We start from the raw sequence: 72,089 nt of genomic DNA on the forward strand, positions 1-72,089 counted from the left end.
TGGAAGGTTTGACTTGCAGATGTTTATGTTCTTCAACAGTTGTGGTTTAACGGCTAATCTGTTGAGTACTCGTCTTCTTTGGCAGGGGCAGATTTCTCACTTTGGCAGTGATAGCCCCACCTATGTTGTGCTTTATATTAGCAATGTCAGAATTAGTCTTTCCAGCTGCAGAAGCGCTGCACCATACGTTGCTACATATCTCAAAATTTCATGTATGCTGTCAGCAAGAGAACCACTCTCTGGAAGGCCAGAGGACACCTCATGACATGGGACGGTGTCATCCTTACAGTACCTCTCAAAAATAACTCTTTATCACTATGAAGTGACGAACAAATCCACCAATGAAAGTCTTTGCTAGCTTCCAAGCAACCTTCCATTGCTGATTAACCAATTGCACACATTTACAGGTCCTTCAGAAAGCAGGCGCTCTGGAGAGGATGCTTGTTTCTTCTTTTGCTGTCTGTCCCTCGTCGCAGCTTCACAAGACAGGATGAAAGTGCCTAATTTATAAAAGTTTAAGAGCTGTGGGCCATTGTTTTGCTCAAAAGCCCTTGCCAGCACTATCAAAGATCCGGGTGGCAAATACCAATGGTGGTAGTCTTGAATGTTCCTTATAGCTCTTTCCTCCGCCACCAGTCACTCCTTGCCCCTTTATCTCACTCTTGCAGGTTCAACAGGTCGTGCGCGCAAGCGCTTTAACCTGTTGTTAGTATTGTGGGCTTTTAACCATGCTCCATGTTGCACCCATCACTTTCACTCATTCATGGGCTTGCCTTTCCAAAATCACATGATGTCATTGGTAAATGCATTACTTTTGTCCCGCCTTGAGTCTGTTTTTGTCACGCCTTGCAGACTGCCCATTACATCGATTATTGCACAATTGCCAATATATTTCAGTGTGGGTGAACTATTTCTTTTGTCTTACCCCTTCGTGCAGCATGGCGGCCATGGCGCTCACAGCAGGAACAGGCACAATAGCTTGAACTTGATCTGCGGTATTGGTGCGCCGTTCACATTGTTCACAGTTACCTAATCAGAGTTCATTCCTGCTTTCTCCCTTTGTCACTGCCTTTCCATTTTTCTCTTTCTCCTTTTTTCAACTTTTGTGTTCTTACTCTGTTAAGGAAAAATAAGTGGCAGTCCCAAAAAATGAGAGCCTGTTCCCCACCTGAAATCACAAGCTCAAACTGAGCACTGCACTAGACCCCTTGCTTCTTTTGCAGTCTGAGGCAACTCAAAGTCATATTATCTTTTCGGGAACAGTTATTTTTAACAAGAAGTATCAGAAGTTTATTTCTAAATGATCCAGTTCACTTAGATATGTGCCTTTATCCTAGTTGGCCATGTACACGTACCATATGGCATGACCTTAACATTATAGCACACTGATTTTTGATGTGATGTTTCCTGTGCTGCCTTCATGTTAAGTTTCATCCCACAATTAATGCACTGCCTGGTATATAGTGGTTTCATTGTGATCATGGTTGCAGGTTCTGGGCCCCAGCACTCACATTTGCAGACCACGACTTCTTTTACAGCATCAGAATTTGGCCCAAAAGAAGGAGGGAGACAAATATAGCAAAACAGTGACCAAAGGAGAAATTAATTATGAAAACGAACCTGCAAAGGTGAGATAAAGGACAATCACAAGACGTGTAAGGTGATGGAAGAAAGAGGCCTGAGATGGAATCAGAATATATCGGGCAACACACAAAGCGTTCGAATGGCTAGTGACCAGTACCTCAAAAAAACAATTGGCCCATGCACTAATTATTATTTTTTATAAATTAAATTAGTTCTGCACAGTTTGAAGTTTGTAACGCTGATGGCGCCTGATGCAACAATCTTTTTTGGTGCCCCCGTACCCTATGACCTCCTCCTCAGATTCCCTCACTACCATACTGCAAGAGAGCCCCTTATCTCTCTATAGCCCCTCTCTCACATACATTTCATTTGTTTTAAAACCCTGGTAAAGGCTGGCTTTCCTAATCTACTCAGATATCCACAAAAAATAGAGATCTGTTCTTTGCAGCAGGCATAATAACTCTTGGTACTAATTTATGGCGAGTCATAACTGCTATAAGACAAAACTCTGATCTCTCTCTCTAGCAGAAACATTACTCACAAGAGTTATCTTGAAATTTTTATTGCTGCCTGAAAGCTGGATGCACAAGGAACTGCGCAGCAGGTAATTTAAAATCAAAAGGTATTACTCAACACAGCGCCCACCCCTCCGGGTCAGCCCCCCCTTTCAGAGTCCACCGCTTCCGCACCAGTCGACCTCCTTAGGGCTTGCCCTGTGTCGCATTGAGACCTTCGTTTAGTGGAGTAGCTCACCAGTACCCCAAGGATCCTTGTCTTTGCTGAAAGCTCGAGAAGAGCGCACACTCTGGGGCCTTCATGGATGCCAAAGGAATAAGGGTTTTGCAGATGTATCGGTAGGGTAGGAGAGACTTGTACTGTCCTGGCCCCCTCTTTTCAGGTGTGTCCAGTGTTTTAAATGGGCGGTACTGTCCGGTACTAAGTACCGGCACTCTTTTATTTTGAGAGGGAGAGTACCTGCACTTCTCAAGATAAACGTAATACTTTTAATTGGAGAGTACCAGCACTTCTCAGGAGCAAGCAGGTACTCTGACACAAAGCACCTGCATTTCTATTTTTCCATTTCAAGGGCTAAGGATGTCTCTAAAGAGGATGCTTGTATTAGTAGCTGACAATCAAGCACCCATCAGTACTTTTCCACTCAGAAGCAAACATCATCACTCAGAACAATAGGCGAGAGTGCGAGAGGCGTAAGTGTTGCTGAGGTTCCCTTGAATGGAAGGGCAAGAGCAAAAAAACGTGGCGTGCGTGTTAGGAGAAACTAGATTGAATATGCTAATAAAATGCTTGCATTCCTGCCATTCTTTGGGCTCAGAGCAGCTTTATGTTTTCGGAAAAGGATTGTGGTATGGAGTTTGTTTGTTGATACCCTGCTACCACCGTTGTGCCCCGGGCGGCCCATCACAAGAGATTTGCAAGGTCACCAACCAGTCAAATTAGCCTCGTTCTTCCTAAAGCAAGTCAATTTTTTCAACATAGACAATACTGCTGTATTCTTTCTTGGGCACGAACTTAGGGGCACATTTATATTCTGTTTGCGCTGAATAAGCGTCACTTTTTTGGACACTAATTCAGTGCAAACTGAACTCCAAATGTATATTTTGGCACTAGACATCTCTAGCGCCAAAACATTGGAGTTAAAGTCATTTTTTGCTTGCAGAAGACTACGTTGCGTCAATGAGATGCAAGGTAGGCGTTCCTGGGCAAAAAAATGACGATATGACCTGAGCGCCATATTTATCCCCCATGCTAGAATCAAGCACGAGGGGATGGGGGCCTTAAATAATTGCGCTAAGCTAACTTAGCGCCATTGTTTAACACCTGGGTCAGGGCAAGCATTAGGGTACCTTTGGGCCTTTTTCCATGGTCAGGGACCATGGAGAGGGCCCACAGGTGCCCTTCCCTAGCCCCAGGGACACCCCATCCACACTAGAGGGACAGCGGAGGCTGGGGGCCCCCCATCCCAGGTAAGTATAGGTGAGTAGGGGTAAGTATTTTATATTATGTTTTGTAGTTCCATAGGGGGGTCTAACTTGGCCCCCCCTACATTGCGCTGGGTCCAATGGCCATGCCCAGCAGACATATGTCCCCTGGGCATGGCATTGGGGTGGTGGGCATGACTCGTGTCTTAACTACGACAGGAGTCATGTCCATGGGGTTTTAACGTCAGAAAATTATGGTAGTCTGGTTAGAGGCATTATTTATGCCTCTGTCCATTCTAACATCATCCTTTGATGCTAAACCCCCTGTTCTGCCTACGCCTCCCTCACCCGGCTAGTGTCCTTTTTTATGACGCTAGCTTGGCCTTACCGCCGGCTACAGTCATCCCATAAATATGACACCCGGCCAGCATCTTGGGATGGCGCTAGCGGGTGGTATACTCTTTGATGCTAAACTGCGTTGGCGCAGTTTAGCATTATAAAGTATAAATCAGGGCCTTAGTGTCTCAGGTAAATGAGTTGAAAAGTAACTCACATGCATAGATCTGGGTTGTGGAAGCCGCAACTAACGTTCTCAAACGTACGGAGTCTCTTCAGAGCAACGCCAATAAATAGACACTAAATGAAATGAGACGGGCCACACACTACCACAAATTTAATAATCTTGGGCAGCCCCGTGACGGTGATTGGTAATTCATCAGAACGTCTAAAACTATTTAGGATTGAGCCCTTAACTTACCCTGACACCATCAAAAGCCCGTATTTGCTTTTGGGGGCTGATGAAAAAGATCGGAGAGGGCACTGCGGAATGTAAACTGGTGCTCTCAGAACCTTAGTTATTTTCTCTTCTTGTCTTCTTGACCCCTGAGATGAGAGGTAGCAAGGACAGGGCGAGGTGCATCAAAGAGTGGATCAAAGGTAGTACTGGACACACACAGCTATCCCTACTTATGTCCATTTGTTGTCCACTTTGATTTCTACACTTAATGCATAATTTCTTTATTGGCTTCCGAAATTGTAAGTGAACTTCAACAGAATTTCTTCTGAAGCAAGGTGAAAGTGGTACTTGTTAAGTGTTCTGATCTATCGCTTGCTTGGCTGTACAGTGAGAGAGCAGGATGGCGCAGAAACCTCTATTAACTAGATCCTGCAAAGTCAGTATCCATCCTTGGAAGACTTGCTTGCAGACAGCTGAAGATCAACCACTAATTTAAAAGCCCAGACAACTTCAGCATTCTGGGAAAAGAGGAGATCATTTTTGAGTCCTACTTAAAAGTAGCTTGAGCTCTCTTGCCTTCCACAAAACAGCAAATATAAAATACATGCATATATATACACACATAGAGGGGATTGGGGGTCAGCCCTTTCATCTATTTGTTTATTCAATTGTCATTCACATCAACCACATAGTGCCCTTTGGTCAAACCACTTTAGCCGCTGACTGTCGTGCACTGTGAACGATGGCATTTTTCACAATTGTAGGTGCACATTCACCTAAAAAAGTGGTGCACTTTCATGCCAGAGTGAATGGATCAATACTTTATTATGCCACTGTGTTTTTCTAATTTCATTCTTTATCCTTTTTATTTTGTAGTTACGTTTCTGTTAATTAAATAATGTCTTCAGATTACAGTACTTCTAAGTCAATAGCACATTTTTTGCATTAATAAGAATAATTTTTTTGTGAGTGTGATTTAAAACTAAAACATTTCTATACATTGTTCTAAGTATACTTGCGACTTGAAAAGTCCCTGTACAGTTTTTTTTCAATTACATCCACTGATTTTAAAAAAAAAAGTTTTTATTGCAAGTGCAGGGGCACCAATATATGAGCAGCACTAAGGGGGTCATTACAACATTGGCGGTAAAAGCCGCATACCGCCGTGCAGAAGACCACCAACACACCGCCACGACCACAGAATTCCGCCACAGTCATTATGAACCAAAGGCCGGAATCTGCCAAAATCTAGACACCCACACAAGTCTGCCACACCAAGGGTCAGTGATAAACTGGCAATAACAAAACCTCCACCGTCACGCCAACAGGAATACACCCACACTATCACGACCCACGAATCCACGCGGCGGACTTTCAACCGCGGTATTCCATTGGCGATACACACCGCCACGCTCAAAATACACACATATACAAAACACCACCACATTGGACAATTCGAAATACACACACCTGATACACATACACACACCACTCCCACACACTCAATACAACATAAAACGCACACCCACATCACCCACAAACCCTTACGACAACAATTGCGACTGAAGGCCACAGAGAGACACCACCATCTACAAATCAGCATCCACAGGCACTCAACACCATCACTCACACAAAATACACACACCTCACACAACACACCACTAAATATCACCCCACACATCACAACACACACCACCCCACACATCACCCACACCACCCCATGGCATGGCAAAGACACCCCAGGTTCTCTGAGGAGGAGCTCAGGGTCACGGTGGAGGAAATCATCCGGGTAGAGCCACAGCTATTTGGATCACAGGTGCAGCACACCTCCATAGCTAGGAAGATGGAGCTATGGCGAAGAATCGTGGACAGGTCAACGCAGTGGGACAGCACTCAAGAAATAGGGATGACATCAGGAAGATGTGGAACGACCTACGGGGAAGGTGCGTTCCGTGGTCTCAAGACACCACATCGCGGTACAGAGGACTGGCGGCGGACCCCCACCTCCTCCCCCACAACTAACAACATGGGAGGAGCAGGTCTTGGCTATTCTGCATCCTGAGGGCCTTGCAGGAGTAGCTGGAGGATTGGACTCTGGTAAGTCAAATCTTTACTATTACATCCCCCACCCTACCTGCATGCCATCACCTACCCCCACCTTCGCCCTCACCCCATCACTCCAACTCCTCACATATGTCCCAATATCACAAACCCCTATCCCAAAATCAAGCCCTGCGTGTAACACCAAAGCATGGATACCCATCACCAAAGCATGGTCACTGCACATACCCATACACCCCACTAAACCATCATCACACAAGGTCCTACACAGGAATGCAAGCACTGGGGTACACGGTCACCCACCCATTGCACACCATGGCACACACAGATGCAATAATCATGCCTTTACACCCCTGCAGGAAACCTACCCAATGTCACAGGACAGGAGGGTCCAGACATGTCCACTCCATCCACAGAAGAGGCCCACAGTGATGACAGCAGCTCTGTCCAACTGGATCTAGACGACCAGCCCTGCCCATCTGGGACCTCGTGACAGTCGGTTCCCCTCACACAGCCACATGCCACTACAGAGGTTCCCCCCTCTGGAAACACCAGCACAGCACCCATCCAGCGGGCCCATACCTCTGTCCCCAGGACACGTCAAGCAGCAGTGTGTCCACCACTATAGGGAACCCAGGCTAAACCACCACCCCAACAACACCAGGGACCTGGGAGCAGTGGTAGTGGGCACACGGATGGGACAGAGGCCCAGGAACACAGGGGAACTGGGAGGGTGCTGTGTGACAGGGGGAGGACAGGCCCAGGAGACGATGGCAACGGTACTGGCTAAGTTTCAGGAGACCCAGCGGCTGCAGGAGGAACAGCATTTTGGCTTCAGGGAGGAACTCAAATCCATCAATTCAACCCTGGGCACCATTGTAGGGGTGCTGAAGGAACTCCTCAACACCAGGAGGGACACTGTGGCACTACAAGGGGCCCCTGACACTAGCCTGTACGATGAACTGCCCACCACCTCCGCCGGTGCTAGTGGACAGGAGGCACCGCCACAGGACCACCACACCAGCACCCCACCCCCTGCTGAGGGAGAACCACCCCGCAAGCGGTCCCTGAGATCCAGGACAAAGACAGAGAATGATGCCAAGACCCCCGCCAAGAAATGAGACCACCCTGACTGTCATCCTTCTTTCCCACCTAGTCACCCTGTCCATACTTAAACTGCCCCAGCTCCACTTCCTATGCCCCTTTGGACAATGCACCTGTGAGACTAATAGTCTGGACTCTGCCATGGACATTCCTCCACCACCACCCCTCACCATTTTACAACCCCATCCAATATTGAGCACTTAAATAAACACCCTTACAGCACAAAACAATCTGGAGTCTGTCTGTGATTTTGAAATTTTGTGTTAGCAATTACAGTGCAAAAATGCTTTTCAAATCTAATGTCAACATACCTATGTCACACAGCTCTAGTACATGAGGAAACAAAGCAGATGTCACACAGTGGGACCCACATCTGTGAAATCGTAAGGGAAAGTGTCAACTCAGTGACCATACACTGGGTGAAAATGACAGACAGTAGAGAGGTAGTAGATTTAAATTAGATGTAGCAGGTAGGTTTGTCTTCTTACCTGTGTCTCACTGGAAGTATTGCAGGATCACTGTGTTTCTGTTGTCGATGTCCTCTTCTTCTGCTTCCTCGTCTTCACTGTCCACAGGCTCCACAGCTGCCACATCACCTCCATCTGGACCATCCTCTTGCAGAAAAGGCACCTGTCGTCGCAAAGCCAAGTTGTGAAGCATACAGCAGGCCACGTTGATCTAGCACACCTTCTTTGGTGAGTAGAATAGGGAACCACCTGTCATATGGAGGCACCTGAACCTGGCCTTCAGGAGGCCGAAGGTCCGCTCTATAATCCTCCTAGTTCTCCCATGGGCCTCATTGTAGCGTTCCTCTGCCCTTGTCCTGGGATTCCTCAGTGGGGTCAGTAGCCATGACAGGTTGGGGTAACCAGAGTCACCTGCAAATGGCGAGGGACAACTGTTAGACACACACTAACTCATAGGGACTTCCACAGACCCAGACAACTATTCCCACTAATTTGGGTCCAGGTGCTCACCTAGTAGCCACACCCGGTGCCTCTGTAGTTGCCCCATCACATAAGGGATGCTGCTATTCCGCAGGATGTAAGCGTCATGTACTGAGCCAGGGAATTTGGCATTCACATGGGAGATGTACTGGTCTGCCAAACACACCATCTGCATATTCGTCGAATGGTAACTCTTCCGGTTTCTGTACACCTGTTCACTCCTGCGGGGGGTACCAAGGCCACATGTGTCCCATCAATTGCACCTATGATGTTGGGGATATGTCCCAGGGCATAAAAGTCACCTTTCACTGTAGGCACTTCCTCCACCTGAGGGAAAACGGTGTAGCTCTGCATGTGTTTCAGCAGGATAGACAAGACTCTGGACAACACGTTTGAGAACATAGGCTGGGACATCCCTGATGCTATGGCCACTGTTGTTTGAAAAGACCCACTTGCTAGGAAATGGAGTACTGACAGCACCTGCACTAGAGGGGGGATTCCTGTGGGATGGCGGATAACTGACATCAGGTCTGGCTCCAACTTGGAACACAGTTCCTGGATTGTGGCACGATCAAGCCTGTAGGCAATGATCACATGTCTTCCTCCATTGTCGATAGGTCCACCAGCGTTCTGTAAACTGGAGGATGCCGCCATCTCCTCACATGCCCCAGTGGACAGTGCCTATGGAGGAGAACAGCGAGCACAGAGTCAACCAAATCAGAGGTACGGAAACACAGCTTACTCTGAACATATTCATAAATTGAAATTTGCCTGTATGAGTGGTAAGGCAAGGCCTAGGTATGTGTGACGCAGTCAAAAATAAAGCCATGTGGGCCCCTGAAATGGCGGCTGCCTGACCTGTAAGGTGGGACAAGGGGATATGAGGTAACTGCGCTGGCGTTGTACACCGTCGCGGTAGGCGATCAAAGACCACAGCACAATCCTGCATTGGTTAACATTGGACCCTATGGGTCCCAGGAGCCAATGACGATGTACGCTGGCGGTGATGGTGAGCACCACCGCGGACGTGACCGCTGTTTTCTCTCTGTTCAATCACTCCATACCTGATCTTCGACAGGAGAGGACCTACACTGCAAATGCTGCTGTGACCTCAGTTTGGAAGAGACAATGGCTCGTTTGTCTGGGGAAAGGGCTCCTGCTATCAGCACAGAGGAGTTGGAGAAACTAGTGGATGGGGTCCTTCCCCAGTACAAGCTACTCTACGGTCCTCCAGACAAACAGGTTAGTACACTGTGAGCATGCTGTATGGGCAATGCCTGTGTGGAGTGGTGTGGATGAAAGATAGGGGGGGTGAGAATGAGGCGTGCATGAAACGACGGTGAGTGCATGTGCGACAAGGCAAGGGTAGGGATACGGGCCAATGACTGTGACGGTGCAGTTGGTAAGTACTACTCTTTTTCACCTGTGCAATTCCTATAGATCAGTGCCCACCAGAAGAAGGACATCTGGCGTGTCATCGATAAGGTAGTCCGGACCCTGGGGGTCTACCACAGACGGAGCACCCACTGCTGGAAAAGATGAGAGGACATTAGCCACTGAAGCAAGAAGACGGCGGAGGCACAGCTGGCGATGTCCTTCCAATGTGGGAGGGGTGCCCGTCGCACCATGACCCCCCTGATGTTCAGGATCCTGGCGGTGGCGTACCCGGAGTTGGATGGGCGATAACAAGGGGGTGAGTACACTCTCATTCTGCTGATTCAGCGCGCATTGGAGGTGTCTGGGTGGGGGAGGTGGGCTGTGGGTTCCCTTAGGCCAGGGCGAGTTTGGTAGTTAAGTTCCCTTCTTCAGCCAGGCCCTGTGGCACCCCACCCCACCTGTGTACAGTGCCAACTACACCTAGTCAGGCTCCTGTGACATCCATGTGTGCAGAAATCAGCTATAGCCTTTCAAGCCATGTCCCTGGGATTGAATAGTGGCCCCCAAGTGCGCGGCTTTGTGCAGGGGGCTTCTGTGTCTGTCGTGTCCGCCAACGGTAGCGGTATTGCATGCACTCAACATGTCTTTCTTCTGTCTTCCCCCCCTTTTTGTGGTCTCCCTGTTCTTGTGTGCATTAGCACCATCAGGCGGAGGAGCAGTGGCACCAGAGCAGGAGGGAGGTGCATCCCACATGGCCCTGGAGTGCGCGACTACGGACTCCGAATTCACCAGTGGGACAGATGGCGAGGGGAGCTCCGCGGCAGGGACAGGAGCTGACACCAGCGAAACAGACTCCTCCTCTGATGGGGCCACCCCCCTACCAGCATCGTCCTCCCAGCAGCCCCTCAGCTTTTGCCCCGTGCCCGCTCACCCAGGAGGGTGGGCATCACCTTCGCACCAGGCACCTCAGGCCCTGCCCCAGTCACCCCTGCTGCCCTCAGTGAGGAGGCCATTGACCTCCTCAGGTCCCTCACTGTTGGGCAGTCTACCATTTTGAATGCCATCCATGGTGTAGAGAGGCAGTTGCAACAAACCAATGCATTCCTGCAGGGCATTCACTCTGGTCAGGCAGCCCTTCAGCGAGCTTTTCAGACTCTGGCCTCAGCACTGATGGCAGCCTTTGTCCCTGTCTCTAGCATCCTCCCTCCAACTTCCTCCACCCAGACCCACACCCCTGTACCTCAGCCTATCCCAAGCACACCATCAGACCAGCATGCACACACCTTAACACACAAGGGAAGCTCTGGCAAACATAAGCACCACGCATCCCATAGGCACTCATGCAAGCATCACACACATGCAGACACACCAACATCCACTGTCTCCACTGTGTCCCCCTCCTCCTCGTCTCCCTCCTCCCTCCCTGTCTCATCTCCAATCACACCTGCATGCACTACATCCTCAGCCACTACGTACATCACCTGCACACACACCACCACACCCCGCTCACGTGCAGTCACCACCCCCACCACCATTCACACATCCCCTGAGTCCTCTCCCAGTGTGTCTGTGAGGCCACCTCCCAAGGTTCACAAATGCAGCCACACACCCACCCAACAGCCATCCACCTCACGACAGCCTTCAGCCAATGCACCTTCATCCAAAGTCACCAAACGAACACCTCCTACAACCACTACCTCTTCCCCCACTCCCAAACCCCCTCCAGCTCCCCGTCCCAGTGTGTCCCAAAAACTTTTCCTGTCCAACCTTGACCTCTTTCCCTCACCTTCCCCACCCCTTCAGTCTCCTAGGGCCAACTCTCCAGGTCCCAACCTAGCACCTCAGCCACAACATCGGCGGGACCAGTGGTGCCAGTAGTCACCGGATTATGGAGTGCACCAGGCAGCAGGGCAGCCAGTGTGGCAAGGAGCCAGAGCACGGACAGTCCCCCACCTGTCAAGCATTAAAAGTTGGCCAGTGCCCGGCAGGAGAGGGGAAAGAAATCAGCCACCAAAGCTGCTCCCAGGGGTCCAGTTGGGAGTGTGGAGACAGCTGCAACACCATCCAAGGTGGGGAAGGGACACAGTAAAACCGACAAGTCTGGGAAGATCATCACAGCGGAGAAGACCGCCAGCAGCAGCCACACTGCCCAGGAGAAGACCGCCAGCAGCCCCGATGCCACGGACAGGACTGCCAGCAGCAGCCCCGCTGCCCAGGAGCAGACCGCCAGCATCCCCGCTGCCACAGACAGGACCGCCAGCAGCAGCCCCACTGCCCAGGAGAAGACCGCCAGCAGCCCCGCTGCCACAGACAGGACTGCCAGCAGCAGCCCTGCTGCCCAGGAGCAGACCGCCAGCAGCCCCGCTGCCACAGACAGGATCGCCAGCAGCAGCCCCGCTGCCCAGGAGGCGACCGCCAGCAGCCCCGCAGGTCAGGACAAAACCGCCACCTGCCAAGGACACCGCACCCACAAGCACCACTGCCAAGGACACTGTCGCCACCAGAACCGCTGAACAGGACAAGACAGCCACAAGAACCGCTGAACAGGACACCGCCGCCACCAGCACCGCTGAACAGGACAAGACCGCCACAAGCACCGCTGAACAAGTCACCGCCGCCACCAGCACCGCAGGACAATGAGCGCCAAAAGCTCTGACGCTACTGAGACCGCCACGAGCAGGATGAAGCACTGTGGGCACAAAGCCCCCTCCAGAACAAGTGGAGTAAGGCATCCACTACCTCTGTCCTTGGCAGGATGAAGCACTCTGGGCACCAAGCCCCCTCCAGAACCAGTGGAGGAAGGCATCCACTACCTCAGTCCTTGGCAGGATGAAGCACTCTGGGCACAAAGCCCCCTCCAGAACCAGTGGAGATTTACATCCACTACCTCAGTCCTTGGCAGGATGAAGCACTCTGGGCACAAAGCCCCCTCCAGAACCAGTGGAGAATGTTATCGACTTGAGAGACTGTGGCTTTGCACTCCCTAGGATTGAACAGTGGGCAACCCACCCACTGTAGACTTGAGAGACTATGGCTTTGCACTCCCCAGGATTGAACAGTGGGCAAACCACCCACTGTAGAGACTTGAGAGACTGTGGCTTTGCACTCCCCAGGATTGAACAGTGGGCAACCCACCCACTGTAGAGACTTGAAAGACTGTGGCTTTGCACTCCCCAGGATTGAACAGTGGGCAAACCACCCACTGTAGAGACTTGAGAGACTGTGGCTTTGCACTCCCCAGGATTGCACTGTGGGCATGGACCCCCCTTTTGGATCTGGCGTTGTGCACTCACCCAGCTGAGGTGCCCCACCTTTCCCTTCCACCTAAGGTGCCTGTTTTATTTCCAACTGATACCCCTGCAGTGTTCTCTCCATCTTGTTCGGGTATCTTGTGTGGGCCTCGCCCATGCCTTTTGGGCCCAGTGATCCACGGACTATGTTGGTGGAATCCCTTGGACTTGTATTCTTGGTGTATATAATTGTATATAGTATAAATATATATATTTGTATATATTTTTGATTCGTGTCTTTGAATATATCACAATTATTCGACTCATTTCCTTTTTTCCTTGCATTCTTCAAGGGGGGGACGGGGGGGTGTAACTGTGATGTATTAACATGTACTTGTGTGTGTTGTAGTGGGTGAGGGTGGGGGTGGGGGTTTTGCGTGTTGCATGTGTGTGTCACTGTTTTTTCCCTCCCCTGTGTCGTAGGTGCAGTACTCACCGTTGTCTTCGCCGCCGGCGTTCGTGCTCCTGGTAGAGGAGCAGGAAGATAAAGGCTGGCAGAATTTGGACCTCCGGTTCCATGGCGTCCTGGTTCCTCGTGGGGTGTGTAGAGGTGAGCGTTTTCCCTTCGAAGTCCTGTTTCCTCCCTGTTTTTGTTCACTGTGAATCCACCCCGGAAAAGGTGGCGGATTGGTGGGTTGTAATGGTGTGGGCGGTACATTGTTCTCTGCCTGTCTGTTGGCGGTTACCACCGCGGTGTTTGTTTGTACCACCGTGGCGGTCGGAGTGTTAAAGTGGCTGTCTATGTTGGCGGTTTCTGCCACGGTCGTAATTCAATTTTATTTACTGCCGCTTTAACACCGACCGCCTGGGTTGTAATGACCACCTAAGTGTTTATTTATTTTTGTAGTGCACGCTTGCAGTACAAAATGTTAAAGGTTTCACCATCACACCAGTTTGCTAAAGTTAGACATATTTCCTTTGTTCAATGCTTGGTTATTGTTTTTTTTGCAGTGGTTTCTTTGTATTCTGCAATACATTTGTATTTATTCCAGAAGTGTTTATTCTAGGGCAATGTAAAAGTGTGGTAGTACAAGAAAAGATTAGTGTCTCCTACTGATGCCCTTGATGGAGCTGCACTGTGGCTCAGGCTTGCAAATACATGTTTACTGGTACCTGGTAGAACCTGGGACCAGCCACAATACTACGCCCAAAGTTTACATGCATGTTTGCACTGTTGCAAACCCTCCGCTTAAAGCATGCTAACACCACCTGCCCATTATGAGGGCCTATACACACCAAATTCCAATCTGAGCTGGAATACGATGTTAGTCTACTATTACATCAAAGAACTTTAATAAAACTGTAATCCGAAGTACTCCAATCATTGCCTTTACTATCACCCATCACATGTCCGCACACACAACCTATATACAAACTACACGCATCCAAAGAACACAGATAGTCACACACTCTTAGCAAATATCTCAATGACACCTTTCGCAAATAAAAAATTTACCAACCTAAACAACGCACACAGCAGCCATACCAGATCATCACCACCTCCCATCCCAAACATGCGGACAGTATACCAGTCTCACTCCTATCTCATCCCACCACACTCACTAGCAGCACCATGCAATCATTCAACTTTCCCCTACCCAGAACTAATGCATTATCCCACATGGAGGTCTTCTAAACACCTCATTTATTACGATATACACCCCTCCTGCACACAGCTCCCACACATCACTTTCTAACAATGCCACCTGTATCCACTCATACATTAAGTCATTCAGTTTACCAAACACACTCTTGGCTGGACCCAACTCTCTCCACAAACACAACATTATCCATTAGGTGTCCAGGCTCAATGCCACATACACTTCAACCAACGCACTTCACCACCCAACTATACAATCTAATTGAAACATACATTCCTTCTTGTTCTTAGCCACAACTCATCTGCAAAACAAACAAATCAATACATGCATACACACACTCCACCTAATAAACAATACTCCTAGCACGTGCAATAAAATCAATCAACCTAAATATCTGTTTCAATTTACCTCAACAAACATCCACTGTGCACACACCAGTGTCTCTCACAACACAATCCCTACAAGTAGCATAATACAATTGCTTGCATCCTCCTCACAATCACCTACCTCGAAGCACCACACCACACAACCTATGCCTAACCAACCACAATCACCACACACAACAATAAATGAACTGAAAATAAATAGAAAAAAATGTATTTGTCCCAAATAGAAGGCTATTCTTTTTAAGTATACATTCCCTTTACGGCCTTGATTGTACTATATTCATCTCCAAATATCAGGCTGTCTTTTTTATCATTGGTTCTCATTTACAAATACTAGTTCTGTGCACAATATCATATGCCTGGGTACCACCATCATATACCAGGAACAACTTACATGCTCATTTTCATTTTCATATGCATAGATTCATTCTCACATGTTCTTACGCCTCCATGAGCTGTAAGGGTCATCTTAAGCCAGATAAGTCCATCAAATAACAAGGATGAATAATGTATTACTAGTAATGCCATCAAATGACAAACAGTGTCATCCTATATCAGGTAAAGGACTCTAGGGCCAGTAATGTCACAATTTGCTAAGCAACATCATTATATTATGTTAAATGCCATCATATGCCCATAATGTAATTATGTGTCTAGTAATGTTATAATATAGGGTTCCAGTTTTTAAAACTGATTTTTACATGTAAATATACATTGTATATTTTCATTGTGTATCTATTTTTCATTGAGGAGCAATTTTAAAATATGTCTTTTTGAGTGATTATTAAAGCTCTCAGTCATGGCTGCTAAGCCAATGACAGAGAAGTTAAACAGAGACAAGTTTCGTAACTAAGCTTTGTTTACTTCTTATAGCACTGGCCATCCCAGACATCTAAGTGCAAGTGTATTGTTATCAGTTCAATAAATGTGAAAATATATTTGTGGCGTATTTCATTTTGTGGGAAGCACAATCCAAGAGGGATAAATACAGATAAAATGAGTCGCAAAAATACAAGTAATAAAACCTGGAACAATAATTATACTATGCCATATAGCAAGGTGACTGGAACCATAATTATAATATGCCATATAGCAAGGTGATATGTAATTTGCTCAGTAATACCATCCGATGATCTATGGCTATACAACACAGACATAAACACATCCTATAATACATTATAGGAGCACCTACATCCAGACATGCATCCCACCGCCAGCTTTGAATAGATCAAATTGAAAGGAAAGACTGGCATAAAAGATCCTAGTTGGTTTCTCAATACTCACTAGCCATGGAGAATAGAACTGCCTCTGCCTTGTACTTGATAAACACAGCCAGTAAAGTCCTCACCCGAAGCCCATTGTTAACTCAAGCAGGAACCCTGCACCATCACACATAGGAGCCCAATGTGGCTGGAGATACGTTTGGAAGACAGCAAAGTGAATGATACACTGCAGGGAGAAGTCCCTTTCAGAGAAGCACTATGATATTCAGTAGTAGCTGCAAACCATCACATTTTGGGTCTCAGCTTCGAACAGCTTTATCGGTCCATTGGCCAGACCTATTGTTTCTATATACATGGAGTGGGCTTTGGGTAAGGCCCTTGCTTATACTTGGTTGTCTGTCTTAGTTTTCTCCTCTTGATTTGATGGATTTACTCTCTGTTCCTGTGTTTGTTCTTCCCAGGACCATTTCGGTTTCATATTGTTTGACTTGAATCCCTCCACTACTGACATTCCATGCATTCAGGGAGCTACTTTTTTATTTATTTTTTGCTTTAGGCACTCCAGGATGTTATGTTGCAAGGGTTTTTTCCCCCTTCCTGGGTTTGGTCCCCCCTGCTCCACATGGAGCAGTGGAACGCCCCTAACGTATGGGGCGAGCAAATAAATGGACCTGTGGTTTTGTGCCACAGGCAGTCCCGCAGCGCACATTGTGTCCAGAGTCATCCTTACTGCTGCTGCTGCGTTACTTGGCCCTTACCCAGAATATAACAAATTTGCGATGAAGGTGAGCGGTCCCGCCTCATAGCTTGCAGCTCTTCCTTACCGTGCTGTTCACGATGTATGGCCCTCGCCTCTCCGGCAGCGTCCCAGAGGCCCCTGTGTGGCGACTACATTGCACTCCCTGAGCGTTGGCGTCCTGTGACAGGCGGCCAGTGGCGTCCATGTGCTCCCCGTCTCCGCTCCGTTCTGGTGCTGAAGAGTGAGAGCGCTACTGACGGAGAGAACGGCCTCGCTTCCATCCCCCGAGTACAGCGCGCTGTGGCCAGGGGAGCAGGGAAGTGGTGCACTGCAGCCGGGAGGCTGAGACTTGGCGGCTGCTCCAAAGAAGGACCCCTTGAGGCCCCAGCCACGTGCCTGATTCTGGCCAACGTGGAGTTTACAGGGCCAAGAAGTCTGACAACTCGTGCCAGGGAGAGACACGTGGTGTTGCTAACTCGGGGAGGCACAGTTTCCAAGGCAAGATCAGCAGGGAAACCACACATCCACATGGAATCCAGACAGGGTGAAGGTGCCCCATAAAAAAAAATAACAAACCGAAGAAAGAAAGAAGAGAAAGAAAAGGGAAGAAGGAGAGACACAATAAAAGTGACATCACATCAACAAACATATTGGTCATTAAAGGGTGAAGGGACACACCACTCATACCTTCAGTTGTGCAGGTTGCCTGGCCTGATTCCGTGAAGTATCATTGGGAACAGCCTGTGACAAACCATGTCATCCATACTGGCATTGGAAACCTTCATAATTGATGGCCCACCTTTTGCCCAGGCGGCCAGGTGGAAAGACTTGGTTGAGAGACTGGAAACATATTTTACAGCTGTGGTCCTGGACAATGGTCAAAGCCATCCCATGCTCTTACATCTGGGGGGGCAGCCGTCCACAAAATTAGCAAGTCACTCATGGAGGAAGGGCCTCCATTCACATATCAATTGTTAAAAAGGACCCTCACTGCCCATTTTGACCCGCTAGCCAACCCCGATTATGAGAGGTTTCTTCTTCGACAGGCCAGTCAGCTCCCAGAGGAGTCAGTAGACACCTTCTATGCGAGACTCTAGGAGTTAGCAAGCACATGCACACTGCCTGACGTGGAGGACGAGATCAGGGCACAATTCATCTTGGGCTGTGTGTGAAACTGCAGGAGAACATTCTACAAGTACCCAGGATGTCAATGGCAAACATGCTCACTCTAAGAAGATTCAAAGAGCTGTCTAAGGTACGCACAGCTCAAATGGAGGCAGCCCTTCAGCGGCCAGTGAAAGTTGAACCGGTGAAGGCAGTCACCACGGCTAACCCAGGCAAAAATAAATCACGCCCAAAGCCAAACACAGAAGCCCGAGCCTTCTACACGTGTGGCGGGGCATACCCTCATCAGAGTCAGTGCCCTCCCCTAGGAAAGAGGTGTACAACCTGCAACAAACCCAATCATTTCGCTAAAGTCTGCCGGTCGGCGGCGCAGAAGAAACCTGCCAGGAACAAGACTTTTCGGGCTGCACAGAAAGAAGTGGGCTCCCTGCCATGACCCCATGGAGATTTTCACTGCATATCAGACAGTGAAAAGCGCGACGGGTGCAACTGCACCCGTCGCACCGCCGCAACACCTCCGGCTCCATTTGGAGCCGGCTCCCGCGTTGCGCCCGAGATCCCCGCTGGGCCGGCGGGCGGAAATCAGGTTTTGAGGGCCATTGTGTACAGAGTCATCCTTACTGCTGCTGCTGCGTTACTGGGCCTTTGCCCAGAATATAACACAGGATAGTGCATGTGTTTTTACATTCTCCCATAGTGCTGTTTCGACTTTTATTTCTCCTTTCCCTCCCTGTTATTCTTCCCTGCCCTGCCCTTCTCGTCCACTGCTTGCCCTGTTTGTCATTTTCTTTCTTTCTTTTATTTTTTTGTTTAGATCCCACGACTTTTCTTTTACTGTCGACTTGCTCTAACTGCTCGTTCCTGTTGTGTATGTATTTTTAATTTTAAATAGTTTTTTTTTTTAGGATCGGCGCTTGCAATTTTTTGCCAGGAATACTCCTTTCCTACAATGCTTTTTTGCACACATATATTTTTCTATGTACTACTCCAAAATTTGCATCCGCCATCTTGGAACAGGAAATTATAAAACAAAGGTGGTGCGCTGCATCATGATGCACGCTCTAGCCCTCTTCCTCTCACATGTGGTGCCACAATGTATATGTCACGATGCATGTATTCTTATACTCTTCACGACATGTGGAATGATGCATACGTGCACATGAGTTGTGATGGATAGCAGCGATCTTAGAATGGGTTTACTTTGATAGGAATCCTATTCCAAAACCTCCCGACATGCATGCAAATGTGTCATGACACGTGCATTTGCATGCTAGTCCAAACACATATTGCCAAAGGGTATAGGTCAACTGTTAAAAGCTAAGTCTTTGTCAATCCTTGTTTATTTTCATAATTACTTTATTTTTATGTGTCACAATGACAGACATCAGCATGCTCAACATGACCTAGAGGCAAAAAAATATTCATAGAAGAGAGGAATCGAAGTAAATTTGAAGAAAAATGCAGCTTATAGGGTAATATGTTTAATTTGTTGTATATGTACAAATATAGCACATGGGGTGTTATCACCTTTTGCAGAAGAGGTGGAGTTGATAAGACATTTGTGTAGTTTTTTGACAACAATCACAATATGTTACAAAATCCCACAAAGAAGGTCTCACATGGTGTCTTTGTGGGCCAGGGGAGAGGTCAGTGCTCCATGAATAGAGAAACTGAGTGTCATATTTATAGCCAAATCACGCAGTGCAGCAAATCACCTTGCTGCGCTATGTGACAGGGAAATGTACCATATTTAAAAGAATACAGCGCATTCTTGCCTCTGTTCCTGTGCCTGAGCCATTTTGGCTGCCTAGCGCCAATGCAGACACCCTTGCACCATGGTGCAAGGGTGCCTGCTTTGTAAGGATGATTGGCTTTTTGCAGGAAGAAGCACCTACCTGCACAAAAACAACCACCTGAGGCATTTTCTACTGTCTATGTGTGCTGCTAAATGCAGCACACCTTAAAAGAGGAACAAATGAGGCAAAAGAAAGATATTTCTCCTCTTTACACCTCACCTGGGAAGGCATAGCATTTTCCCAGGTCTACCACTTCTGGTAAGTCTGGGAATGCACCAAAATCCATTGATGTTGCATGGCAAAACTCACACAACACCCATGGAACAACAGGTGAACAACATCAATTCTTTGTTAATTGTAAAGTCAACATTTCCAGGGCTCCCTAACTAACCTTCTGGTTAGAATAGCATGTTTGGGCTTCATGCAAAACAATTTTAGTCAAAAGATAATTTGGAAAAACATCTAGACTATGGATCTATCAAAATAGCGGTTGGTACCTAGACACAAAATACAATCTACAACAAGGACAATAGCATTAGTTATAAGTTATAATTCTCCTCTTATGGACCAGCAAGCTGCAATACCCTTCGTCAGTTGGACAACAGTCTAGTCAGCTTCAACAACGGGCAGTGATAGGGAATAGTTCAGACACAGGGGATTCTAAGCTATTTGAACCGTTTAAGGAACAGTATCTAAGGGATCTACATTCATCATTAGAAACTTAAGAAATAAAGTCAAAGTTAGAAATAAAATAATTAGGAACTTATTCAGCTCCTCAAACACGACCACTATGGGGAAAATCAAAATAGAATGAGTTCCCTCTCCTCTGTGCAGTCGAACTAAGTTAGAATTTCCTAAAGAAACTTCTCACCTTGTCATTGGTCAGAAAATCATACGTTTACAGTTAGTCCAATAGAAATAAAAACACAAATCTAAGATATAACTAAATTGTCTTTCAAACGTCGATGATTGGCTCCTCTTTTCATGTTTCCTCTTCCCGTCGCCAGACTCGTCAGGTAACCAATTTGTTGTGATTCTCCCTCCAGTCAGTGCATCCATTGTTGGTTCCTGGGAACATCGCTGTTTCACGCATCAAACTTTACAAAATTACATTTTCTAATACAAGACATTCTACCAGGCAGTTCTCATGAGAAAGTTTGACATCTGCAAAATGATTGGTCAGCACAGTGTGAACAATAAAAGCATTAATGCTCAGGTCATAAATTTCCCACTATTTTATTGGACAATGAAGCTTAATGTGAGGTGCTGCAGACTAGGCCCAAACTACGCTAACTTAAGGCCTATAGTAAAATAAAGGAAACACATAGCATAAAATCATTACTTTGACATACTCCTACAAATTTCTCCACACCTGCACCTCAACTAATAATAATATGCATTTATTAAAAGCATTACGTATTTATGTAGGTCACTCAAGTGGGCACTTTTTCCAAGTCATACATTATTTTCTATGTTAGCTTGTTTCCATGCAAATTCTTAACCCATTAAAATGCAAACCATTAGTACTTAATTTAGCTTTCACAGCACCAAGTGGTAGACTTTTTTAAATTATTAATTTTATTATTATTACATTTGTAAGAACCCAACTATGATGATATTATCATTATCATTATTTTTTGTTATATGTACAATTTCAGAGTTGATTTCGGTGGCCCACAGAAATTAAAAGCATTCTTTGAAATTGCTAAACAAAACACACCATGTAGCATTTGTTTTGTCAATTGATGCACAAGTGAAGTTCTTCTCGTCTTCTCGTTCCCTTCTCCCATCAGGTGAATTCTCTGTGCTGCGTGCCCTGCATAGCTTCCAGATTAGCAGTAATCTTGTTTATAAGGACCTGGGAAAGAAGAAAGATTAAATTCCATTGCAGCGCTTATCTCGCACGTCCTCGGCTCTAGAAAACAAGCACTGGCAATTCCAATACTTTTAGTTTTTTTTAGCTTTGGTTATTGTGAAGCGAAAAGATTAGAAGAAGTTTCAATTATAAATATACAGACTAGACACTAGCAGTGCGAGTACAGTGGCACTGCAAGCTTCCCTCACACAGAAGGATTGGGTACAGTTACAGCACTTAAGCTTCCATGGAATACTCAGAACAGTGATTGGACATGAAACGGCAGTGCAGACATCCCTTAGACATCTGTTACACTGCAGGTGGAAACAGTGGAAACTTCACTTACAAAACACACCACAGAACAGTCGCAATGTCACCTCAGTGTCGCTCCACTGTGCCTCATGGAGAAAGTGTACCTGCTTCTATACGATGGTGCTGTAGTGTGGAAAGCTGGGCTCACATCAACACAATGCTGCTGTGCTGTGACATCAGAAAGCTGCACTATTATCATTCCATCGCTCTGCTGTGCGTAATCAGATAGCTGGACTTGTATCCTGCTGACTCTCAGGTACTGGATGACATCAGAGCTGGGGCTTGTAGTATATCCATGTTGGTATTCTGAACTTCTTCAAATGTTAGGCTTTAGCTAATAACTACTGCTTGTTATCAAACACATATGGTTATACCAGCCAGCTTGGCATAGGTGTGGGACTGGGGGGAGCCACTCTAAGATGCCTGGCTCTGGCTCAGCTCAAGTACTTTTGAAACCACAAGCCCAAAACGAGCAAAGCTTTCACCAGAGGTGATGTGGCCTAGTACTGACACCCATTTACGTGGGAAAGCAAGTTTGATTCTTGGCCTTCGCTCAGCTTTCTGAGAATGTTTGCAAATCTGCCTCTGCTGAAAGTAAAATGCATCGTAAATCTGTGGCCGTTGTGATGCACTCATTTGTTCTTGTGTTATGTAAAAGAGCCTGAAATAAAATGTGAATGATGGCGGTCAACCATGCTCTAATACCATTGTCATCGTCCAAGAATTAAGGACGTTGCATTAACATTTGTTGCCAGAAAGAGAAGACCATCTAGTAATTGAACTCAACCGCGTGAAAATGGGAAATCTGGGATCAATTCCGGTTGCCCTGCTTGACCAAATTGTGAGATCATGGGCAAACGCTTTACTTCACGGAGACTCCCTTATCACATATGAGAGCACTTTCAAATATGTGCGTTAAGGATGTGTGCTGGATAAACACTTTTGTTTTGGCAAATAGACTAGAATTTTGCTTCATGTGTAATACAAATCCAGCCCACATACATGGTACACATGGACCCTAACTTGTTTCATTGTTCACTAATAACATTCTCATCATGGAGGAAAAATGAATGTTTCTCAGATCATATTTAGAAACTCTCCCTTTTAATAAACACTTCACAATGCAGTGATATAGTCCGATGTGCTAAGGAGGAAAGGAGAAACACGTCCACATAGTAAAGATACACACTTTTTTTAATTATGAAGATATCTTAGCACAGTCTAACATGATCTTTGTTGCATGATATACATGCCAAACATTTTTAAAGCTTGTTTTTTGCAGGGGCTCTTAGGAATACTGTATACCGGTGGCTCCTCTTTGCGTGGGCTATTAGAAATACAGCGGACCCTTGGCTCCTCTCTGGCTCGGCTCTCTCTGTTAATTTCTTGTCTCATGCATCTCTACCCTGACACCAAATTTGAACACAAAATTAGTCCAAGTAGTATGAGCTGAGTCATAAGGTTAAATATGAAGTAAACCTTTTATAGAATTAATGGGTGTTGGCCTTGGTTCCCCCCTATTTTTGGCTGATAAAGGAACTCCACGCAAAGGTAGAAAACATGGTCTATTCAAAAGCACAAAATGTAGTCTAGGGGAGTGTGGTTGGTTCTCCCAGTTCCACGGCTAAGAACATACCCACCAGCTACACTTATCTTTGTTCTCAAGAAAGAGGATAGATTAGGGGCCCTGGAGAAGTTCCCCACATGGATAGCTAGCAGGTGGCTGAACCAGCCATGTAATGGAAGGCAATTTGAAGAGTGTCTCAAGGTAGCTAAACAGGATACAAAGGCATAGTTGATGGGCCACATCGAATGCAAGAATGGAAGGAGTCTGGGAGCTTATGGGTGTGCCATCAAACAGCTCCATTGCTAAATCACCCATCCTCTTCTCTTTTCCCTTCATAACTCTTTGAGGAAAGCCCACATCCTCAGACAAATATTGATCTGTCCTACTTTCATTTCTTTACCAGAGAAAACTTAAAAATCACCTTTCCTCCAGAGAATGACAAAGCTCCCAAAACAGAAGACATCAAAAGTATCTCCAGATTGCATTTCAGAATCAGCACGTTTTGTTTTGTATTCTTCCTGAAGTGAGCTCGGAGGGTGTTTACAAAGCGGATGGCTCCTTTAGTAGGCCTGCTGCACAATCAGGGCATTTCACTACACCCTTATGTAGATGATTGGCTGATCCACTCATCATCAAAAGAAGAAAATCAAACTGACACTGATGCAGAATATATCAGAAGAGCAGACTTTTGTTTGGACCAGGGGACACATTTCTAGAATTGCAGAGCCATGAGCCAACCCTCCTGGAAATGGATCATCCCAAGCCCAGATCCTGGCTTCAACTGTAGGGAGACATGGCAGTGCAGGGTCCCCCAGGGGCACCCCGTGTCCCCCTTACCGCCAGCCTGTCCATGGCGGTAAACACCGCCATGGACAGGCTGGCAGTTGGGGATTATGACCGCTTGGCGGAAGCCTGGTGGCATAGTGGAGGCGCCGGCGGTATGGCCATGGCTAATGCACCACGGTCATAATACACTAGCGGAACACCGCCAGCCTGTTGGCAGTGTTACAGCCAGTGTTCCGCCGGCTGCCAGGGTCGTAATGACACCCTAAGTGTTGCCATTTTCACACATTATTGTTTGTGCTCTGTATAGTTTATTACTAAAACTGTATATCTGTGCAAATGTAACAGTAATTTCAATTGAAATGCGTTGTCTGTAATGGCAGTGTCCTACCACACCATGTATACTCTTCTCTACGTCAGTCCATTCTACTCTGCACCACTGCACACCACCACACTCTATTCTGCATAACTCCACTCCACTTTATACCACTCAATGCCACTGCACTCTGTGCCACTGCACTTTACTCCACTCTGTACCACTCCACTCTATGCCACTGCACTATACGCCACTTTACTCTTCGCCTCTCTACTCTACTTTGCGCTATTCTACTCTATGTCAATGCACTCTGAGCCACTCTACTCTATACCACTACGCTCTTCGCCACTGCACTCTGGACCACTCCAGTCTAGGCCACTTCACTCTACTCTGCACCAATCCATCTATGCCATCTATGCCATCTATGCCATTCCACTCTATTCCACTCTGCAGCACTGCACTTCATGCCACTGCACTCTATGGCAATGCACTTTACACTGTATCACTCAGCTCTATGCCCCTGCACTCTACACCAATCCACTGTATGCCACTGTAATCTACTCAGCAGCACTGCACTCTACACCACTTTACACCATTACACTCTTCACCACTCTACTCTACGCCACTGCACTCAACCCTGCACCACTGTACCCTAGGCACGTCACTCTACTCTAAAATAATCTACTCAATGCCACTGCATTCTACATCACTTTACTGTATGCCACTTCCCTCTACTCTCAACTACTGCTCTCTACCCCACTCTACTCCACGCCACTGCACTCTACGTCAATGCATTCTACAGCACTCTACACCATTGCCGTCTATGATACTCTACTCTGAAACAAAGCACACATTCCGCCACTGAACTCTACTCTGCACTACTGCACTCTATGCTAATGCAATCTATGCCACTCTACTCTGCATCACTGCACTTTATGCCACTGCACTCTGCATCACTTCACTCTACACCATTGCATTGTAGGCCACTCCAGTCTGCACCACTCTCCTCTACTCTGCACCACTGCATTCTACACTACTGCACTCTATGCCATTCAACTCTGCACCACTCTACTCTGCACTCTATGCTACTGAACTCTACGAAACGTCACTCTAATCTAGTCCACTTCATTTTAAGATGCTGCATTGTTCACTGCTAAATTCTATGAAATTGCACTCTATGCCCCTGTACTCTAAGGGCCGAATGTAGGAAGCCGTTTGCATGGTGCAAGCTGCGAAAATTGCAGTTTGCGCCATGCAAACGGCCTAACGCGATGCACATTCACAAATTGCGAGTCAGTATCGACTCGCAGTTTGTGAATGCGACTCGCAAATAGGAAGGGTTGTTCCCTTCCTATTTGCGACTCGCATCGCAATTCAGAATTGTTTGTGACTGCGAATGCGGTCGCAAAGCAACTTGCAGTTACCACCAGTGTCACACTGCTGGTAACTCATTCGCAAAAGGGAAAGGGGCCCCATGGGACTCCTTCCCCTTTGTGAATGTTGCCCAGAATGTTTTTTCAGAGCGACCACTGCCTACACTGAAAAAAACAAAATCAAATGGTTTCGGTATTTTTTTCATTTTGCAACTAGTTTTCCTTCAAGTAAAACGGGCTGTAAAATGAAAAACAAAACTGCTTTATTTAAAAAGCAGTTACAGACATGGAGGTCTGCTGACTTCAGCAGGCCACCATCCCTGTGAGTGCAGGGACTCGCTATGGGGTCACAAAATGCGACCCACCTCATTAATATTGATGAGGTGGGTCTTTGCGACCCCATAGCGACTCGCTGACGGTGTCTGAGACACCGTTCTGCATCCGAGATTGCGACTCGGAAATTGCGAGTCAGACAAACTCGCAATTTCCGAGTCGCAATCTCGGAGTTTGCTACATGTGGCCCTTAATCACTATACTCTGCAGCACTCTATGCTAATCCACTTTGCAACAGTCTACTCTACTCTACTGTACTCTGACACTGCACTCTGCTCTGCACCATTCTACTCTATGCCACTGCACTCTAAACCACTGCACTGACGACCCCTAATTGACGTCCATGCTTGGCCCTCCGTATCAAGAAAGGCCAAGACCACTTTCATCTATTTATCTGCTAGTAGCGCCTCACGCCTCATTCCTCTTCAGTGTACAATGCGGCCCCTCCTTCTATTGCCCCCTTTTGAACCTCCTTCCATCTTCTGCGAGGTGGCCCTTGGGGGATCTCCAGTGCCTAGCTATGTCTCTGCAAGCAAGTACTAAAGCCATTCCATGCCACTGTCCTCTACACCACTAACTTTTAGCCATGTTGAACAGCAGACAGGCTGGGGAACAACATGGCTAAAACACATTGTCAAATCAATGATTCTTGCGCAGGTGCGACCTATTGGCTTTACCAATGCTTGGTCTTCTTTCCTGTTCAGGTCACCAGTCTTTCCTTAGCGGTCCCAAACAGGAATAACACATCTCCAGGCAAGTATCCCGTAAATAGACTTTGAACCGCTCTTAGGCGGGTGGGTCGTTGGTCAAATTTTTTGCTAGTGGAGCCAGCTGAGGCTCCATCAACAGAATTCCAGCACATACTTCTAAGCAGAGCAGGAACGTAGCAAGATTGAGGGAATGGGCACCTGCCAAACTGTAAAGGACCTGCTTGAACTTCATATGTAGGGATAAAGTAGATTACTTTTTTCAGCATGTGCAGTTGAACACTTACGTTGTAAACTGTTACATGAACATGTAGTTTTGACATAAGATCATTAACAAGCTGCATGTCGAGTCCATTGAATTCACCAATCGTGGGAGTAAAAATACATTCTCCATAAGCTTTTTAAAATTCTCTTGACCTTGGTTTGCTCTTCTAAGTCAAGCTAACTTTTATCGTCTTGCCTCGAACATGTTAAAGGCTATTAATTAGACCATCGTATGTTCATGTTTATTGGTGTTTCTTTTACTTCCCTCATGTTGTGAAGAAAGCAACTTCAGAAACCTGTAATCCACAGGATAGCCCTGTATTTTTGATGGGACCTTGATAAACTTATAAGACAGAGCTATGGTGCTCTGGGGATGTTTATTTAGTATTTCATAATTGTCAGGCAAATGTGCATACTTCAGGGCATATTTATAAGTATGTGTCGCTGCGCAGCAAGTCACCTTGCTGTCGCTCACTGCGTCACAGGGAAAGAGCAGGCATCTGCTACATTTAAAGAATACGGCTCTTTCATGTCCCCGTGCCTAACTCAGGCATCATGGTGCCAGGGAGCCTGTGTTGTAAGCAGTGCACAAAAGCAACCCCTGAGGCATTTTCCTCTTTCTATGAGAGCTGTGACATAGGAAGAGGGAGTAACAAGGAGAAATAAAGCTATTTCTCCTCTTTACGCCTCTCCTGGAAAGGTGTAGCATTTTGGCGCATTCCCAGCTCTACCACTTCTGGTAGATCCTAGAATGCATCAATATCCATGGATTTTGTGTGGGAAACACGCACATCACACTCATGCAACACCTCCCTGGGGCAGAGTAATGCAATGCAGCCATTTGCACTGCATTGCGTTACTCTAGATTTATGAAGTCACTCAGGCCTTGCGTGGCTTCATAAATCAAATTTTGGGCTTGCGTTGTGCATACACCACGTTGTGAGGTGACAGGGTGACAACCCTAGTCATAAATATGTCCCTTCATCTCCACATATCCAATAAAAGTAGATTTTGAACAATTAGATCTTTTCAAAAAATGATAACAGGGCATGAGGGTTTAAAACGTTCTCAATTGGTGGCATTCATAACCTTGCATGAGATTTCCTACTGGCTTGAACACGTTGTACATTTTGACATATACACTGTGAACTACGATATTTATGCTTTGGCGTCTTCGTTTTTTGTCGTTCTCACAGCCTACATTTGTCTGACTGTTTGGCTCTTTAGCCCTGGTACATTTACACTGCACCACAACTTTAAGCTGCCCTGCCATAGAATTACTTTTGAATACTGAAACAAAAATGTGTGCACACCTGACCTTTTACAAGGGTGATGTGACTTTTTAGCGTGAAATATGTTTGCTCTTGGTTCTTTTTAGTTCTGGCGTAAGTCACAACCTTTCATTTTCACAAGTTTTTTGAAGATGCATAATATACATACTTAAAAGCGAGTTTCAGTCAGCCTTCTTCATCCATTGGTCTGTTGTTGTGTCATTCACGTACTTCTTCCCCCCACTACTGCGTATAGCATGGGGACGTTGGTGAGCTCAGTAGAACCACTGCCTAAATTCACTATGAGTGACGTAATTTTGCTCTTTCACCATTACCTTCTCCACATACAAAGTAGTTCTCTCAAAGCAAAAGGCTACAACTGCAACACGCGCTTCTTGAAGCTAAAAAAATATTTTTTCCTTTCGGTATTTGTTTGTAGGTCGAACACCCAAGCGATTTGAGCTGTTGTAAGTATTGTGGGCTTTTAATCATGCCCACCTCACGCACATCATTTTAATTCGCTCATGGGCTTGTCTTTCAAAAGTCACTTGATGTGATTGGTACATGCTTTAAACTTGTCCAGCCTTGGGGCGGTTTGGTTACCACCTTCGACACCCACCATGTTACAGAGATAATTGCAAGATTGTCTACATACTTCAGCAACGGCGTACCACTTTTTTCTTTGGTCTGCGCTTCATGGCTGCCATGGCTTTCAGCGCTCAGAGCCCAAACTCAATCGGCTGTATCGTTTTGACATTATAAGCAATCTGATCTGCTTAGTATATGTTCTTTGCAGCAGGCACATTAACCCTGTGCGCTACCGAATGATGACTCCAAGCTTCCACTAAACAAAAGTATGTTCTCTTGGCTGCCATGGTGCTCACAGCACTCAGAGTGCAAACTTGATTGGCGATATCGTTTTTACATTATATGCACTCTGATCTGCTTAGTATACATTCTTTGCAGCAGGCATATTAACCCTGTGGACTACCTTATGATGACTCCAAGCTTCCATTAGAGACAAAAGTTTGTTCTTTCTCCAGAAAGAACATAAATTACCTGAGTTATTTTAATATTTTTGCATTACATGCAGTTTGTGATTTGCCTAGGACATGTTCTTTGCAGCAGGCTCATTAACTCTGTGCACTACCTTATGATGACTCCAAGGTTCGACTAGTCAAAAGTACGTTGTCTTGGCTGCCATGGCACTCACAGTGCTCAGAGAATGAACTCGATCAGCGGTATCGTTTTTACATTATATGCACTCTAATCTGCTAAGTACATGTTCTTTGCAGCAGGCACATTAACCCTGTGCATCACCTCATGAGGACTCCAAGCTTCCACTAGACAAAAGTACGTTCTCTTGGCTGCCATGGCGCTCACAGCGATCAGTGTGCAAACTTGATCAGCTGTATCGTTTTTACATCATATGCACTCTAAGCTGCTTAGTACATATTCTTTGCAGCAGGCATATTGACCTTGTGTGCTACCTTTTGATGACTGCAAGCTTCCACAAGACAAAAGTATGTCCTCTAGGTTGCATGGTGCTCAGAGTGTGAACTTGATCAGTGGTGTCGTTTTTACATTATATGCACTCTGATCGGCTTAGTACATGTTCTTTGCAGCAGGCATATCAACCCAGAGCGCTACCTTATGATGACTCCAAGCTTCCAATAGACAAAAGTGTGTTCTCTCTCCAGAAAGAACATAAATCGCCACAGTTATTTTGACATTTTTACATTACTTGCACTTTGTGATTTGCCTAGTGCAGGCACATTAGCCCTGTATGCTACCGTATGATGACTCCAAGGTTCCACTAGACAAAAGTACGTTCTCTTGGCTGCCATGGCGCTCACAGTGCACAGAGCGCAAACTCGATCGTCGGTATCGTTTTTACATTATATGCATTCTAATCTGCTTAATACACATTCTTTCAAGCAGGCAGATTAACCCTGTGCGCTACCTTATGATGGCTCCAAGCTTCCACTAGACAACAGTACGTTCTCTTGGCTGCTATGGCGCTCAGAGCGCAAACTGAATCAGCGGTTTTGTTTTTACTTCATAGGCACTCTGATCTGCTTCTATGACATGCACTTTGTGATTTGCCTAGCACACGCTCTTTGCAGGAGACACATTAACCCTGTCCACTACCTTATGATGACTCCAATCTTCCACTAGACAAAAGTATGTTCTCTCTTCAGAAAGTACATTAATAGCTGGAGTTATTTTGAAATGTTTACATTATATGCACGCTGATCTGCTTAGTGCACATTCTTTGCAGCACACATATTCATTCTGTGACTTGTAGTTTTATTTTTACACTGTAATACAAGCTGGAAACCAGTCCTTAGGGTAGCATTCGTAGGCTTGTCCAGCTCTAGTTCGATGAGTGATTAGGTTATTTAGTTTATGTTTCAGCTGTGCATTCTGGGACTTGTAGTTTTATTTTATAACGTGATAAATGCTGCGAATACAAAGCAGAAACCTGAGTAGATGATCTACAAACGTTTGAGTCTGTGAAACTTGAGCTGTGTGTGCGTGTATTTATAAAACTATCTTTGAGGAGAGCTTACAGTTGATTATACTTTACTATGGTCAATATTTTATACCTAATATTTGAGTTCAAGACTGACTGAAGATCATTAATATCATGTGAGGTGCCTCTCCTGAAGCATGTGAGAAATCATAGGTGTTTTGGTCAAATCCCCAGACTGCAGTAAAGGGACAGTGATCCAGTAAGCACGCAATCTTGGAGTACAATTATTTATTCATTGCCCCACAGGCCATGCCACCTGTACCAATTGCCAAGTAAATATGTTTTGCACCTGGTAGTAGCTTGTGTTTTAAGGGCGTCATTTAAAAAATATTCCAGTAGGCCTACTAGCCCTTTAGTTATGTGCAGGGCCCCTGGAATTATGTGGAAGAGAGGACCAAAATATGTGTCAGGGTTGACCAATTAATGTGGCAAAAAAGTCCAGTTATGCATTTAAAATGCCAATAGCTCCAACTCAAGAAAATGCAAGACCTCTCAATACAGGATGGGGGTTGAGGTGATCATTGCCACACCTTTATATTTAATTGCATATACTACTGATGCTGTTGGTGCTCGGGTCTTGCAGACCAACCCCCTAGGCCTCAGATAACCAGAATATCTTGTTTAAAACATTGAAAGAGAGGACCCAGCACCCAGATGTATTTGACAGTATCCAAAAGATGTATCTTCCCATATTTCAATTTGAATCATAAGTCACATAATTCCACAGTCAAGTCTTGTTAAAATTATTGTTCTTACTAATTAATGTTGAAGATTAATAATCCATAGCCGACACATTTTTTCCTAACAGACCTCTTCAGGGTTGTTTGTTCAGAGACGCAAACCAGCTGCACCCTGCAAAGGTGTGGGGGAAGTATTCTCGTAAATTCCTCCTACGAAAAGGAGTTGAAATTATTCTATGAGTCGCATTCCAAAATAAAGTGATACAAAACCAGCAAACGCTACTTTTACTTACGATTGAGAAATGCAAGACCTATTGGATTGCAAATGCTTGTTCATGTCTCCATGGCCTGGCATTACCACCAACAACAACATTTTGCAAGAGCAATGGCAAAACAAAACAAGTATTGGCAAAGCAAAAAGGCTGGCAGCTTACGTTAGACCTACTGGCTTGACCAAAGCTTTTTCTGCCTTTGCCTACACCAAACAGTCCATAGTTCACAATATCCATTCAGCCAAAGATTTCACTAGTCATTATTTTATCCATTATATAAATGTTAAGATATTGAACACAGTGGAACCATTTTTTATGTTTGTTGTTAGCCAAGACAATTGTGATTTTAATAAAATTACATGAATAATATACTTATGTATAAGGGCTTTCAGTCAATCCTCTTCATTTATCTGTCTGTTGCTGTCTTATTCACATTTTCCTTCCACCCCCAAGAGCATAAAGCATAGGTCTTTGGGTCAACTCCCTTCAGCCATTTGCTAACTTCACTGTGACTGACAGGATTCTGGTCTTTTAGAAGGAGTACACACACACACAAAGTAAACCCTTCAATGACAGGGACTACTGTGCCAATGTGTATTTTTTAGACCCAAAACATAATTTTGCCTTTAGTCATTTGTTTTTATTGGTGCGGACCCAGCAGCTCCTCCATAAATACAGTTTAACACAAAACATGACAAAACAAAGCTAGCATTAACAAATCCAAAAGGCTTCAGCTAACACCATACCTATTGGCCTTGTCACTGATTGTGGTATTCACACTGAGTTTTCTTCTTTCTTCAGGCTTGACAACATTTGGCAGCTCAAGTGGGAAACGGCTCTTCTCGTTTTGTATGGCACATATAAATATACAGTTTTATTGTTACTAACTATACCCAAACTAAGGACTACTTTTATAGGCAGTAACAATAGATCAGGTATGAACAGAATGGAAGCAAAATAGAAACACATACTAACTTTGTCTTGAAATCATTAAGAAAACCGTGTTGATGTTTTTGGTTCTAATTCCAAGTTGAAATTTGATGTATATATTAATGGATGTATTGTGCCATACCTGCACAAAACCTTTAATGATGTACTCAGATCAAAAACCTCTCTCAATGTACTTGAAATGCTATTGAAAGAATATGAATGCCTCTATAACTGGGATTTTAAAAGCATCATCCACACAAAGGATGTTTTCTAAGAAAATAAATTAGCAGTAATTTCCAAGCGATGATACACAGCCTTTTCCATTTTGTTTATTTTTGGAGAACACAGCAAAAAAAGGAGATAGTCACCTTCATAACAAAAAAGTCCATTAACTTCTGGAACCTAGTGAAAAGGCAAAAGTCCCGTTAATAAAGTCCAGAAATGGATTCACCACCATATTACTGTGCTTTAAACAACTGAGTGGTTTAATTTAGGATGAAACTGTTTGCTACTGTATCCTAAAGAGTATCCACTCTTGTATGAGGGTTGTTTTCTGTAGCAAGTCTGCATGCAAACAATGAATTGGGTGAGAAGGCGCTGTCAAAACTACCTGACTACCAACTGTGTGGAAATATCCACTTTAAAGAAGCAAGTGCGCATCACAAAAACATCACCCTTGGATCTAAGCCTTACAGACTAAAACTCTCCTTACAATAGATTGGCATTACCTACAATTATTCACTTCACCCCTACATAACCATCTCAACAGAACTCCCCAATGTACCATGCTTCAATTCACCTATACTCACCACTTGAATTTTCATTAAACTCCTAAAACCACAAACCTTGAACTTCTTGTTTATGATCTAAATGTACTCCTTACGCCACTTCCCCAAACCTTTTTCAAGCTGCTTTGCCACCCCAACTTGTATTTAAACTGTTTTAAAGCATATGCCTTTATCAACATTGCCTTATGCACCTGTCAGTAGTGACAACCTCTATAGATCCCCACCTTCCCTTTTTCACTTGACTCATCATGCAACCTCTCCCTTAAACCACCCAAACCCTTTCCCTAACTATAGGATGGGAGGGCGGCCAAACAACTAGCTGTGTAGCAAAAAAAATAATGTCACGACTCCCTCATATCGTACCCAAACTGTCCCCTGACCTCACCCTTAATCCCCTCTACCAAGCCCCCAAGCAACTTCTGGTCAACAGTGGCCTCACAGTCCATTTGGCTGTATCACTGGGCCCAGATAGACTGGGGGGACAAACCTTTAATGTCAGTTTTACCCCAAATCCCCCTTGGGTGAGACTGCACATACAAAACTACTGGACTCAGAAGTGTGTGGAAAAGGCCACTTTAATGAAGCAGGTTTACATCACAAAAACATCACCCTTGGTTCTAAGCCTTAAAGACTAATACATGCCTCACTAAACATTGGCATTAACTATAACATCCCTTACTCCCACTCTCAAATAACCATCCCAACGAAACTCCCCAACATACTATGCTTCACCTCACCTTTACCTACCACCTGAAATTCAATTAAACTCCTTGTTTACCTTGAACTTCTTGTGTATGATCTAAATGTCAACATCATGCCACTCCCCCTTCAAGCTGCTTTGCCATCCCAACTTGTAATTAAATCGTTTTTTAGCATGAACCTCATTAACATCGTCATCCCCCAAAAACTTTTTGGAAGGTGTTTTTCTGCCTGCCGCCACCCTCACCTCTGTGTCTATTAACTGTCACAGCTTCAACCCAAACACTTTTTCCAATGCCTCTCTCAAATGCATGAGGTATAAATTGATCCCCCTAACTGACAAATTGACACCATTGTCATGAAAAAAGCCTGTCTCCTCGTACCAAATCACAAGGTGCCTCACTCTACTAATCCCTTCCTCCCTGCAAAACCTCCTTATCTGTGGGTTTACCTTTCTCCATGCCTTGTTGATCGCTGCCCATTTATCTGCACTGTTCACCATCTGTATAAGTACCAAACATAGGTGCCTGACTAACTCTTCTTGACTGCCCTCAAGTTTTTTTTCCATTGCCTTATTCAAAGCAGAGCCTTGTCAGACCCAAGTTGTTCTTTCCTAAATGTAAAACCAAAACTTCCGCGTAACAATCCCTACCCAACAAACTGTTCAACATTAGTAACAATTTATGCTATTTTCTAGTCAACTTTCCTAAATCACTTAACCCTTATCTGCAATTCATCAAAGCCAGCAGTTTCCTGTGACATTGTGCCTTCACCTTCTTCTCTGCCCACTTTACAAAGGAGTGTCTTCCATGGACGTCAATTCACCAAAATGCCAGGGATAGCGGAAGTGACATCACACACTATTTCATCTTTACTTTCACTCACACACATTCTCTCATACATACAGTCTCTTTTACATAAGCACACTCTCATTCGCACACTTGAACACAACATACATTTAAAAGTGTTTTTTTACTTAACTCAGCTACCAAGGAGGGTCGTATTCCAGCTAACGGTACTCCATTTTTTAGTACACTAGTGAATAACATATTTTTCACTTTTATCGTAATAACAAAAACTAATTGAAAACAACGTTCATACGGACGAGCTGCCCCTGTGCTCCTGGCACAGGGGCTTGCCAACTCTGAGAGCAGAGGTCACAGAGGCAGTGCCAGGAGTTGCAAGGGGAAAGCAGAGGGGTTGCAGCTGCGACCTCTGACGACACCTAAATGACGTCCATGGTGTCTTCATATCCTTGAAAAGAACCTAGAAAATAAACAATTATCTTAACAATCCTCCAATTCTCCATGTATGTATGTCCTGTAGCACAAAGAGGACCGTCTTACCAAATTCTTTATATGAACTGGATACCACCCGGATTTCTTTGCCTCGGTTACAACCCCTATTCTAAATGAGTGGATGTCATAAATTCCTCCCCCTCATTCCCAGTTCCCTCATGGTTTTACGCAGCACTGCTAGCAGTTGGAATGCTGTAACCCTCACACTGTCCCATGCGTAAACACCCACCTACCTTTTCCACACCTTTTTCCAACATTCCACTTCCACCAGTGCACTACCCATGAACGTGCCACGCGGTATGCCCTCAAACGCACACTCCCCCCTTTTCGCCAGGGACATGCCACACTTTAAACACAATGTTGTGCTGCAAAGTCCCAAAATGAACACACACAACTGCCACATTTTCAAGTCCTTTGCTGACTGTCTGTTCATGATGTTCACCACTGCCAAATTGTTCACATTGAGCAATATCTTTTTATTTGCAAATTGGGTCCCCTATAGGGCCAATGCCTTCACTAAGGGAACAAAACTTGAGAAAAGCAATGTTTCACCACCCCCTGTACTTCCATTCCACTGGGCGTTGCACTGCACACCTCTTGCTGTGCCAAAAATGTCCAAACCCTGCATCTCGCCCTGCATCTGAGAAAATGTAAATTTCCATTCCAGCTCTTCACCCAACCCAACTAATATATGTCATTGAAGGTTTTGTAAAAATGTTCTCATTGCCTTCCATCTTTACTCTTTCCATAATGATACCATGAACATATATACTCACAATAATTTATTTACCCAACATAGAGGCTGCTCCGACATTTCTGAACCTGCATACCACTCCACCTTGATGAGCATGTGTGGTACACGCTTTCACTACAGCTTCCGACAGAACAACCTAGTCGCTTGATGGTCGCAGCCGGAGCCACTATTGGAAACACTTGATTATGATTTGGGCATTAGCTGGGCTTTAATTACCAACTGCCCACCCCTGCACATTCCCACTCAGGCAAGCAGTGTCAGGGTAGGTCCCTGGTGCTGTCCACAAAAGACCATGTGAGTACTGTCTCCATTTCCATATTGTCAGTAGTAGGTGTCTCTCTGAGTTACCGTGGGAGTTTTAATTCTATTACCTGATATTTCTTCATTATGTTTTAACAATCTTGTGACAGCATTGCACTATCTACTGATTTTGACTTTACAAGCCTTGCAGATCGATCCATAGGGTAAGATCCCTTCTGTCATCTATGAGGACCTTACTATCACATAGTCGTCTGGATTATTTGTTGTATGTTTTATTGACAATGTTGTTTGCCTTTTTTACACCTGTCCACTTGCCTGGACTGCTGCGTGTTTGGATATCAGCACTCCACTTTGCAGTGACCTTGTGGAGACGTGAGTAATTAGTATGTTACATGATGAGCAGAGTAGATCATGAAAATTGGTTTATTATGTCTTTTTATGCTTTATCTGGGTTGGACAATCAATCTACAGGGTATTTTCCTATAGGGGAGTACATGGCATCACATGTCACATCTCAGCTATGGGGTAGGGGTCATTTTGGTCCTGAGAAAGCGCCAAGAATCCAGTGGAACCGGTATTTGCGAAACATTTTGACCCGACCACATCCTGGTCCATTGAACCCTCATCATAATAAATCAATTTGGTATTCCTTGGACTGTTTTCATTCACCTGAACCTTGCACCCACTCCACCCCACACTTCTCACATCCTCACACATACCTGCATCATTACTGTGGGAAGCTGAAAAGATCTCTGATAAAGAGCACTTTCGCGCAGCCCATAAGGCATTGCAGCACCTGCTCGATGAGGAGCACGCCTGGTGATGAAGCATGACATCAGCTTGGATATGTGAGGGTACTAAGAAATAATCCTCAGGATTCCTAGGGATTTTCCAGCCTAGTTTCATTTCTTGTTTCTTTCCTTAGAGGAACAGTACCTTCTTAATATAATGTTTATGTTCTAGGAGCTTGAGTACTGGACCTTCATGAGCTTCCTGTTCACCCTTTTGTGTAGATAGTAAAAATGTTTTCCCCATCCTTAAGGCAGCCCGCAGACCAGCTGAAAGACAGACTTGATGATGAAGAAGCGGCAGACCCACCAACGCTAGGATTAGTCTCCAGCAGAACATCTTACCTGCCCTCATCACTCTGCTTGTGAAGTTAAAGTGGCCTAGCATCATATTCACCTCCCTCACCTGTACCTTCCCTTTACTCAACATCTTGTCCAGCAGCTCCAATATTGCCCATTTCTTTTCTTCTGGCATCCTGGTGTTTATCATACCCATGTAAATCACAATGCCAAGGAAAGATAACACTGTGACTGGTTCCATCATTTGCTCTGTCAATAAATGAACCCCTACATCTGTCATTAAGTCCTTAAAACTGTCTGGCATTCTTTTACACTCCTCAGAGGCTGTAAGTCCCACAAGGAAAATATTATCCAGGTAATGTGTCACTAACTTGTACTCAGCCACAATGGTAAATAACTACTGTAGAAAGGAGCTAAACTGTGCACTAAGGGGGTCATTCCAACCCTGGCGGTCGGTGATAAAGCGGCGGCCAACCCGCCAACAGGCAGGCGGTAAAAAAAAATGAATTCTGACCCTGGCGGGAACCGCCAACACAGACCGCCACTTTAACACTCCGACCGCCACGGCGGGACAAATAAACAGCGTGGCGGTCACCGCCAACAGGCAGGCGGCAGACAATGTACCGCCCACCCTATCACAACTCACCAATCCGCCACCTTTTCCGGGGCGGGAGCCCCGCCGATAAAAACATGGCGGAAACAGACTACAAACGGGAAAATGCTCACCTCTATACACTCCACGAGGACAGCATGGAACCCGAATTGAACATCCTACCTGCTCTCGTCTACCTGCTCATCTACCACGAGTACGAACTCCGGCGCAGACGACAACGGTGAGTACCGCACCTACGACACAGGGGAGGGGGGAGGAGGAAGGGTTACGGGCACACACATACACAATACACCCACCCCCCAACTATCTACACACCAATGCAGAGCACCAAGTCAAAGTGACACCACCCAAACCCCCCGGAATAATGAAAAGATATAATTAAAGTGAGAAACTAAATTTATGTATAAAATAGGTTCATTGAAGTCATGGTACAATAGGAAAATGAATTTAAAAAAATCAAGTTAAAACATTGCGTAACCGATAAATAGAGGCAATCAGTCCTGCACAGTCACTGAAATTTCAACTGTCCGTGGGCCAAAGTGTATCAACACATGGGCAAAGCCCACACAGGAGACCTGAGTCCGTTGGAGAGAACACTGCAGGGGCATCAGATGATAAAACTACAGGCACCTCAGGGGGAAGGGAATGGGGGGCACCACAGCCACATGAGTCCACGACGCCAGATCCACGAAGGGGCCACCATGCCCTCTGTGCCATCCTGGGGAGTGCAAAGCCACAGTCTCTCAAGTCTCTACAGTGGGTGGCTTGCCCACTGCCATATCCTGGGCAGTGCAAAGCCACAGTCTCTCAAGTCTCTACAGTGGGTGGCTTGCCCACTGTTCAATCCTGGGGAGTGCAAAGCCACAGTCCATCAAGTGGATAACAGTCTCCACAGGCAATGGAGGAGGCAGGGTGGCCCGAGTGCAGCGTGAACAGTAGCTCGACACAGAACCAGCACTGTCATTGGGCCAGCGGTGCTTGAGACGGCGGGGCCCAGCGGAGCAGTGCTTGAGACGGCGGTGCCCGGCGGAGCGGTGCTTGACAGGAAGGGCCCAGCGGAGCGGTGCTTGAGACGGCGGGGCCCAGCAGAGCGGTGCTTGAGATGAAGGGCCCAGCGGAGCAGTGCTTGAGACGGCGGGGCCCAGCAGAGCGGTGCTTGAGACGGCGGGGCCCAGCGGAGCGGTGCTTGACAGGAAGGGCCCAGCGGAGCGGTGCTTGAGATGAAGGGCCCAGCGGAGCGGTGCTTGAGACGGCGGGGCCCAGCGGAGCGGTGCTTGACAGGAAGGGCCCAGCAGAGCGGTGCTTGAGATGAAGGGCCCAGCGGAGCGGTGCTTGACAGGAAGGGCCCAGCGGAGCGGTGCTTGAGACGGCGGGGCCCAGCGGAGTGGTGCTTGAGATCAAGGGCCCAGCGGAGCGGTGCTTGAGACGGCGGGGCCCAGCGGAGCGGTGCTTGAGATGAAGGGCCCAGCGGAGCGGTGCTTGAGATGAAAGGCCCAGCGGAGCGGTGCTTGACAGGAAGGGCCCAGTGGAGCGGTGCTTGAGACGGCGGGGCCCAGCGGAGCGGTGCTTGAGATGAAGGGCCCAGCGGAGCGGTGCTTGAGACGGCGGGGCCCAGCGGAGCGGTGCTTGAGATGAAGGGCCCAGCGGAGCGGTGCTTGACAGGAAGGGCCCAGCGGAGCGGTGCTTGAGATGAAGGGCCCAGCGGAGCGGTGCTTGACAGGAAGGGCCCAGCGGAGCGGTGCTTGAGATGAAGGGCCCAGCGGAGCGGTGCTTGAGACGGCGGGGCCCAGCGGAGCGGTGCTTGACAGGAAGGGCCCAGCGGAGCGGTGCTTGAGATGAAGGGCCCAGCGGAGCGGTGCTTGACAGGAAGGGCCCAGCGGAGCGGTGCCTGTCTTGGCGGGGCCCTGTTCAGCGGTGCCTTTCTGCACGGCGGGGCCCTGTTCAGCGGTGCCTTTCTGGACGGCGGGGCCCTGTTCAGCGGTGCCTTTCTGGACGGCGGGGCCCTGTTCAGCGGTGCCTTTCTGCACGGCGGGGCCCTGTTCAGCGGTGCCTTTCTGGACGCCGGGGCCCTGTTCAGCGGTGCCTTTCTGGACGGCGGGGCCCTGTTCAGCGGTGCCTTTCTGCACGGCGGGGCCCTGTTCAGCGGTGCCTTTCTGCACGGCGGGGCCCTGTTCAGCGGTGCCTTTCTGGACGGCGGGGCCCTCTTCAGCGGTGCTTGTCCTGTAATTCAAGGGAGTCAGACCTGGCCAGGACTCCCTGCTCAGTCGCCCTCCGACCGTGCAGTTGCTGGACCCTTCGGTGACAGTGTCCTGGGCCCTTGGGTGTCCTCCCTCACACCCGGGATGGGGCTTGTGGGGCCCTCCTGGTCCGCGCTCCTGCTGGCTGACTTCTCCGCCCTGCTGCCCTTGCCCTCCTTCGATGTGGCTCTCTGGGCCTTGCCTCCCCTGGATGTTGTGGCAGGTGAAGTGGCAGAACTTTGGTCCTTGGGGGCAGCCGTGTCAGTCTTCTCGTGGCGGCCCCTTACTTTACGGGTCCTCTTTCCAAGGGGGGGGCTGGCTGTCCCCTTGCTGCAGACCGATGTATCACTGCTGGCAAAGGGGGGACTCCAAAATCCATGCACTACGGTGACACTTGAAGCCGGGCTGGTGGTGGGTGAGGTGCTCTTGGGACTCTTAGCAGATGGAGGGGGTGGGTCAGGTGAGGGAAAGAGGTCAAGATTGGAGAGGTAAACTTTTTTAGGACCAAGGTAAAGGGTAGGTGTAGTGGTTATGGGAGTGGAGGAAGAGGAGGTGGTTGTAGGAGAGTCAGGTGTGCTGTCCTTGGGTGAAGGTGCATGGGCTGGAGGCTGTCGTGAGGTGGTTGGCTGTTGGGTGGGTGGCTGCCTGCGTTTGTGTGTCTTGGAAGAAGGGGTGACAGACACAGTGGGAGAGGACACAGGGGACGTGTAAATGGCAGTGGGGGTGGTGACTGCACGTGTGCGGACTGTACTGGAGGGTGTGCTGGTGATGGAAGTACTGGCTGTTGGTGGTGTGCATGCAGGTGTGAGTGGAGACGTCACAGGGAGGGAGGAGGGAGACGAGGAGGTGGGGGACACAAAGGTGGTAGTGGCTGTTGGCATGTCTGCATCTGGGTGTTGCTTGGGTGAATGTTTGTGTGATCTGTGGTGCTTATGTCTGGATGAGCTGCCCTTGGGTGTTGAGGTGTGTGCAGGCTGGTCTGATGGTGTGGATGGGATAGGCTGAGGAACAGGAGACAGAGACAGGGTGGAGGCAGTTAGAAGAGGGAGGCTGGAAACAGGGACAATGGCTGCCGTCAGTGCTGAGGCCAGAGAATTGAACGATCGTTGATGGGCAGCCTGACCCGAATGAATGCCCTCCAGGTATGCATTGCTACGATGCACCTCCCTCTCTACCCCCTGGATGGCATTCAAAAGGGTAGACTGCCCAACAATGATGGTCTGTAGGAGGTCAATGACCTCCTCACTGAGGGCAGCAGGGGTAACAGGGGCAGGGCCTGAGGTGCCTGGGGCGAAGGAGATGCCCGCCTTCTTGGGCGAGCGGGCACGGAGCGAAGGCTGAGGGGCTGCTGGGAGGGCGGAGCTGGTGCGCTGGGTGGCGGCTGTACCTGTAGAGGCGGGGGGCACGGATGTTGCCGCCACCGCTAGGGAGCTCCCATCCGAGGACGTGTCGGTGTCGCTGGTGTCACCACGGGTCCCCGTTGTGAAGCTCCCCTCGCCCTCCGTATCACTGGTGGCCTCGGTGTCTGTGCCATGGCCCACCGGGGCCTTGTGAGTTGCAGCTCCCTCGTGCTCCGGTGCCAATTCTCCTCCGCCTGATGATGCTAATGCACACATGCACAAGGAGATAAAGAAAAAGGGTGGGGGGAGAAATAAAAACAGGTTGAGTGCATGCATTGTCAACACCGTTGGCGGAGAGGACAGACACAGGAGCCTCATGCACTAAGCCGCGCAATCGGGGTACACTACTCAGTACTTGTGACTAGGCCAACAGGTCTAGGGACAACAAACGCGCACATGGGTGATGCAGGACCATGGATAGCTGTACTTGTCACCCTACAGAGGTGGGGGGCGGGGGCACAGGGACATGGCTAAAGGAGAGGACTACACTACAGAAGGCGCCCTGGCCTAATGTCACCCACAGCCCTCCTCCCCCACCCAGGCACCTCCACTGCGCGTAAAGATAGCTGAATGTGCTGGTACTCACCCCCTTGTGTCTGCTGTGATGTCCTCACGTGCCCATCCAAATCGGGGTAGGCCACCGCCAGGATCCGGGACATCAGGGGGGTCAGGGTACGACTGGCACCCCTCCTAGGTTGGGAGGCCATCCCCAGCAGTGACTCGGCGGTCTTCCTGGTCCCGCGGCGGATGTCCTCCCACCTCTTGCGGCAGTGGGTGCCCCGTCTGTTGTGGACACCCAGGGTCCGGACTTCCTTGGCGATGGCACGCCAAATGTCGACTTTCTGATGGGCGCTGACCTATTTGACATGTACAGGTTGGAATTGGAAATATCATAATTTTTCCGCATATTAGATGTGATTGGCCCCCCCTCCCCAACCTTGCCATGTGGCACATGCTCTCATCTGTCGTGCCTTGCACTCGTCATTCTCTCCCCACCCCACCATCTTATATCCACCCCACTCAACACAGGCATAGCCCATTCAACGTGCACAAGGTGTACTTACCTGTTGGTCTGGAGGACCGTAGAGTAGCACATACTGGGGCAGGACCCCATCCACAAGTTTGTCCAACTCTTCTGTGGTGAAGGCAGGGGCCCTTTCCCCAGTCGCAGCAGCCATTGTCTCTTCCAGACCGAGTTCACAGCAGCACTTGCAGTATAGGTCCTCTCCTGTGGATGATCAGGTCTCGAGTGATTAATCAGATAGAAAATGGCAGTCACGCCCGCGGCGGTGCGTACCGCCGCGGTGCGTACCGCCGCGGTGCGTACTGCGACCGCCGGCGCACCTAGTCATTGGCTCGTGAAACCCATAGGGTTCAATGTTAACCAATGCGGCTTGGCGCCGCGGTCTTCGACCGCCTACCGCCACAGTGTGTCACGCCAGCGCATTGACCTCACATCCCACTGTCACACTTCTCAGGTCAGGCAGCCGCCATTTCAAGGGCCCACATGGCTTAATTTCTATTGCGTCACACAGGGCTAGGCCTTGCATTGCCACTCATACAAGCCATTCAATGCATAGCGATTCGTGTACTGTGCAAGCTGTAGTTACGTACCTGTGGGTTGCTTGACTCTGTACTCCATGTTCTCCTTCCTAGGCACCGTCCGCTGGGACTTGCGAGGAGAAGGAGGAATCCTCCCGTGTACCGACCGCTGGTGGACCCGTCGACAATGGAGGAACGTCATATAATACTTCGATACCGACTTGACCGAGCCACTATACATGAACTGTGTGCCCAGCTGGAGCCAGCACTGATGTCCCCCATCCGCCAACCCACAGGAATTCCCCCTCTGGTGCAGGTTCTGTCAGTCCTCCATTTTTTGGCAAGTGGGTCTTTTCAGACAACAGTGGCCATGTCATCAGGGATGTCTCAGCCTATGTTTTCTAAGATTTTGTCCAGAGTGTTGTCTGCCCTGACGAAATACATGCGGAGCTACATTGTTTTCCCTGAGGAGGGTGATTTGGCCACTGTGAAGGGTGACTTCTATGCCCTTGGACATATCCCCAACATCATTGGTGCCATTGATGGGACCCATGTGGCCTTAGTACCCCAATAAAGACGATGAGCAGGTGTACAGAAACAGGAAAAATTACCATTCTATGAATGTGCCGGTGGTCTGTTTGGCTGACCAGTACATCTCCTATGTAAATGGCAAGTTCCCTGGGTCAGTGCATGACGCGTATGTTATGCGAAATAGCAGCATTCCCTATGTGATGGAACAGCTACAGAGACAACGTGTGTGGCTAATAGGTGACTCTGGTTACCCCAACCTGCCGTGGCTACTGACCCCAGTGAGGAATCCCCGGACCAGGGCAGAGGAACGGTACAATGAGGCCCATGGGCGATCTAGGAGGATCATAGAAAGGACCTTCGGGGTCCTGAAGGCCAGGTTTAGGTGCCTACATATGACAGGTGGATCCCTAATGTACTCACCAAAGAAGGTGTGCCAGATCATCGTGGCCTGCTGTATGCTTCACAATCTTGCATTGCGACGCCAGGTGCCTTTCCTGCAGGAGGATGGTCCAGATGGTGGTGTTGTAGCAGCTGTGGAGCCTGTGGAGAGTGAAGAGGAGGAAGACGACGGGGACGACATGGACAACAGGGACACAGTTATACAACAGTATTTTCAGTAGCACACAGGTAAGAATCCCCCACGCCATTTTACATTTACTTCAGGCCTCCTGCATCTCTACTTTCTGTGTTTCCCCCCAGTTCCTTTCAACTGAATTGTGACTTTCCCTTCCCTTTTCAGAGCTGTATGACCCACTGTGTGACTTCTGCTTTGTTTGCCCATGGAGTAAAGCACATTGACATTGTTATGTTGTCATCACAATGTAACTGAACATTTTTTAACCGTTATGTGTAATACATTTGTTAAGAATACAAGCAGACTCCTGAGTGTTTTAAGTGCAATTAGTGATTTATTTAAAGTGCTACATATAGGTCCATGATAGTAAAACGGTGATGGGTGGGGGGTGGAGTAATGTCCATGGCAGAGTCCAGTTCTCAGTCGCACAGGTGCATTGTCCATATGCCTGTGGAAGGATGGAGCAGGGGCAGTTCAAGGTTGGACAGGGTGACAATGTGGGACAGTGGAATGACATCAGGGGGTATCTTATGCTGGCGGGGGTCTTGGCATCCTACTCTGTCTTCCTTTGTGATATCAGGTTCCTCTTGCGGGGTGGTTGATCTTCAGCAGGAGGTGGGGTTCTGGTGGCCTGTCGTTGTGTGGGGGCCTCCTGTCCACTAGCGCCGGCGGAGGTGGTAGGCTGTTCCTGGTCCAGGCTGGTGACAGGGGCCCTTTGGGGTGCCACATGGTCCCGCAATGTGGTGACTATTTGGTTGAGGGCCAGGACGATGTTCCTGAGCTCCTCTCTGTACCCCATGTACCGTTCCTCCTGCTGTGCCTGGATCTCCTGGAACCTGGCCAGTACCGTCGCCATCGTCTCCTGGGAGTGGTGATATGCTCCCATGATGGTGGTGAGGGCTTCTTGGAGAGTCGGTTCCCTGAGCCTGTCCTCCCCCCCTGTCGCACTGCAGCCCTCCCAGTTGCCCTGTTTCCCCGGGCCTCTGTCCCCTGGACGGTGTGCCCACTACCACTGCCCCAAGGTCCCTGTTGTTGTTGGGGTGTTGGGTCAGCCTGGGTGCCCTGTAGTGGCGGACACACCACTGATTGACCTGTCCTGGAGACAGAGGCATGGGCCCGCTGGGTGGGAGCTGTGCTGATATTCCCAGAGGGGGTTAGGTCTGCTGTGGCCTGTGTCTGTGTGTGGGGAACCGACTGTCCAGAGGTCCCCGATGGTCCGGGCTGGTCATCAGGTTCTAGGTCGACAGAGCTGCTGTCCTCACTGGGGGCCTGTTCTGGGGGTGGGATGGACAAATCTGGACCCTCCTGGCCTGTGTGTTGGCGTTCGGGCCCTGCAGGGGTAAAAGAGTATGGTTATTGCTTCTGTGTGTTCCATGGCGTGCGATTTGTGGGTGCCCTTGTCCCCCAGTGCTGGCATTCCCTTGTGGGAGGAGTTGTGAGGGTGGTTTGTGGGGGGGGATGGGTATGTGCAGTGGTCATGCATAGGTGATGGGTGTCCATGGTTTGTGTTGGCATTCAGGGTTTGGTTTTGGGTTGGGTGGGTTGTGCTGGTGAGACATTGGCAGGGAGGATGTGTGCTGGGGGGTTGGGGGTGAGGGTGGGGGTGTGGGTTGGCATGCTGGTGGTTGGGGGGGGGAGTAGTTGAGATTAGACTTACCAGAGTCCATTCCTCCGCCTACTCCAGCGAGGCCCGCAGGATGCAGGATGTTCAAGACCTCTTGCTCCCATGCAGTGAATTCGGGAGGAGTGGGTGGTGGTCCGCCGCCAGTCTTCTGCACAGCGATGATGTTGTGTCTTGAGACCATCGACCGTACCTTCCCCCGTAGGTCGTTCCAGCGCTTTCGGATGTCTTCCCGGTTTCTGGGATGCTGTCCCACAGCGTTGACCCTGTCGACGATCCTTTGCCATAGCTCCGCCTTCCTGGCTATTGTGGTGTGTTGCACCTGTGTGCCGAAGAGCTGGGGCTCTACCCTTATTATTTCCTCCACCATGACCCTGAGTTCTTGGTCCGAAAACCTGGGGTGTCTTTGGGGTGCCATGGGGTGGTGTGGATGAGGTGTGGGGTGGTGTTTGTGGTGATGTGAGTGGTGGTGTGTGGTGATGTGTACGTAGATGTGGTGTGGTTGATAATGTTGGGTTCCTGTGTGTGTTGGGGTTTTCGATAGCTGTGCTCTCTCTCTCTCTCTCTCGCCTTCTCTCTGAATTTCTAGTAGTGGGGGTTTGTGGGTGATGTGGGTGTGTGTTTTATAGTTGCTTGGATGTGTGGGAGTGGTGTTTGTATGTGTATCAGGTGTGTGTATTTCAAATTGTCCAATGTGGCTGTGTTTTGGAGCTGGGTGTGTATTTTGACCGCAGCGGTGTGTACCGCCAATGGAATACCGCGGTTGAAAGACCGCTGCGTGGATTCGTGGGTAGTAATGGCATGGGCGTGTTTGTGTTGGCGTGGCGGTGGAGGTTTGGTCATCTCCAGTTTTCCGCTGCCCGCTGATGATGCGGCCTTCCGTGGATGTCGGGTTTTCGGCGGTTTGACAGTTGGAGGTCAGAATGACCGTGGCGGTTTACCGCGGCCGCGGCGTTATGATGGCGGTCTTCTGACCGGCGGTAAGGGCCTTTTACCGCCGAGGTCAGAATGACCCCCTAAAAGCTCCATGTGCAATGCTTTGTCAGCAAACCATTTCCCTTGAAATGGAATCCCCAGCAGTTCAAATCCTCTGGGTGGACTAGTATTAGACAGAAAGCCACCTTAATATTACTGTTTACAATCTAGGCCTCTACCCCTACCTCCATTACCAAGCCAATTTCCATATCCATCAAGGAGTAAGTCACCAAACCCAAGTCCTCATCAATAAAATCATCCACAGAGCTGTCTTCTGGGAAGGAAAAGTGTTGAATCAAGAAGTTTCACCCCTTTTCTTTAGTTTTGGTGCCACCCAATAGGATTTCCCAGTTGACAATACCCAAACAAACCTGCTATCTTTCCCTCCTGTAGCTCTTTTCACAATTCAGCTCTCACCACCTCATGATGTTCTTTTGCAGACTTCAAATTATCCACCCAACTTCTTTCTCTTGGCTCTTGATAAAACAATTGAAAACTCCTCTTAAACTCGTCAAGCAATATCTGAACATCCTCTGCCTTCCTATATCACTATTACCAGCATGTGTGTAAGCGCCCTTTCCCAGGGACCCTTGTTCTTTAATAACCTCTCTTTGCTGATTATTCCACTGCCATTTTCCTCCCTAGTTTTCCTCCCCCCTTCCTCCCAGAATACTGTATTGTAGGATCGAGTGCTCTGCTGAGCATTTCAAATATTTGTGTTGAACCTTGCATAATTCCCCTTTAACAATATTCCCATTTTGAAGGCCAAACACGCTCTCTGTGCTTGTTGTTCCCATCCCCCTGGCTCCCACCCTCTTTGTAGGATGACCTGGAAAGGGCTAATACACCACTGGAAGTCCAATGGCTATAAAGACTGTTGGGTTCAGCCTCATAGGTGCCATGATGAGCAGCCACACATCATTGTCCAGTTCTGCCACTTACCGTTGGCATCCGCCACCAAACGAGCCATGAATTCTGAGTCATACCTCACCTGGACATAACCCCCAAATTTGATCTGGGCCTTCCGTATTACGACCATGTATGTAAACAGTAGCATACACAGTTTTGGACATCCATTCTTCTATAATGACCAGCACTCTTGACTCGTTGTCTTCTTTTTTAGGCCCCTCATTAACCCACTCTTCCCTATGCAGATGTTTAAACACTTTCATGTGATTCCCTTCACGTACCTTTTCTTTGTGGCCACCAATAATGCACCCCAAAGGCTTTATGAAGACCATATAAGGCAACATGTTCATCTTCAGGTCATTACCCTCCTTCTTCTCTTCCTCTTCCCTACCTTTCCCCTCTTTCTCCTTCTTGCTTCTCTTACTCCCTTCATCTCCAGTTTTCCCTTGCGACCCCCTTATCCTTCTCACCAGCCTGGCTTCTCCCCCTAGCCTTGTCTGCGCCTGATTCCATGTTCACCTCCTTCACCCCATCCATATCTACACCTTGGTCTGCCACATACTTGCCCTTATGCAATCTCACACCACCCATATCCTCGCTATCGCTATCCTGTGCTCCCACCCTACACCTTTTGACATTATTTAAGGAGTTGCACCGGCATTAAGCCTCTTACCTGGTCTCAGGGTTGGAGCATGCACACAGCCTTCCATCCTGCTAGGGGCTGTTCCTCTAGCAATTTTGCTGCTCTGTCCTTCGCTGACATCCTTCACACCACGTCTATTGAAAAAAACACCAATCTCCACATACTTACTCTGGCCTTCTGGCTGCTTTTGTACAAAAGCCTCTGCCCACCACTGCCACTCAGTCCTAATTTGGTTTTCCCTCTCATCTCCTCTCAGTTTTCCTGCCTCCATGTTCTCCTGCTGTTCTTCATACTTCAATTACACATTTCCCATCACTTCCACTCTACTCTCACTGATGTTCTGAAGCCACTCCCCATCACCAACTCCACCATCAGTGTGTTCGGTACGTGTTCTTCAAAGAGAAGGCCACTCCAGACTTTCCTCAAACGTCTCCTACCGGGCCCCTGTCTTAGATTAGCCAGTCACTATTTACTGTGCATTCACTTTTACCAAGGGTCTGTGGGTGGCACTAAATCATCTGGAGTGCTGACGTAGGTCATTCTAATGATCTGTTGAGGCAATAGAGAAGTCCAGAGTGTTGGAGTTGCTCAGGGATTGGACTTAGGGCACCCACTTAACCGGCCCCCGCTGACTGCTATCCTCAACTCCTTTTACCTGCCCCTCTACTGTAACCCTGTCTTTCCACATTTTGGAAGCCTCCTTGCCACTCCTGTCCTTTACCACACACAATTTAACAGACTTTCTCAGCCCATGCCTTCCTTTAAGGAAGGCGAGCTCAGAATCCTTGCTCTTTTCCAAGGTCATCTCTTTCCACTCACTCTCCCCCTTGCTTAGTTCAAGCATAGCAACAATGAGTGCCAATGCCTTTTCTGTCTGCTGGCCTGTTGAGATCCTCCACTGCCCTTCCTTCACCCTTGCTTCATCAAGGCCTAGCCCCCTCGCCATCATCATTGCTCTCTGAGACGTGGTGCTTTGGGGGGCAGGGCGCTTGCTCTGTACACCCAGATGGTCTCAATGTGTCACCATGCCTTGTTTCATGATCCTACTCCTCCCCAGCGACAGGGCAGAAACTGATAGGTTGCAATGCAACATGGGCCCACAGGTGACGAATGGCTGCTAACCGCACCCGTGCATGCTCGCTCTCGTCCGGTACCCTCAGGCGCATCAGGGACAGCTGATAGCGTGTCCAGCCTTTATAAATTACTTGTACTTGGACACGCTGGAGGTCGGTGAACCTTTTAACCGAGTTGGGCTCTCCTCATCCAAGAATAGTCGGATCACTCAAATCAATAATCAATAACCATTATAATCAATACCCAATGCTCAATTGATTGACCAAATAATACATTAGGAATCAATGACAATCAGTATTTTGGCACACCATGATCTTTCAGTCATGAATAACCACACCAGTTTATTAAAAGTTAATGAGTTTATTTTCCCTATATTAACAAAGCTAACACAATATATATGAGTCTCAAAATCAACTGATATATGTATACGAACATTACTAGCTGTCCATAACGACGGAAGAAACGCAATCTACGCAAAATCTGGATTATAATGCACTCGGTTATAGCAATGCAAATCACTAATATAAGTAACTGAATTTGACTAATTGCATACATCGGTCAGCATAACAAGATTTCAATTTAGCATGGTGCATCAGATTAATATCTCAACTAACCTCTAATTAGCATTGGCATGTGGGGCTTCATGCAAAACGAATTTAGTCAACATAAATTTAGAAAACTTCTAGCTTGGGCCCTGTCAAAATAAGCAGTTGGTACCTAAGAAGGAAAACACAATGCATAATACAATTATCCTTTCATAATTACCAAATACAATCAGCATTCAAAATAAGTGTTCGTCCTTCAGGTACCGGTTCGATCAGCATGGGGTTGATTTCAAAGGGGCAGAGTTAAGGACAAGTTTCCTTGCGGCAGCAAGGAGAATGGGGCAAAAGTTACTGCATGGGCAAGACGGGGCAAAATTAAAGTTAAAGTCTCTAGGGTGAGAATTCTTAAAGTCGCTTTCTCTGCGACAGAGAAAAGGCATCAGAGGGTCGTTTAAAATGGCGTCTAGAATCAGGCTTCAAAATGGCATCGAAGAAAATGGCTGACTTCTCTTTGTCCGGTGGGAAACCTTGAGATAAGTGTATTAGTCATTTCTACTGGAAAAATACAACCTTAAAGTAAAAGAATATGGGCCTGATTCTGACCCTGGCGGTCTATGACCGCCAGGGTGGAGGCCGGGGGTAGCACCGCCAACAGGCTGGCGGTGCTACATGGGCAATTCTGACCGCGGCGGGAAAGCCGCGGTCAGAAAAGGGCAACCGGCGGTTTCCCGCCGGTTTACCCCTGCCCAAAAGAATCCTCCATGGCGGCGCTGCAAGCAGCGCCGCCATGGGGATTCCGACCCCCTTCCCGCCAGCCTGGTTCTGGCGGTTTTAACCGCCAGAACCTGGCTGGCGGGAACGGGTGTCTTGGGGCCCCTGGGGGCCCCTGCAGTGCCCATGCCAATGGCATGGGCACTGCAGGGGCCCCCTAACAGGGCCCCACAAAGATTTTCAGTGTCTGCAAAGCAGACACTGAAAATCGCGACGGGTGCAACTGCACCCGTCGCACCCCAGCAAATCCGCCGGCTCCATTTGGAGCCGGCTTCATCTTTGCTGGGGCTTTCCCGCTGGGCCGGCAGGCGATCTTTTGAAGATCGCCCGCCAGCCCAGCGGGAAAGTTAAAATGGTCCCCGCGGTCATTTGACCGCGGGGCGGTGTTTGGGCGGTTTCCGCCCGGCGGGCGGCACCCGCCGCCCGCCGGGGACGGAATGACCCCCTATGTCTTTGTTAATACAAGTGAAAACCGCGCAGTTAAAATTTGAGACCAGGCAACTAGGCCAAAGCCTCTGCTAAATTTAAGCTAAGCATATAACAGTTTCAACAAGAAAATCATGGAGTACATTTGCAATTATGACGGATTACTACATTGTCAATTCTTCATGATTAATTAAGCTTGATTATAATAACGGCAAACTACCCCGTGGGCACAATTTCCCACGTACATTATTTTTCTTTGCTAAAATCACATTACTTTATTCGATTTTGTTACATGATAAATGAATATTTGTTAGCCTTTCTTTTTCTGCTTCATCACAGCCAGCCAGTACCTCTCTCCCCATACCTCTTTTCACACCCTCAGCTCACCTGGCTCGTTTCTCCTCAGTTTTGAGCACAGCAGCGAGCAGGTCAACACCAGCCCTGAGTGGAATTTCAATTATGGCAGAGAAATCAGAGTAATTTCTATAATTTTGAGCTACTGCTTGACGTGGAAAGTGATTACACCTGCTTGCATAATTAAGAGTAAATTCAGGGGGGATCCTACCACACAAGCACATTTAGCAAGCATGAACTGTTGCTCACTCTGCTGTTTTTTGTTCTTTTGCATTTAGCTCTTTTATCTTATTGCAAAATGCCTCCTCACATTCATTTTGGATGTGAAGGTGCATTTTGCACTAACAAAATAGTGCTAAATACTGGGAGTAAATTGGGGGGAAGCCTACTATGGTGAGAACGCACACCACACCGGCCCGTACACTGCCAGCACCCCTGGTGCTAACAAATCTTCTCTGTCTGCTGCCCTTAACATTCGCAGGGCCTCTGCAACTTCAGCGTTGTGTTCTGTCACACCACCTGATGTCTCCAGTCTGGGCTACCTTCACCGCCCTCACTCACCTATTGCAGCTTCTGCCCAGCGATGTCACTACACTGCCCTACGTAATGTTTAGTATCAGGACCCAGGAATTTAAATTAGTTATAAACCTGCCACAATAAACTACACTAGCTGACTACCACCAACCACTATGTCACAACTTCCTAAAATGGCACCCAACTGTTTCGTGACCTCACCCATTCTCCTCTCTACCCCTCCCCAAGCAAATACTGGCCAATAGCGGCCTTGCAGACCCCTGGACTTCATAAATATGTCTAAACAGCCCAAGGGACAGACCTCCAAAGTCAGATGCCACCCGACGCCCCCCTTGTGCGTGTCTGTATTATGGGAATCATATTATTGTGCATTTACAGTATATTACATAAGTATAAAATGTAAAAGAGTGACCATTGCAGGACAAAGTTATACGCAAAGAGGTCATGCATGTACTGTACGGCCACCTTCAGATCCTTGAAGTGGGAGGGGTGGAGCAAAGACATGATGCAAGCTTCTGTGATGGAAAGCTAGACAAAGTTGAGAGGGTTTGAGGTGCTTTTGCAGTGCTGCCTTGAGGTCTGTGAATAAACATGAGAGAGGGACTGATGCATTCCTGGTGTTCTATGATCTTCAGGCAGACCAAGAAAAATGGTGATTTAGGAGAAAGCGAAAGTGAATGAGCTCAGAATTGGCACAACAGTACAGCTATTAGGTGCAGCTGTGATGCGGTGTTGATTTGAAAATCGAGGTGATCGTCTGCTTTTTTGCTGGTGGCATTTAGGTAAATCTAAGGAACAATGGACACATGTTAAGGATGGCAGTTTGGTGAAGGGATTTTAGTCTGAAACCAAAATTTAGTCTGATAGACAAATTATTTAACTGATGCTATGCATCTAAATAATGATTTTTTCAATAAGAAAGTATCCCATTGGAAAAGGCAGCAGGTTAATTGTCCTTTGTAAAGTGACCTTTGGATATAGAATCGAAATGGAGAAAACACTGTAAGAGAAAATACTTGTTTTACTAAAAATCATAGAAAATACACCAGGTTTTACGCATGTAATCAAAGTTCATTTTCAATTACTTTAACTATAAAAGTAACTTATTTGAAAAGTATTAGCTTTGGAAAACTAGGATGTAGAGGTTAGGGAAGCATTGGTAGATGTGGTACCTATCAATAAGACACAGGTTTCAAACATAACTTTCTGGCAATAGGCATCAAGGTATGCGTATTTGTATAGTGCGGACATTACCAAATGGTGCTAGAGCATTTTACAAGAGAAATATTTTGTTACCTAGAAGTTAAAGACCAAACACTACTATAAATAATTACAAAGGTTGAAAATACAACATGGTAGATCATTATATAACTCAGAATGTACAATAAGCATATAAAGCAGTAAAAAGGATTAGGTAGTGCAGAAGTCTGTGGCAAGAGTTGATTGCAGTGGCTTAGCTAAAGTATCGTTTGAGGAGGAGGTTTGTTCACATCCTTTTCGAAAGTCACCAGAGAGGTGTTTGTGAGTAGATTTGGAGGTAATGAGTTTTGGATTATAGTTGTGGTCCCCGAGATGGATTGTGCCATTAGTCATTCCTTTTTAAAGGACAGGGGTTCTAGCAGAATTGCTCTGGCATTTTGAGATGATCTTGAGCCGCTAGATAGCGTTTCTCAGCCAGGAAATGGGGAGTGGATGTGTATAGAGCTTTATGGGTGATGTAGGTAAATAGTCCTGGCTTTAATTGGCAATTGCTGGAGAATGGTCAGCATAGGTGTAATGTGGTCATTCCTTTTGACCCTGTAAACGAACCGTGTTGGTGAGTGCAGAATTGATTTCAGGGGGGAAGATGGGGTTTAGGGAGACCAGCCAAAAGAGAGTCTATCTGGAGATCATCAGTGTATGAGCAAGATGTTTTACATCTCGCTTTGGAATTTAACTGTGATTCCCCACAGAAGACGGAGTTGATAGCACACATTTTTGGCCATGGTGATGGTTTGAGAATGATCCTTTTGTCTTGGATAACTCCTAGAAATTTTGCACTGACAACAATGGTGGGTTTACATTTAACGATGCTGTGCATGTCCATCCAGGATTGCAGTGGAAGTGTTGATTTTGAAGAGGATTTACTTTCAAAGATGTTCTGCATGTCCATCCAGGATTGCAGTGGAAGTGTTGAATTTGAAGGGGAGATAAGGAGACACTCAATTTTAGAAGGGTTTAGCTTTATGTGATGAAAGGTCACCCAGTCATGAACATAGTTTAGGGTGATGACAAGATGTGAGATATTGTTTTTTAAGGAGACCTTTATATACAGCTGTGTGTTGTCTGCATATTGATGATAGAAGATATCCCCTTCTGAAGGAGGGCTCCAAGTGGCTCAATGTGTAGGTTGAATATGGCCAGGGTAAGGACCCTTTGTCTAACAGCCATGAGTGAGGAGAAATAGTTATCAATTGTTATCCTCTGCAACCTGCCTGTATGGAATGAAGTGAACCATTTAAGGACTGTGCCACTGTTCCCATTCGATTTTTGAATATGTATAGGAGGGTATGGTGTGGATGATCATGGCGGAGACTGAAGATACATCAAGAAGAAGGAGGCAGGGGTTGTCTGAGTCTAGAATTTGAAAGGCATCCATGACCACCAGTAATAGAGAGGTTTCTGAGTAGAAGTCCTGACTGACACCAGATTGGAATTCATCTAGGAGGGTATTGTTTTTGATGTGTTGGGTGTGTTGTTCCGCTACACTTATTTCAATACTTTTTGATAGAAAGGGCAGTTTGGAGATTGGGCAATAATTGTTGAGGTCATTAGTATCAGCAGAGTGTTTTCTGAGGAGAGGGGTGACTTGTCCCAGTTTTGAGGTAGTCAAGAACTATTCATTGGCTGAGAGAGAGATTCACCCGTTGTGTCCAGTGGGGAAGCATGTGAGTATAGAGGTCTTTGGCAATGTCACCAGGGAATATGTCTACAAATGTTTGTGGGGTTTTATTTTTATGCTATTCTTAAGTCAGTCTTCCTCTGTACTCCTCTGTATTGATGTTACGTTGCTACCAAGTCTCTTTGGATTTACACACCAGGGGAGAGGTAGGATGGACGTCATGATGTAGAAACAGTTGAACTTAAGATAAGAGGCATAAGAATGTCAACACTGAAAACCCACCATGCAGAAAGGAAGCATGCGACCATATCATTTTGGCCTTTTTTCCAAGGCTTTTTTTATTTTATTTATTTTTTAACTGAGGGTTATTTTTCAGCAATCTTTTCCTGTCACTTCAGAGGTCCAGTGTTATATGCCCAGATGCAGCCTCACATGAAAGGTTTATCACATGTCTGGTCCTCTTTCTTACATGAAAGGGTTTCAGCCAGGCTGGTAATATTTAATAGAGGAACTACCTGGCCAACATTCAGGAAGCACAGGGATATCGTGAGGTTACACTGGAAGAACAATGCTTTTTTTATATGACTTCCTTTCTTTTTAACCAAATGAGATCCTTATGTTTAGAGCCTCTCACTGTCGTCTGGTCGTCGAACAGGCTGGGAACAGCATGAGAGGCTCATCTTCTCCCTTTCTTACAATATCCATTCTGAGTGAGACCAGAAGGGTAAAGCTGTTCAGGGTCTACAGACACCCTTCTGCCTCACAGTTCCGGGACGCAGATGTACAATAGATGGTAGATGTGATAACTACTATTAAGTATCAAAGGTTTCGTCATTGATAATAGTTTCTTCTTTGTTTGATTTTCTGATTTTAATTGTATATAACATTTCTTTATAGCTACATTTCCATTAGTATAGCTTCTGGGTATAGGTTCCTTCATGCCCTGGTTATCTGGATGTGTCAGAGATGGCTACCAGGATTTGCCAATCCAGCCCTCTGCTTGGTTTGTACTCCCGCTCACACAGATAGAAAAGTGGCATTTTCTCTGCATGTGAGCACAGCAGTATTGCTCTTGAGATAAGGGACACACACTGGAACCCAGGGGACTTGGATGATTCCTCTGGAAAGCACAGCAAACTGGAGTGGCTGACTCCAGCACAAAGGGGCTAGGAGTATACGCTGACATACAGGGCAGACACTTACAGTGGTTCAGGATATCATTGCCACAGTCAACCTAGCGTGGAGTTTAACACCAGCTGGACTGGATAGCTAACATTGCCACACAAATGGTGCTGACAATGACGGAGTAGGATGGTGATACTGTGTAGGGAAGGCCGGCTACACCGGATATAAAATGTGCAAGAGGCACTCCTCAAGTCGAGCAGGCAAACACCATTAAGTGTCATGGTTTGATAGTGTAACTCTCAAGTGACCCTGAGCCAGGTAGTTCTGCCTTCAGTTTTTAAATCTAGCTCTCTGTCAAGGAATGTGAGACTACTCTTCTAAAACATACACATTTTGGGCTATAGAATAATCAGTATTTCTCCCTTCTTGTTATTGGCTGTTTCATGTATCATTTTGCCTCCTAGGATGTGCTTCCATCTTCATGCATAACCTACATTATCCCAGATTTATGTTAAAGTGGTGCAGCACGGTGCTGCACCAAAAATAGCAGCACTGCGCCACTTTAGAAATGTAGAGGTGCGCTGTATTTAGAGGAATACAGCACACCCCTGCATTTCCCCCTGTGCTGGTGCTGAATTAAGCTGCCTAGCTCCAACGCAGGCATCCTTGCACCATGTAGTGCAAGGGTGTTTGCGTTGAGGGGATAGATTGTTTATGTGCAAGAAGGTGTCCCTTCCTGCACATAAACAATCTATAATGGCGATTTGGCACTTCTGTGTGTGCTGCAAAATACAGCACACATACAAAGTACCAAAACATAATTTTGAATGATTGTTTGTGTGCAGGAAGGTGTCCCTCCCTCCATGCAAACAATCGTCCATGGCATTTTGATTCTTCTATGTATGCTGCCGAATGCAGCACACATAGAAAAGGCAAAAAACGAGGAAGAATAAAAGCATTCCTCCTAGTTTTGCCATGCTAATGCCACCCCTGGGGTGGCGTTAGTTTTTGGCGCTGCCTCAAGATTACTACAGCTCGTAAATCTGAGGCAGCGTCAAAAGCAATGGGTGTTGCGCTGGAATACCCACCGCATCACCCAATGAACACCCCTCTGATGCAGAAAACTGCGTCTGAGGGGCCCATATTTCCAAGGAGACCACACGCCACAAAAAAGTAGCGTTACTCCTCCTTGTATATATGGAGCAGTCTCGAAAAGTGACGCTCCGGTTGGCTAGGCGCTTTTAAATGTGCCCCATTGTTTTTCAGGAACAGCAGTTGCTGGCAAGGACAAAATGCAAATGCAAAACCCGTCTTGTGAATGTTAACCTAATGTTTGATTGAAATATGATTGAGATAAGCTTGTAAATATGGGGCCATATTTAATAGAAAATGACGGCGCACGGCGTTGCGTGAAATTTGGCAGCGTCATGCATCGTCATTTGAAAAACATAGGGATGCGCCATAATTACTAGAATAAGGCATACCCTTCTATTTCCCCCTGTGCCAGCACTAAATTTGCTGCCGTACTCCAATGCAGCCAACCTTGCAGCGTTGAGTGGGAGATTGTTTATGTACAGGAAGGAACACCTTTCTGCACAAAAACACTCTTAAATGGTGATTTACTCTTTCTATGTGTGCTGCAAATTGCAGCACACATAGAACGAGCACAAAACGAGGAGTTGTACCACTCTAACTCTACCCCTGGGGTGGCGTTAGATTTTGGCACTGCCTCAGGTTTATGGAAACTCGTAAATCTGAGGCAGCGTCAAACTGCAATAGGTGTTGCTGTGGCATGCCCACAGCAACACCCCTTGCAAGCCTCTTCCACACAATGTGCTGCATGTGAAGGGGCTGTATCTACAAGATGGCGTTAGGCCATCAAAAGTGGCTTAACTGCACCTTGTAAATACGGTGCATGGCATAGCACCACAGAAGCATCACAAAAAGTGACGCTCCAGTGGCGCTAGGGACCCTTAAATATGCCCCATAGTGTAATACTTGAACGGTCTTATTTTTAACTGGAAGATTTTTGTGCGCCACAAAATGTTACACGAAAAATACAAAACTAATGACTTTATTGACAAATGAGACCGGACAGAGTGTGTACTTATTCCGATGGTAATTGCAGTATGTGTTTCCTACCCTATGCTGCATGAGCTGAACTTCAGTTTGCTGATCTCACTCATAAATTGTGAACTTTAGCTTTGCTAATTGGTCTACCCTGCATATTGCTAAGATGGCTGTCGATGTATGTGTAAATTCGCATCCCGAGAGAAAAAGTGTTGATTACAAATATGTCTGTAAATTACGGAAATTTGTCAACTTCTTCACCCCTCAGGACCGTTCCACAAGTAACGCCTGTCACCTGTGCTGCACATGCCCCACCAGAGATTATGTTGTCTTAAGATGGAACAGATCTGTATGGTATAAGACTTTCTTGCTTTGGAATGGCACATCTTGCTCTTTTGGGCTTGGCGTGACGTTTCATTTTAAAATGGCGATCCACCTCTGTACATGCTACTGCTCCATATACCCGTGGCTTCCTCTGTCATGGTATATTTTGGCTGAGTGGAACACAATCCAATAGTCTTGTACAGCAAACAGCTGCAGTGGGGTGTATGTAATAGGCAGAGCTGGCGGGCAGTTGAAGATTGTGTGTTGAAAGCCTCACTCTATATCCATTCACTTAGACAATTCACCTTGTCTTACCCAATTCACAGTCTGCAAACTACCTGGCAGACTTCCTCACGACCTCTGACCTGAGTCTTTCATCACAAGATTCCAAGACTCCTCACTTTCTCCTGCATTTGTGGTGTCACCACCTTGACATGTCATCAACCTCTTTCCGACATGGTTTCCAGTTATCCAGTCATCATTTTTTTCCTGTATCCAAAATACTGCTGAAGTGTTTACCCCCACCATAGTCAGTGGGCTGTCACAACCCTCCATCTCTGTTGAAGCACTCAGAAGCTTGATCTTTGTCCCTCAGCTGCTTAGCCAGTGTACCTTTCAGTCCCAGTGCATTGAAGTCAGACCAATGTTCTGTCAACTGTGCACAAAGCCTGTGCTACCATCTGAAATCAATCTCTATCAGTTTTGCAACGCCCTGTTTATATTTTGTTAACAAAACTCCCAGTTCACTCTAAGTCTGACCAGCATTCCCTTGGGATAAATAAAGTTAACAGGCTGAGAGTTGTCACCAATTTGTTCGTCGTGGTTGTTGTTAGAGGCAAGTTCGGCAATACACTTTCTACTGATTTCTTTACAACTTGACAAACAAGTGTGGCTTCAACTTGGTTCCTCGCTCGCCAAAAATCAAAAAGGTTCATGCCTTCTAATGTCTTATTTTTAGGGGGGAAATCCACCCCACTTTTAGGTCTGTTGTTGCTCATTTTATGTTTTCTTCATCCTACCCAACCCCATTTCCCTCACTCTGATTTCCTTCCCTCCACCCCCATCTTTCCTATGTTTTTATGACTGTTGTGAGCATCAAAAGCCACGTTTGAAATATCAATAAAGCTGGCTAAGCAAGTGGTAGTTTGTATGAACAAAGCCATGCTGGTGAATTCCTCAAAAGAGTATATTGAATTGTTGAAGCTTCAGGATTGCAGAGCCTGTTGTATGGGGTGGGATGGGATTACCGGGTTGAATGTTTTGATGTTTTCTATAATATACTTTCAGGAAGAGCTTAGAGTGGTTTCAACTTGCAGTCTCTTTGGGGATAGCTTGTTTTTTTAGGTGTACTAGTCTTTGATTTCAGTAGCTATTCTTAATTTTTGTAAAGAGCTCCTCGTGGCTTCCCAATAACCTTTTTTCTTTGTCACAATTTGTGGGTGCCTGTAGCACCTTTGTTGTAATTTTATTAAGAATTTTTCAGATTTATTTGATTATAGTGGAGTGTAAGGCTATTGCAATTCTGACACTCAGCTATCTCTTCAAGCTCAGGTTTGAAGACGCTGTTGACCACCCACTCTCGAGCTTCAAATCTTTATCAAGAAGTGGCAAGACACTAGCTCCTGCTCATGGAAGAGCAATTGGCTTTGAAAATGTATTTTAGCCATATAGTACAGTAGAGCAGCTGCCGGGCTGCATGGATAAAAGTTAGAAAAAAAGCACTATGACACGGCCAGCGCTGGCCGTGTCAAACTGCTTTTCCTATGGCAGGGGCTGAGGAAAAGAAGTGACACGGACACAAGGGTGGAAGGGGATGGAAGGTAAAAGAAGCAAAACAAAGAATACATAACAAAATTGTGTCTCAATCAGAAGAAGGGCAGCAATCAAGCAAAAGAACATTCCATACTTAGTCAATGCACCAGCCATAGCAGAGGAAGTGATGCCTACACCTGCTTCCCAATTATAAGGCACCAAAAAAGATTGACAAGGAAGCCAAAAAATGGTAAGCAATGGATGTGCTACAAGCCCCTTAGTATACAATACCCAAGAAAGAGTGCATGCACAAGCAGTGCATGCCATGTCACAGGCGAAACCTAAAAAAGTTGTGAAGCCTTGATCAAGGAAGACAGAGAGATCTTAATATTGACAATATTCGAATGAAAGTATCTAGCACAGTCATTGGCTGAGAGGTTATGGTGAATAGCATTGGAGAGCTTCTTGAAAAGTAGTGATTGGATGGCCTATCTTAAGAGTTTGTGTCACATAATTATGCCATGGCAGTGATCTGATTTTAGCTCCATGAAGAGCAGCAAGGAGAAAGTTAAGCTCCTTTGTGTATTTCTCAAGTCTTCAAGACACTGAGAGCACATTAGGTCTTTCAGCATCGAATATATGGGTATATTCTTGCCTGTATGCAGGACGTTAGTGGGATAAAGATGCAGATAGGTAATGAATCGAGATATGCAGCTCAAAATATATTATTTACATGTTCAAAGGGTTTTCTACAGGGAGGAGTTAGTATGAATGAATGAAGGTGGAGAAAAGGTCTCCGTTTCTTAGAGAAGTGAGAATTAGTGTGTTGTTGAAAGTGGTACCTCCAGAGGTAGGTGCGCAAGAAAATTATCTGAAGGGGTTGGATAAAAGGTGGGATTGCGATTGGTGAGAACGTTTCTGAGGGTTACCATCTGAGGGTTACCATCTGAGGCAAGTATAACTGTTAGTAAAAGAGTGTTTGGCAAGAAAACGCAATGAGCGACTGTCCTGGGTCTGACATTTCTTGACATAAGATTCATATTCCATAGTGTCTGTGGTGATCAGGAGTGTAGCTAATTAAATATGCTGCTAAGGTCATCAAAGAGTCATTCAGTGGGACTAGGCGTGCAATAGCTGACCATAATGTACTCATAAAAAGGGGCCATGATGGTTTTGTGATATTCGCAGGATGGAGCAGGGTCAGAGAACAGAATTAGTTAACAGTGATTAATATATGAGGGCATGGATGTGGATACCAACACATTAGCATCATATTGTAGAAGGGTTAAAAGTCAGTGGGGCTGGTATGGAGGGAGCAGGAGCTGCAGAACCATTATTAATGAATCAAGTCTCAGCGATAGTGTAAATTGAAGTGCCTGAGAGTAGGAACAGAAGTGGGCTGTGATAAATGAAGTTTTACCCCACATCTGTCATCTTACATACTATGGGCCTCATTTACTACAATGTGGTGCAGCTCTGCGCCAAAATTGGCACTGCTGCGTTACTTCAGAAGCACAGGATGCGCCGTATTTAAAACAATATGGCACACCCCTGTGTTTTCCCTAGTGCTGGCCTTACAATTAGTTGCCTAGCACCAATGCAGACACTCCTGCACCATAGTGCAAGGGTGCCTCCGTTGCAGGGAATTATTGATTATGTGCAGGACGGTGTCTCTTCCTTCACATAAACAATCCTTATTGGCCTTTTGCTCTTCCTATGTGCACTGCAGGATGCTGCATACACTGGAAATGTAAACATGAGGAGAAATAAGAGTATTTCACCTCATAGCTCCATGCTAGCGCCACCCCTGCGGTGGCATTAGTTTTTGGTGCTGCCCCAGGTTTACGAATCCTCGTAAATCTGGGGCAGCATCGAAATGCAATTGGTGTTGCAGTGGAACGCCCACAGCAACACCCATTGCATACCACTCTGCCGCATGAAACTGCTTCGGGGGGACCCATATTTACAATGTGGCATTATGCCACACATAGGGGGTCATTCTGGCCAGGGTTGGCGGGAGCACCGCCAACAGGCTGGCGGTGCCCCGCAGGGCATTCTGACTGCGGCGCTTTGGCCGCGGTCAGAAGAGGAAAACCGGCGGTCTCCCGCCGGTTTTCCGCTGCCCATAAGAATCCTCCATGGCGGCGCAGCTCGCTGCGCCGCCATGGGGATTCTGACACCCCATACCGCCATCCTGTTCGTGGCGGCTCTGCCGCCAGGAACAGGATGGCGGTATGGGGTGTTGTGGGGCCCCTTGGGGCCCCTGCAGTGCCCATGCTAATGGCATGGGCACTGCAGGGGCCCCCGTAAGAGGGCCCCACTTTGTATTTCAGTGTCTGCTTTGCAGACACTGAAATACGCGACGGGTGCAACAGCACCCGTCGCACCTTCCCACTCTGCTGGCTCCATTCAGAGCCGGCGTCCTCGTGGGAAGGTTGATTTCCACTGGGCTGGCGGGCGGCCTTTTGGCGGTCGCCCGCCAGCCCAGTGGAAATCCCAGAATCACCGCAGCGGTCTGACGACCGCAGTGCGGTGTTCTGGCTGGGGTACTTTGGCGGGCGGCCTCCGCCGCCCGCCAAGGTAAGAATCAGGCCCATAGTGGCTTAACGCTGCCTTGTAAATATGGAAAATTGCAAGCACCACCGGTGCATCACTAAAAGTGAAGCTTCGATGGTGCTGGGGTCATGTAAATCAGACCCTATCTGCAATGTTTTGACGGCAGATTGCCGGTAAACTTCAAGAGTTTTTGGGGAACAATGGGTTAGGGATATGTGGTGACTAGGCAGCGTTATAGTATTTATTGTCACTGAAGGGAAGTAAACACAAAGCTGCCATGCGAGCAATGCGGGGAGGCCTCACCCACAAGTAGCATGACCCTGGGAGAGACAGACAAAGAATAATGATCAGCAAAGTCATAAAAGAAAGCAAGTGTAGATTTGAATGATTCTGAGCAAAGGGTAAAGGTGTTTGGGAGGCAGAAGGCATGACGTATATACGGCATCAACCAAACAGAACTTAGGATACAACTGGATGCACAGCAGCAGAGCGCAGTTTGAGTGCCTTGTCTTAATAGTCAAAGTTATTTATGGACTTTTCAGTGGGTGGGAAACCACTGCTGGTGTGTTGGCATCAGTCCACTCACAGCATTATGGTATATCCAGTTGACAAACATATTTGAACTCACAGTTGTTAAGTTCCAGCCATCAGGTATAAGTGCTACTAATGCAGGATGGCTCTTGGCACGTGTGTTGTGCTAGTCCATCCATTGTAAGAGAACAGTCTGTTTTTCGTGGGTGATAAAAATGCCACATTCACGTTTCTCTTGAAAAGCCCCGCTCCACTAACACACACTAGTATATCCAATGGTTTGTCAACCAACGACAGCCACTATAATACCAGTCATCTCAGTGCATTATTGTAGATGCAGTTCAGAAAGGCATTTGCACTCACAGTCCTCAAGTTTTTTCCATCGACTATTTTGAGAATTGCATCAATCATAATGTGTTGGAGGACTGGTGCCAACATGCCACTAGTGTGCAGTTGCTGGCTTGTGTGAGGTAAAAAAGAAGTGCCTACTATCATCTTTAGACCACTATTACTATGTTCATCATTTTTGCAGGGGCCGTTACGTTACATCATTTGTATTCCCGCTAAATTGGATACCTTAGTGCTACTGGAATACACTAATTAGTTGTAATTGCAGGTGAGAGAGGGGCCTCTGAAACAAAAGAGTTTAAGGTCTTTTAAAAAGGTGAAATGGTGTATGGTGAACATAATGAAGAGGGGCAGTGCACTAAAACGAATTCCAAAGTCTAATCCCAACAAGCAACAACGATGGTGGGGGGAGGAGTACTGGGGGAAGGTACTGGGTGGTGAAGTGGGGCAAAGACAACAGGTGAAGCAATGGGGTGGGTGTATGTCAGCGGCTTAACAAAGGCCCTTGCAGCCCTTTCGGTGCAGGGTCTGAGCTTCAGGGGGCCCTACTCAGCACAGTACATTGTGTTGGGCGGCAGGCCTGTGACTACATTCAGGGGGACAGGGCACTTTCCAGGTACTTTGCAGGGGGGCCTCAAGTTTCATGATGCCAGCGGTTTATGTGCAAGTGAGGACATTGGGGGGACGCTCGGGTAGGGAGGCAGCAACATGGAGAAGAAGTGGGTGAGAGAGGAAAGAAGCAGCATGGGCAAAAAAGCACAGAGACACTAGTTAAGAAGAATCAATCAGTGCTTGGTACATGCACCACAGAAGAAACAGGAAGGGACGCCTGGCCTCTGATGTCTAATTAGGAGGCAGGAAAGAAGAGTGACATTGAACCCAATGAATAGCAAACAATGGGCAGACTCCAAGCCCTTTTTGTAAGCAACAGTATCTCTGTAGCGAGAGGACGTGCGCTAGAGCCTGGTGCTCACATAGACTCAACCCTAAAAAGGTGGCAGTTACATCAAATCGATCCGCAATGCCAAATGCACACCTCCACAAAGATCACTGAATGCCTTTAAGGAATGCATGTCTTTTCAGACAAACTGCCTTTTTTAGATTTGGTGGACAGTTACTACATCATAAATGTGACAGACATCCCATCTGCCTTATTATAAGTTCTATAGGATAGAATGCACTTGCTAACTGGTCACGTTTGTACCATATCTCATCCATTAAAGTGTAAATCAGGCCCAAACATGTTTAATGTGAGAGTCTCATGGACATTATTCAAAGCTTCTGCCTTTAATCATTTAAGCTACAAATTAAGTATTCACTGTGTAAGTGTGCTTATGCACAATTTGAGCCTCGCTTGGCTTTTTAGCCCATAGGTCTTTGCATTTTGGGACTTGTAGTTTCCACTTTTCCTCCTTTAAATTTAAATGGTTTCTGGCTGCTGCTTGCATGGGGTGTCTGGTAAAGAGAATAGTGAAACGTTTCATACATTGAGCGGGGTGGCGCTATATAAAACTATCAAAAAATAGTAACGTACATCTGCTCACTTCTTTGGTTAGAGCGTTGTGTCTTAAGTTTTGGATGAAATTTCTCGATAAAGAAATGCGCTAGGTATAGGTGTTAACCCCACAGTGAATTTATCATTTTAATAATAATACATGTGTATAGGGTCGCACGCAATAAATGATGCGTGAAACAAACTTGGACGATTAACAGGATGTTTTCATATCACAAGAGTGAAGTTGGGTCTGCCATGGCGTTTATATGATGTGTAAAGTGGGAGCTGCGCTTTGCACATTTAATGATTTTCGGCCGGACTTTTCTCTTGATCATGTAGATTGGCTTTTATGTAAACATATCTCTGAACCGAATGATACAGCCTAAAGATACTCTATTCAATAGCCTTCCAATCTTCTTCCTGGAGCAGCATTGCTTCTCTTTGCCATTTCAAGACCTCTGTAGATTCCATAGGCATTGGGTGGTTCCTGTTCAAATAAAGTTTTTGACATGCTGCCTAAATTGCGTACAGTGATCCATGAAAGGACTAACTGCAGAGTTCCATTAATGTTTCCTGGATAGGCAGTAGTTCCTGGGTGACGAGAAACACTGACTCGACATGCTGCTACAGAATTGTTTATGATTGTGATGTGAATTGTCATAAGAAAGGCCAAGTGTTATTCCACTCGCAGACCTGTGGGAGGGCAACCTCTGCCAGTGCCCTGGAACAAGCCACCTGGCTGCTTATATTGTCAGGCCATATGAGCACAGTCATGTTATGATTTATCAATGGAATAATGATGAATAGTTCTTCCAAAGAATATCCCTCATCCAACCAAGTGTCCTGTATCCAGAGGAACCCATAGTGTGGCGCAGCACAGCCAGAAAGGAGCATCTTCACTGTTAACTAGAGGGTTGGGTCAAGTACAGTTATGGTGGAAGGAGCCAGGCACCACTGCATCTCTAACATGAACCTGGATCTGTGTTCATAGTGATGTCTTGAGGATCTGATGAGCATTGAATGCACCTTGCCAAAGGACCAATGTGTAGTATAATACAGGGTACCAGAACGTTGCTGCTGGCATAGAAAGATGGGATCCTAAAGAATAACCACATGGGACAATCTTCCGTCAAACTTGGCAAAATCAATAAGCTCAACACAAGCTTTCTTTTAGTTGCTGTGCTCCCTCGAACTTGGTTCCAAGAGCCAAGGATAGCCAGAGCTAGTAGCATCACCAAAAGGGCCCAAAGCTTCCTACTCAGTAAGTCTGCTCGACCCAACAGAAAGTACAATTACAAAGTGCCAGGATACCCTCGCAGATGATAGTGCACTTTAGAAATACACATAACAAAGTCTGCCCGCTACTGAGAACTGAAAAAATGAAGATATTGGACATGGTATAGTCTAAATGTTGTCTTGTCTGTAAAGAGTCCAAAGGTCTCCAACAACTGGCAAGCTAATTAACTCTGCTTTCTTCCAGGAAACCTCGTGTGCCAACTAGCCATTCAGATATGAATACACTACAGATATGACCACAAGAGCCAATTCAATCAAGAAAACTGTAGAGCCAACTTTAGCCTAAAGGGACGGAATTTCTAATAAAGATGTTAGTCAAGAACAGTAAATTGGAGAAACCGCTAGTGTTCTGTCCCAATTTAAATGAAGGGATGGAGATAAACATACCCCAAATCGAGGTCTAACAAAACTTACCCTAGAAGGATCATGGGAATTATATTTTGTAGAATACATATCATGAAATAAATTGTTTCTGCATAGACATTCACCCACGTCAAATTTCTGAGAAACCTCTATCCATCCATCATTCTGTGCTATGGAAAGACGTTTAAGGTCTCTGCCACAATTCTGACCCGGGGAATTCAGCAGTGGTGTTCTTATGCAGAAGAATCTGGATTCAAGGAAAAACGGATTTGCTCTTTAGAGATACATCTGCCAAGGCAAAATGAAAATGCTGAAACCTTAGGAAGAAGAGGAGAACTAAAGACTGTGAACCCATCTAATTATGTATGGAGTCTATTAGTCGGCTATTGCACTTTCACAGAAGTGCTGAATTTTGCCATGTACTGACAAAGCAACACAGACGCTCATGGAATATGCATGGTCGTTGCCAAGATGTTCACAGAGTGAAGGTTAACCCATACTTGGCAAACCAACAACAGGTATCGAACATAGAGCACTTAGATCAGTTAAGCTGAATCTGATTTGATGCAATTATTCTGTTCGATAGTGATGTCAGAATACCTTCATTTTACATTTTATTTGAAAGCCTGATTCTAATAGGAAGTGGGATTCTCACTCACAGTTGAGTGACATGCTCCATCATCAAGTACGCTCCTTACCCAGGACGTTTGCCCATAGAGGGGCTTCAGTTGTGCACTGAAGCTAGTGAGTGTGATATATATTTATTACCACACTGAGAGAGATTGCCTTAATTAAATTTGTGTAATCAGATGTAAAAGACAATTTTTGTTGTTATAAGACTATGAGGGTCATTCTGACCCTGGCGGCCGGTGGCCGCCAGGGCCACCGACCACGGGAGCACCGCCAACAGGCTGGCGGTGCTCCAATGAGCATTCTGACCGCAGCGGTTCAGCCGCGGTCAGAAGCGGAAAGTCAGCGGTCTCCCGCTGACTTTCCGCTGCTCATTGGAATCCTCCATGGCTGCGGAGCGCGCTCCGCAGCCATGAGGATTCTGACCCCCCCTACCGCCATCCAGTTCATGGCGGGAAAGCCGCCATGAACAGGATGGCGGTAGGGGGGGTCGCGGGGCCCCTGGGGGCCCCTGCCGTGCCCATGCCAATGGCATGGGCACGGCAGGGGCCCCCGTAAGAGGGCCCCAAAATGTATTTCACTGTCTGCCTTGCAGACAGTGAAATACGCGACGGGTGCAGTAGCACCCGTCGCACCTTCCCACTCCGCCGGCTCGATTACGAGCCGGCATCCTCGTGGGAAGGTCGTTTTCCCCTGGGCTGGCGGGCGGTTTAACTGGAACCGCCCGCCAGCCCAGGGGAAAACTCGTAATACCCGCGGCGCGGTAATTTGGAGGGCGGGATCCTGGCGGGCGGCCTCCGCCGCCTGCCAGGGTCATAATGAGGCCCTATATCTCCCCAGCAAAAAACTAAAAAGGCACAGTTGACATAAAGCAGGTGGTTAGGACTGTACCAAGGGGCATATTTATACTCCATTTGCGCCAAATTTACCAAATTTTCTTTACTTAAAATCGGCGCAAAACTAACTTTATATTTATATTTTAATGTTAGACATGTCTAACGTCAAAATATTGGAGTTTGCACCATTTTTTAGATGCGTGAACCTACCTTGCGTCAATTAGATGCAAGGTAGGTGTTCCCATCTAAAAAATGGTGCTAACCCTATAGCTTGATATTTATCCCCTGTGCTAAAATGTCACACAGGGGGTAGGAGGGGCTAAATAATGGTGCAAAGCTTGCTTTGCACCATTATTTAACGCCTGTGTCAGACCAAGCGTTAGGGGACCTGTGGACCCGTTTCCATGGTTAAACTATGGAATGGGTCCACAGGTGTCATCCCCACCCACACCAGAGGGACACCAGAGGATGGGGACCCGATACCAGATAAGTAGGGTAAGTATAGGTACGTATTTTTTTTTTTTTATTAAAGTGCCATCGGGGACCCAACTTGTGCCCCCCTGCATGGCAAAGGGTACAATGGTCACACTGAGGGGACACTGGTCCCCTGTGCTGGCTATTGGGGTGGTGGGCATGACTCCTGTCTTTTCTTAGACAGAAGGCATGTTATGGATGGTTTGCATCAGAAAATGGCCCTAGACTGGTTAGAGGCATTTTTTTTTGCCTCTAACCAGCCTAACGTCATTTTTTCATGCAAAACCCCGTTCTCCCATACCGCCACCCCCACCCGGCTTACGTCATTTTTTTTAAATGCTAGCCCACCCTCTGCACCGGCTTGCGCCATTCCATAAATATGGCGCCCGGCTGGCGCTCAGGAATGTCGCAAACCAGTGCCAAACTTTTTGATGCAAAACTGCATTAGTGCAATTTTGCATCAAAAAGTATAAATATGCCCCTGAGTTCTTTAGTAAGTCAGCATGTTTCTCTCCAGTCTATCTGCTATGGATGTCTGAGGTATATGTGAGGCCTGGCAGACCACCTATGTTATGAAATCTACAGGTGACTGGCCATTCTCTTGGTTGCAGCACACAAGTTTGATTATTTGCTCTGGTTCTCCGATGATCGGGAGTAGCTATTCTAATTGTTCCATTGTTGCAGGGAATAGCAGTTTATTCTGGGAAATCTAGGCAATTTATTGGTGATCATGCACATATTAGCACCTATGTATTCTCCACTGCAAATCTCTTGGACCAATGGTGGCATCTGAATTATGCTTTTAGGACAACAGACTAGCTGATGGCTCTGGAGCTTTAAAATGAAATACAGATTTACTATTTTAAATTGCTGGAAGAACTAAGGGCCATATGTACGAACACATTTTCCCATATACACAGAATGGGCAAAACTGCTTGCTACATCTGGCCCTAAATACTTTAATCAAAACCTAAACAGCCTTTGGCCAAACATATGTCTGAGAATTACCTTTTTCTGGGATCCATCTTCTATTCACATGTCTAGATGCAATGACAGGCCACTACAGAGGCCCGCTGCATCAGACTTTGCAAAGGGGACAAACTTGAGGTAGTGTCTGATATTTGATATTTCACTGATCTCCCCCCACCTGTGTCGGCAGGTAAGTATACACTAAGACAGAGGCTCACCACCAGGACCTTGTCAAAGAGGAAAAGGGGTAAGGGATGTGAGAGAGAAGAGATAAAACACAGCTGCAGCACATCTATTGGATTCAAAATGTAATGCACTTCATACCTGGTTGTTGATGATACAGATGACAATAGAAAGGTGAAATCTTTTAGGAAAAAGAGAATACTCAAGTATTTGGTAATTAAGGCAATCACTTATCATTGGTCTGAAATAGTAGACAAGCCAATGAGTAATTGACAAATCCCAGAAAGAACCAGAAGACCATCTCCAAGTTCAGAAGCATAGAAGGCAGCACCTGAACGGCAAGGAGGAATGATATGCCTTAATTGAGTAGTCAAAGTCACAGCCTTATAGATAGGAAACACTAGGCAGTAGGGAGAAAAGCAACAAAGGTTCAGGAATGCTAATGATGAACACACTGAGCAGAGTGGGAACTCCAGAACTCATCAAGTTGCGATGCACAGGCATTTTTACCACTGCCGCTACTGAAAGTCATCTGTAAATATCTTCCTTATTCTGTTGACTGAAATGTAATCAATGACTCAGATTATTACCATCCCCAGCCTCCAAAGGTATGTCTTCCACAAATTCAAACCTTGACCAGGGCCCGTTCTATGCTTTATGTTCAGTGTTGTCTTTCTATGTGACAAACTACAAGTAGGTCTTTTCTATTCTTGCTGGCCTGGCTAGTTTCAAGCACCCTGACTAGTTTTTCCCTGGCTACCCAGCAGCAGTCGTAGATTAGTGAATCCCACAAAATGAGGATTCTTTTAAAAATGAAGTCTACAACTCCTTTATACTAATAGCTTGTCACAATATTCTCCATGCTGCAGAGTTAACAACAGGGTCTGCAATTCCTTTTAATTGATTGGATTGCATAGTGGGCATAGGTGTCACCTCTCAAAGCAAGATTAAGATCAGTATATACTTTTATACAGCCAGACAGAGTTATTGTCAACAGGACCACTCAGCCAGGCACCTTCCAGTGTGACTGAGGTGAGGCACACATGTTTTCAGAGTAAACAGTCTACAAGCACCATCTGTAATAGGTCGTTATCATCCTGGAAGTGCATCTGAAATTGAAAATTAGAGATAGCTGTAACATCTCTCATACATGGTTAAGACATTACCAATTTCACAAAAATGTTTTAAGTAGAAACCTATTTCAATTGATGGAGCAACTTGCAGTCTTCTCTGCTACATGTTTTGTGAATCTTCTCTTCCTCAGCAGGGATCTCCAGGTTAGATTTGAGGACCCTTTGTCTAATAAAGACCCCTTTTAATTTGATTTAAACGGTTCTATCTCCTCATCGTTATATACTGCGTAAGATACTAAAATCGTGGAAGAAGAGTCAGTAATGGTACAGAAACATGAAAAGGTGCTAAGCAGTATAGTGTTGCATCATGTTCCTTAGTTTGGGCTTAGACACAGCTGCAAAAAATAAGCATGCTTAGAAGAGCTATAAGATCCTTGA

Source organism: Pleurodeles waltl, chromosome 11 (genome assembly GCF_031143425.1).
Source record: "Pleurodeles waltl isolate 20211129_DDA chromosome 11, aPleWal1.hap1.20221129, whole genome shotgun sequence".
Taxonomy (NCBI): Eukaryota; Metazoa; Chordata; class Amphibia; order Caudata; family Salamandridae; genus Pleurodeles; species Pleurodeles waltl.